This window comes from Pantherophis guttatus, chromosome 2, assembly GCF_059756535.1.
Source record: "Pantherophis guttatus breed Tessera chromosome 2, ASM5975653v1, whole genome shotgun sequence".
NCBI lineage: Eukaryota > Metazoa > Chordata > Lepidosauria > Squamata > Colubridae > Pantherophis > Pantherophis guttatus.
The window spans coordinates 8,391,469-8,463,557 of record NC_142064.1 but is presented as its reverse complement, the minus strand read 5'-3'; the positions used below and the strand labels follow the sequence as shown (position 1 = coordinate 8,463,557).

Here is a 72,089-nt window from a genome sequence, read left to right as displayed (position 1 = left end):
GACTAAGACGCTAAGCTTGTTGATCAAAAGGTCGGCAGTTCAGGGGTTCGAATCCCTAGTGCCGCATAACGGGGTGTGCTCCTGTTACTTGTCCCAGTTTCTGCCAACCTAGCAGTTCAAAAGCACGTAAAAAATGCAAGTAGAAAAATAGGGACCATCTTTGGTGGGAAGGTAACAGCGTTCCGTGCGCCTTTGGCGTTTAGTCATGCTGGCCACATGACCACGGAGACGTCTTTGGACAGCGCTGGCTCTTCAGCTTTGAAACAGAGATGAGCACCGCCCCCTAAAGTCAGGAACGACTAGCACATATGTGCGAGGGGGACCTTTACCTTTTACCTTTACCAAAAGATATTGTTTGGACACAGAAGGCTGTTGACTAGTTGAGATTTTAGCAGATGGTGGGAACGATCCCTGACTGTTCAAAGAAGAGAAAGGCACTGGCAATTAAAGGAGAATGTAATATTGGCTCAGATGAACAAATAGCCTGATCTGGCATGAAAATAATTGTTTTCACTGTAATTGATCAATGAACTCAAAAGGTTAACAGATCATTACTCGCTGTAAGGGAGCCAACAGCTTTTGTCACTGAGTCCAAATTTGAACCCAGGTTTTCTCCACTCAAATGTGTCTGTTTGTAACAAACATGTAGCTGTTGATTATATGTCAAAGGCTGGAAGTGTGAACCTCTGACGCTAAAAATCGTTGCAATAAGGCCCTGTGAGATGAAAGAAAGAGAGAGAGAGAGAAAGAAAGAGAAACAGAAACAGAAACAGAAAGAGAGAGAGAGAGAAAGAAAGAGAAAGAAAGAAAGAAAAAAGAAAGAAAGAAAGAAAGAAAGAAAGGGAGGGAGGGAGGGAGAGAGAGAAAGAAATAATTAGGAAGGAAAGAGGAAGGAAGGAAAAAAGAGAAAGAAAGAAAGAAGAAAGAAAGAGAGAGAGAAAGAAAGGGAAAGAGAGAGAGAAAGAGAAAGAAAGAAAGAGGAAGGAAAGAGGAAGGAAGGAAGGAAGAGAGAGAAAGAAAGAAAGAAAGAAAGAAAGAGAAAGGAGGGAGGGAAGGAGAGAGGAAAGGAGGAAGAGAGGAAGAGTGGGAGGGAGGAAGGGAGGGGGGAAAGAAAGGAGGAAGGGAGGGAGGATGGGAGGGAGGGAGGAAAAAAGAAGGAAGGAAGAAAAGAAGAAAGGGAGGGAGGAATGAAGGAAAAACAGAATGAAGGAAAGAAAGGAGGGAGGGAAGGAGGGAGGGAGGAAGATAGGAAAAATAAAAGGGAGGGAAGAAAGAAAGAAAGGAAAAAATGAAAGGGAGGGAAGAAAGGAAGAGCATAGCCAAACTGCTGTGAAAAATTGAGTAATTTTATTACAATACTTATATGCCATCCATCTTCCAGTTTTCAATTTTGCACAAAAATAAGCATTTAAATGGTAGCTTTAAAAACATGCAAAATGTATAAACTGAAAACAATTGAACAGAAGGTCTGCAAATGCAGCAACTATATTTAAAATGGTTGAAAAGCACTTAATAAGAGCAGGAATAAAAAAAAATTAGACACTTAAAAACTTCTTTGGGGAAAAAAAATCAGGAGAAAAGTGTGGTCCTTTCAACATTGTTGAGACTTGAGATGTAAATCAAGAACATTGGCAGATGTCCTATTTCTTAATGGTCTATGAGGAAAGCAGCCCCTTGCCCATCAAAAAGACTGTCATATGTCACCATGTGTGTGTGTGTGTGTGCCTTAAACTCAGGGCTTGACTCTTGGTGATTACAGTAAGAAGTCCCTGCGCTTTACTTGACAAGGTTTTTAATAAGCAGTTTGCCCTTGTCTTCTTCCAAGGGCTAAGACAGAGTGACTGGCCCAAGGTCACTCAGCTGTCTTAGTGCCCCAGGCAGGACTACAACTCCTGGTGATTGGTCCAAGATCACCCAGTTGGCTTTCATGCCTAAGGTGGGACTATAAGTCACGGTCTCCTGGTGATTGACCTAAGGTCACCCAGCTAGCATTCATGTCTAAGGTGGGACTAGAACTCCCAGTCTCCTGGTGATTGGCCTAAAGTCACCCAGTTGGCTTTCATGCCTTAGGTGAGACTAGAATTCCCAGTCTCCTGGTGATTGGTCCAAAGTCACTCAGCTGGCTTTCCTGCCTTAGGTGGGACTAGAATTCCCAGTCTCCTGGTGATTGGCCCAAAGTCACCCAGTTGGCTTTCCTACTAAGGCGGGAGTAGAACTCACCATTTCAGAATGCCTCCTTCTTAGGGCTGAGAAGAGCGATTGGCCCAGAGTCATCCAGCTGGTTTTGTGCCTAAGGTAAAACTAGAATTCACAGTTTCCTGGTTTCTAGCCTGGTGCCTTAACCACTATACCAGGGGTGGGCAAATATGGCCCTTTTATGACTTGTGGACTTCAACTTCCAGAATTCCTGAGCCAGCCATGTTAGCTCAGGAATTCTGGGAATTGAAGTCCACAAGTCATAAAAGGGCCATAGTTGCCCACCTCTGCATTATACCAAACTGTCGCAGTAGAGAGAACTGCATTCTGGTCTGGTTGAATCTTCTGAACAGACAGAGGAACTTGCAAGAGACTCTTGAAACGCCAACAAAGGAGAATATTTGTACCTCAGGGTTGAAATGAAGGGTCCTTGATGCTCCCTGAGCTTGGTTGTTTTTTCTTGCAAACATTTCATTACCCAAACTAGGTAACATCAGGGGATGGGCTGCTGGGGGTTCGCAGGGATTCGGGAGAACCTCTAGCTAAGATTCTGTGCCATTTGGAGAACCCCCAAATCCCACTCCTGGCTGGCTCCTCCCACCCCACCCCTCCCAGAAGTTCCCACGTGGCCTGTTTTGGATGCAGGTAAGTGCAGGGCGCACAAGGAGGCTCAGGGAGGGTGAAAAACGGGCCTACCGGAAGTTTGGGAAGGCCGGAATCAGGCACGTTTCTGGCCTCCAGAGGGCCTCTGGAGCCTGGGGAGGCTGTTTTCACCCTCTCGGAGGCTTGAGGAAAGCCTCCAGAGCCCAGGGAGGGCAAAAACGCACCCCCTGTGGTGCCGGAGGCCGACTAGGCTACACCCACCATGGCCATGCCCACCCAGAAACTGGGCTTAGGACCCCTTGCTAAAATTTTCGAAGCCCACCCCTAGATAACATCATCAGTGCCAAGGCAGTGATGATGTCACCTAGGTTGGCTCAGGAAACCTCTGCAAGAAAACAACCAAGCTCAGAGAGCACCAAGGGCCCTTCACTATCGAAGTGGATTCATTTATAAGTAACCTGAAATAAATGGTAGTCTCCAGCTCTCGCTCTCTCTTCTAGTGATGAGCCTGACAGTCCCATGGGCTACAATTTTCCTCTGGGAATCCAGGAGCAATGCTTATCTGAGTTTGATTCATTGGTCTATCTGCAAACCAATGTGCTCTTATCTCAAGAGGGGATAATCTCAAGGGGTTTAAAAAGGTAAAGGTTCCCCTCGCACATACGTGCTAGTCGTTCCTGACTCTAGGGGGCGGTGCTCATATCCGTTTCAAAGCCAAAGAGCCAGCACTGTCCGAAGACATCTCCGTGGTCATGTGGCTGGCATAACTAAACGCCAAAGGCGCACGGAACGCTGTTCCCTTCCCACCAAAGGTGGTCCCTATTTTTCTACTTGCATTTTTTACATGCTTTCGAACTGCTAGGTTGGCAGAAGCTGGGACAAGCAACAGGAGCTCACCCCGTTACGCGGCACTAGGGATTCGAACCGCTGAACTGCCGACCTTTCAATTGACAAGCTCAGCGTCTTAGCCACTGAGCCACCACATCCCTCTCAAGGGGTTTAGGTAACCCTTTTTGTTCTGCTTCTAGCCAACTGATTGTTCGGTGTTTTTCCATGTTGTAAGTGGATGGAGGCAGAGTCCTGGCATCGCTCGTAAGATATGCTTGGAAACTGGCCACAGCCACTCAACTCCACTTCACAAGGAGCTGCTATGAACTTAGAAGTCCTGGAAATTGATTCTAGAAAGTCCCAAAGGTGTTTTTTTTTTCAAGAGGGCAACTGGACTTCCTTGTTTTTCTTTGAAGATGTTTTGCTTCTCAGCCAAGAAGCTTCTTCAGCTCAGGACAAGGTTGATAGGGATCTTGGAGGTCTTCTAGTCCAACCTTTCCTCAAGCAGGAGACCTTATATACCAGGGATGGCTAACCTTTTTGGCACCCAGTGCCGAAAGCACGCTTGTGGGCACTCCCATAATGCAATGGGTGCGCGACCCCCTCATGCGCCCTGCCCCCCGTTCATGCATGCACAAACCCCTATGTGTGCCCCACCCCCAACGCACTCATGCACAGCCCCCCTGCATGTGCCCTGCCCCCGTGCATGTGCACGTGATCCTGTGCATGCGCTTGTGACCCCATGCATGCACTCACAACCACCATACGTACGCCCCTGCACATTCACACACCAACCCTGCATGTGTGCCTTGGGCCCCCGCGTATACATGTGCGTCTCCCACATGCGCCCCACCACCATGCATGCACAGCAGAGACCTGAAAACCAGCTGGCTGGCGGGAGGTGCACATATGTGCACAGCAGAGCTGGGGCGACGGCTCGCATGCCCGCAGAGGGGGTCTCTGTGTGCCACCTGTGGCACATGTGCCATAGGGTCGCCATCACGGTTATATACCATTCCGGATAAATGGCTGAAATGGTTAATATTAAGGGCAGCTGTATAATACTTTATGTTTTTACCAATTAGGTATGTTCAATAAAATGTGAACCAAACATTTTCCCTCCCAGCCCGCTGATTATACTGTATAGTCTCCATGATGTGATTCTTTCCACTAACTCTTTTAGGAGAAGTTTAAGCCACATGCGGGTGAAACGTTTCCATCAGTGGTGGGTTCCTCCTGGTTCAGCCCGGTTCGGCCGAGCCAGTAGCAGTGACGATATGACATCACCGAACCGGTTCTCTTTGTTCGAGAGCTGGGCCCTCCCACCTCCCCCCGCGTTATTCTTACCTTTTATTTGGCCCCGCCCCCAATCTATTCGCTGCCTCCCGAGTCCCAGCTGATGGCTAGAAGGAAAAAAACTGTTTAAACCCTTGCTGCAGGGCTTCAAAGGGCTGCCCTACAGCCGATCAGTGTTAAAAGGCAGTGTGGTGCCTCCAAAAACAAATGAGTAGACTGATGCCTGCAAAAACAAATGGGTAGACCAGGATGGTCCAAGAACAAATGGGTAGACCGGTACAGCTCTGCAAGCAGTTAAAAGCCTGGTAGACCAGTACCTCTGCTAAATCTTAAAGAATTGTCACATGACCATCAAGCCACACCCACAAAATAAGCCACGCCCACAGAACTGGTAGTAAAAAAATTTAGAACCCACCCCTGGTTTCCACTGAAAGAATCCTAACTAACTTTAACCCTACTTGAGAAACTTCAGGGTTCCTTCAACTGCTTTGGAAAATCTTAGAAGCGGCAACAATGTTCCTCCTCCAAGAGACTCTTAAATCATTTTTAGCCATTTACTGGAAGGTCTGAAGAGTCATGATGATGAAACACCAGCCATTAGATGATTCATGGATTCCCAAATGTATCTGGAAAAGATAGATCTCGCATTGCGAGCAAACTGAGATGATGGGGCTTTTAAAAAAAATCTACCCATGATGTAGGGCAGATAAATGATCTGAGGTGACAGAATAGTTTCAGTTAAGAGGGCAGTGGTGCATGGCCTACTGACGTTGGAAATGCTGGCAGGTAATGGTAAGCATTCTGCTGGTTCGAGCCCGGCTCCATGAGACAGGGTGAGCTCCCTGTTCTGGCCCAGCCTTAGCAAGTAATGAATGATAAGATGCTTACTCGCGAGTAAAAAAAACCTTTTTTCAAACAGGATAGGGACAATCTTTTATTCATGTGGATAAACAAAAACCAAACGTAATTAGTCCCAACAGACCAGGTTCTGGCCAAGAAATCTGAATTAATTGCTGTATCCTAAAAGTGAATGGTTGTCTGTGACAATTGGCTATTCCCAAACCCCTATTTATTTCCCAGCCAGGGAGGGGCTGGCTAGTGACAATGTCTGCTTTTCCCTGAGAGCCGGCTTATTGCCTTCCATTTCTCTCCTCTCCTCTCCTCTCCTCTCTCCCCTCCCCTCCCCTCCCCTCCCCTCCCCTCCCCTTCCCTCTCCTCTCCTCTCCTCTCCTCTCCTCTCTCCCCTCCCCTCCCCTCCCCTCCCCTCCCCTCTCCTCTCTACGCATACATGCATCTGGGATGGGCCCCATCTGTTCCTCCCTCTCACTCAGCTCAGGCCCCAAAGACAGCTGCCTCTCCTCTTGGGGGAGGACGGAAGGCCCCAGCTCTGCTTCTGTCTCCGATGCTGCTTCCTTATCAGAGCCTTCCAAAGGCTGCAGAGAATACCCAGGCCTCCCTCAACCTCCTCCTCATCTGACTCTGCTGCTAGCTCTGCTGGCAGCCGATGGGCCACAACACTCCTGTTCCCTAGCTCCTACTCACCCAGCAGTTCGAAAGCATGCGATATTGCGAGTAGACAAATAGGTACCCCTTCAGTGGGAAAATCCTAGCTTCATTTGTGTGTGTGTATGTGTGGTGAGCAGAAGCCAGTGCTGGACCTGGCCGGATGAGAGGCAACACGACAATGAGGCAAGACTGGTGAAGGAGCCTGGAAGAACCAGCAACCCGAGAGCCATTAAATCAGCTAGTGTAAGTTTAGTTCATCCCCTGAGGTGCACCAAAGATAGACCCACAAGTGCTGAACCTCCCTTTCTTCCTTCCCCATTCTTTTGCTCCTCTCTCCCTACCCTATCATTTCTATTTCCTCCTCCCTTCCTTCCTTCCTCCCTCCCTCCCTCCCTCCCTCCCTCCCTTCCTTTCTTCTTCCCTTCCTCCTTCCTCCCTTCCCTTCCCTTCACTTTTCTTTCCTTCTCTTCCATCCAGGGGTGGGTTCTACTTACCTTTACTACCAGTTCACAATGGGAAGCTTCTGCACATGCGTAGATCGCTGATGACGACATCCGGGGCAGTGGGCGGGGCCTCCCGCTGGTTTTATTACCAGTTCTTGCGAACCGGTCTGAACCGGGAGCAACCCACCACTGCTTCCATCCTTCCCTCCTTCCTCTTCTACCTGCCACACCCATGCCTTCTATACAATGTCTCTTCCCCCGTTCCAAAACAGCATTTTCATTCTATTTTATTTCCCTCCCCCACTCCACTCCCATCACCTGACCTTTAGGGCTGATTAAACAAAAATCTGGATCCTAGAAAGTCAAGTTGATAACCCAGTTCTTATTTCCTGCATTTTGTGATTAAGCTTAATTTGCTAACCTTTACCTGGTGTGCATCAGCTTTTTAATTCCGTTTCACGTTCTTCATTTCTCTTGCAACCAAATAATGAGTTGCCTTTGCTAAACATTAGGTTGGCTATTTTTTATTCCCTTGAGGGAAATGAGTAGATTAAACCCGCCCTTCATTCTCTGGACAAGAAACAATGAATAGAAAACTGAAATTCAGCAGTATCCAAATGGTTCTCTGTACAGAATATATATAAAAAAGATCTGGTTCGGTTCCTCCTGTGTTAGTTTGTATACTTCATCTTGATTATAGGTTTTGTAGGAAGTTAGCACCCACCCCTTTCCTAGAAGAATGAAATATTTTAGGAAATATTAAAAAGGCAGAATATTATGTTTCCCTGGATGAGAAATGGAGAAGCATGTTTTAAGGACGAAGCAGCTCCCATCTTCCTGCCCCCACCCTTTGTCAATGGGCCAGAGGCAGAAACTCAATCTTTGTCAATGGACCATCATCTGCAACACAATAGGACCCATCTAGCAACAGAAACTCACCACATGGCACCTGGGAAGATTACATCAGCCAGCAAGGCTAGATAAGACCCCCACCCCCTGGGAGTCTGACAACCAATCAGGATACTTTTTCTGGGCCCCAGGAAGTTCAAAGCCAGAGAGGGCGTAAAACCCGGAGACTCGCAGCATCTTGGCCCCTTTTTCTGTACAGGAACTCAAACCATGTGATTCTGTCCACCATTAAACCATCTTTCCAAGCAGTCTCCATGTTTCCAGTGTCTTTTTCCCCACTTGGAGCTGAACCCAGAAGGATATTTCTTCCTACAATTTCATAATGATGCCTCTAACCATGACTTACCAGATTTGACTCTGCATCCCAGTTAATCAAGTGCCTGCTCTTAACAATCATTGCTTGCAACATTTACAATGTGATGTGTCATAAGTTCTGACAGGGGACACAAGAGGTTTGGCTTCTTTTATTAAGTGCTCCGGCGATTTTATTATTCCATGTCTGTTCAGCATCAGACAGGTCAGAGAAAACATCTCCCACAACGGCTTGGAATACAACCAGATCTTTCAGTGAGGACTAGACTAATAACTCATCTCTCTTCCGATTGGGCCTTGATTTACAGACTAATCCAATCTCTCCAATTTCCTGCTGGGAAGAAGATAGCAAGATGGAAGGCAGTTTGGGAAGGTTGTTTGGGTTTCCCCTTCTCTGCTGATATCTGCTTTCTTTAAGAAAACAAAAGAGAATTGTAAAAAAATAATGGCATCTTCAAGAAATCCTTTAACCCTGAATCAGGGATACGTCAGTTCTTGCCAGATTAAAAAAAACCACATAAAATACAAATTAGATGGACATGACCTTGTAGATGACCCTCACTCTGTCAAGGATCTTGGAGTACTCATTTCTAATGATTTAAGTGTCTGAGCCCACTGTAACAACATATCCAAAAAGACATTAAGAGTTGTTAACCTAATCTTGCATAGCTTCTTCTCTGGTAAAGTTGTACTACTAACTAGAGCATACAAAACATTTGCTAGACCAATTCTTGAATACAGCTCACCTGTCTGGAACCCGCACTGCATATTGGACATAAATACAATCGAGAGAGTCCAGAGATATTTTACGAGAAGAGTCCTCCATTCCTCTAACCGAAATAAAATACCTTATGTCGCCAGACTTCAAATTTGGGGCTTAGACAACTTAGAACTACGCCGACTTCCGTCTGACCTAAGCATAGTACATAAAATTATCTGCCACAATGTCCTTCCTGTCAATGACTACTTCAGCTTCAACCACAACAATACACGAGGAAATAATAGATACAAACTCAAGGTAAACCACTCCAAACACGAATGCAGAAAATATGACTTCAGTAACAGAGTGGTCAATGCCTGGAATGCACTACCTGACTCTGTAGTTTCTTCCCCAAACCCCCAAAACTTTAACCTTAAACTGTCTACTGTGGACCTCACCCCATTCCTAAGAGGTCTGAAAGGGGCGTGCATAAGTGCACCAGCGTGCCTACAGTTCCTGTCCTAATATTCCTTTTTTATTTACTCTTTTCATGTATTCAAATTAGGTTTATACTTTTTACCTGTAATCTTATATATGCTTGACAAATAAATAAACTTAAACTTAAACTTAAAGCTTATTGCCTTCAAGAAGAGATCCAATCTAGAACTAAGGAGGAATTTCCTGCGAGTGAAAACAATCCATCTGTGGAACAGCTTGCTTCCAGATGCTGTGGCTGCTCCATCAGTGAAGATTTTCAGAAATGTTTGGGCAGCCATTTGTCCAGGTTGATATCGCCTTCTTTGATAAAGTGACTAAATTAGTGGATCAAGGAAAGCTGTGGATATAATCAGTGGTAGGTTTCAGCCGCTTTGGGCCGGTTCGGACGAATTGGTTGTTAAATTGCTAGCTGGTCCCTCCCCTCCCCGCCCCTTTCAGGAGTCCCCACGTGCCCCATTTTGGCTCCCAGGAGGCTGCAGGGAGGCCTACCAGGCCCAAAATGGGGCATGGGGGGGATGCAGTGCGGCCCCCTGCAGTCCGTTTTTGCTCCCAGGAGGCTGCAGGGAGGCCTACTAGGCCCAAAATGGGGTATGGGGGGGATGCAGTGCGGCCCCCTGCAGTCCGTTTTTGCTCCCAGGAGGCTGCAGGGAGGCCTACCAGGCCCAAAACTGGGAGCAGGGGTGGTGGTGTGCCCCCCCCCCCAATGGCCCGTTTTTGCTGCCAGAGAGATGCAGGAGACTGAGTGCTGCCTGTGACACATTTATTTATTTATTTATTTATTTATTTATTTATTTATTTATTTACCAAAAATTTATATGCCGCCCTTCTCCCTAAAGACTCCCACTATGGCCACGCCCACTGAGCCGGTCATTAGAGCAGAGAACTGGTTGTTAAATTATTTGAATCCCACCACTGGATTTAATATGGGGGCATCTACCCTCTGTGGGGGCACCTGCCCTCTGGAATCAGCTGCCCCCAGAGATAAGGAGAATCCAAGACCTCGGTGCCTTCCGCCGTGCCCTTAAAACCTTCTTTTTCCAGCAAGCCGGGCTGGCCTAACACTTTTTAAAAATGTTTTTAATTGTCTGTTATTGTTTTTAATCATGGGGCCAAATTTATACATATATCTTTTTAATTGTATTTTAATGTTTGTAGTTTATGTTTTTACTTGGCTGTTCACCGCCCTGAGTCCTCAGGGAGAAGGGCGGTATACAAATTTAAAAATAAATAAATAAATAAATAAATAAATAAATAAATAAATAAATAAATAAATAAATAAATAAATAAATAAATAAATAAATATACATACATACTTAGGCTTCAGTAAGGCATTTGATAAAGAATGCCTTACTAAACAAGAATGCTTAGGGGGCTGGAGACTAAAGCATACGAAGAATAGTAATGTTCCAATATTTGAGGGGCTCCTACAAAGATGAAGGGGTGGGGGTCAACCTCTTTTGCAAAGCCCCTGAAGGCAGGACAAGAAACAACAGATGGGAACTAATCAAGGAGAGATCCAATCTAGAACTAAGGAGGAATTTCCTGACAGTGAAAACAATTCTTATGTTGAGAAGTCGCCAATGCTCCATCACTGAAGGTTTTCAGAAAAGATGGGGCAGCCATTTGTCCAGGTTGATATGAGGACTTCTCCCTTGGCCAAGGGGTTGAGTTAGAAGACCTCCAAGATTCCTTCCAGCCCCCATCCTGAAATTTCCTCTTGTATAACACTTTGGAATGTTATACACACAATGTTTTGGACCTATATTCCATGGCCCATTGTTACAGGTCTGAACATCTGGAACAGTTCAATGAGATTAAACACACACCTGCACAGGTGCTCATTGCTCTCTGTATAATAAAGCTTACCGCTCAAGAGTAATTCCACCCAAAAGGATGAAGGACCCCCAACAGAATGAAATGAGAGTTGTAGATTTCCTTGTCTGCTGCCAGCAACCTCCTGCTGTATTATTTCTCCTCTTAACGTAGGCTAGGCATTGAGCAATGTGACTGATTTTCGAGCCCTTCCCCCCCCTCCCTTCTGCCTTCATCCAAGCTGTTTATTCAGGAGGTTTCATGGAATTTTGCCCACATTCAGACAGCGAACTGCATTTCCGATCGCATTTGGAAATTTCCACATTTAGGATGAAAAATACAGCAACACCCCCCTAGGCTGTCTGATGGGGAATATTCACATTTATTCAGAGAAAGAAGAAGAGGATTATCTGTGTTGGACAAGAGGCAGAAAAGAAAACCACTGTAACCTCTTAAAGAAGCATTGGTTAACCAAGGTAAAGAGCTGGTAGACGATCAACATTTCTCGTTGGGAATACAACACTGTTGTATTCATTTTTCTTCCATGACATTTTACATTTTTCAAGAATGCTTGCTTCTGGGGATGAAGTCGTTCCTTCGTTGTTTTTTTCCTGATGCAATAGAGACTGTCAGTGGGTTAAAATCCCCACAATGAGGTCTCAATAGGCACAATAGAAGTGCTTTAAGATAATAATAATAATAAACGATGATTAAACTGCAGATAATGTCATAAAATAGCAATACAAGTAGATGGTAACATTGATAACTCAAAGGCTCTCCTAAAACATTCCATTTCTTTTATTGTTTTTATAAATAACAAACATTTAAGACCCTTTCCTCCACTTATTTTCCTCACAACAATCCCATAAAATGGGTTGGGTTGGGCTGAGAGAGAGAGTGACTGGCCCAAAGTTACCCAGCTGGACTAGAACTTTCTATGGCTTTATCTCCTGATGATTGGTAGGACTAGAACTTTCTATGGCTTTATCTCCTGGTGATTGGCCCAATGTCACCCACTGACTTTTGTGCCAAGGTAGGATTAGAATTTACAGTGTCCTGTTGATTGGCCATAAATCACCCAATCGGCTTTCCTGCATAAGGGGGAACTAGAAGCGAGTTTCCTGTTGATTGGTTGAAAGTCAGACAGCTGACTTTCATGCCTAAAGTGGGACTAGAACTCATGATCTCCTGCATTAACCAGTAGACCAAACTGGCTCTTTAATGATTTCCTCGGGGCGAGCTAGATTTCAGAGGACAGCTAGTTCCATAACACTGATGCCACCAGAGATAAATGTATGTTGGTCTCCATCCCTCTCATCTTCCTAGACTTGGGGCCTTCTAGTAAATTGTCCAGCAGTCCCATATTGAGTCAAACAAACCAGAGTGAAGATGATCCAAGGGATACCTCAATGTTAAAGCATGTAAGACATTAAAGGTCAAAACCTGGAAGCAAAAGTTGAAATTGAAGTCGACAAGGAAATAATGTTAAAAAGATTCAGAACCTCATAAATCAAAGGTTTACACGTGACATTTGGATGGCTTGCAGTGGCTTTGGAAATAATTGGAATTGCTGTAGAGTAAACACTGTTGCTCTTCTCTGCACTCTTTCTAGAGTCTAGACTAGACTCTAGAAAGAGTACAGAGAAGAGCAACAAAGAGAATTAGGGGACTGGAGGCTACAACATATGAAGAACGGTTGCAGGAACTGGGTATGTCTAGTTTGATGAAGAGAAGGACTAGAGGAGACATGATAGCAGTCTTCCAATATCTCAGGGGCTGCCACAAAGAAGAGGGAGTCAAGCTATTCTCCAAAGCACCTGAAGGCAGGACAAGAAGCAACGGGTGGAAACTAATCAAGGAGAGAAGCAACTTAGCACTAAGGAGAAATTTCCTGACAGTGAGAACAATTAATCAGTGGAACGACTTGCCTCCAGAAGTTGTGAATGCTCCAACAATGGAAATATTTAAGAAGATGTTGGATAACCATTTGTCTGAAATGGTATAGGCTATCCTGCCTAAGAAGGGGGTTGGACTAGAAGACCTCCAAGTTCCCTTCCAACTCTGTTATTCTATTATACCTTATCTTTCCCATATTTTCAAATGTCCCAATGGATAGTTAAATGACTACCCTATCTCTGTGGGAGATATAATGCATTTAATTTATTTTTAAAAGTTCTAGTACTTTTTTTTATTATTGTCTGCCCCACCTCTCTGTTTCTTCTCTCAAAATTCCCAGATTGCATCCACTCTGTCTGTCTAATGAGATACACTATGTCTTATAGATTACTTGCTTGCCCATCTTCTACATTTATTGTGCGTAGACCTGGCACAAAGTGAGATATTTCAGTTGATCTTTAGGAAGGCATCAGGTAATAATGTACGCCCTCTGGAAATAGTACAAATGATGCTTAAATTCAGGGTCAGCCAGTTTGCTATGAAAATATATATAACCCAGACTCAGTGCAACATAAATTATGAAGTTGGTTTCTACCAAAGTGGTTTGTCTCCCAATGTCTCCTTCTCCTGCTGGCATGTTTCCCACCCCTCAAAAAAACCCCTTATATTTTATGCTTTCAGGGAGATGACAAAGTTTTAATTGATGATTTATTGCATGGTGACCCTGAGCCATCAGTTCAACTGTGGTATGGATTGTAGGTATATACAGGGATGTCCAACCTCGGCAACTTCAAGACTTGTGGACTTCAACTCCCAGAAGTCCCCAATTTGCAGAAGTCCCCCAGCTCCCCAGAATTCTGGGAGTTGAAGTCTACAAGCCTCAAAGTTATTAAGATCAGACACCCCTGATCTGATCACCCCTGAACCAAACCATGATTTAGGTTCAGGCCGCTAAATCATGTTCAGAACATGTTACCCATACCAACAATCACATAGAACCAGTGGGGGTTAAGCATACTCCAAATAATATGCCACGGTGGCACAGTGATTTGAGTGCAGTATTGCAGGCTACTTCTGCTGACTGCTGGCTGCCTGCAATTTGGCAGATCGAATCTCACTAGGCTCGAGGTTGACTCAGCCTTCCATCCTTCCAAGGTGGGTAAAATGAGGACCCAGATTCTTGGGGGCAATAGGCTGACTCTGTAAACCGCTTAGAGAGGGCTGTAAAGCACTGTAAAGTGATATATAAGTCTAAGTGCTATTGCTATTAAACATTGCCATCTTGTAGGATCTGAGACGTATGACTTCTCGGTTATTATCTCCACCGTATGGAACAGCATCTTCCCATCTCAGATAAGGATGGTGTCATTTCTCCTAGGCTTTTGGAAAGCTTTGAAAACCTGGTTTTGGTCCTGAGTTGGACGGCTCATACCTTTTCAAATTATTCTGGTGGGTGGGGGGGGGGTGTTAGTCTGTTGTTGTTTTTTAGTGTTCCTCTGTGCTCAACACCAATTGCAAGTAAAACATTGGGATATGTATAGTCTGATGAAAAGAAGGACTAGGAATGACATGGTAGTAGTGTTCCGATATCTAAGGGGCTGCCCCAAAGAAGGGTGGGGGGTCAACCTATTTCCAAAACTCCAGAAGGCAAAACAAGACACAATGGATGGAAACAAATCAAAGAGAGAAGCAATCTAGAACTAAGTGAGAACAATTAACAGTGAGAATAATTAACCCATGGAACGGCTGGCCTTCAGAACCTGTGGGTGCTCCATCGCTGGTGGTTTTAAAGAAGAGCCTGGGTAGCCATTTGTCTGAAATGGTATTTATTTTATTTTATTTTATTTTTAAATTTGTATACCGCCCTTCTCCCTGAGGACTCAGGGCGGTGAACAGCCAAGTAAAAGCATAAACCACAAACATTAAAATACAATTAAAAAGATATATATAAATTTGGCCCCATAATTAAAAACAATAACAAACAATTAAAAACATTTTAAAAAGTGTTAGGCCAGCCCGGCTTGCTGGAAAAAGAAGGTTTTAAGGGCACGGTGGAAGGCACCGAGGTCTTGGATTCTCCTTATTTCTGGGGGCAGCTGATTCCAGAGGGTAGGTGCCCCCACAGAGAAGGCCCTCCCCCTGGGGGTCACCAGCCTACATTGTTTGGCTGATGGCACCCTGAGGAGGCCCTCTCTGTGGGAGCGCACAGGTCGATGGGAGGCCGTCGGTAGCAGCAGGCGGTCTCGAAGATAACTAGGTCCTATGCCATGGTATAGGGCCATGATGCCGAACCTATGGCACACATGTCACAGGTGGCACCCGGAACCCTCTCTGCGGGCACACAAGCCATCGCCCACCTCAGCTCCACTGCGTATGCGCACACACCTCCTGCTGGCCAGCTGATTTTTGGGTCTCTGTGGCGGGGGCAGGGTGCATGTGGGAGACATGCGCTCATGCATGGGGTTTCGCATGCATGCGTGGGGGCGGGAGGGGGTCTCATGTGCATGGATGGGGGTGGGGAAGCATGGGGGAGTGGTGCATCCCCCTGCACCAAAATGGGCCATGGGGGGGGTATGGCGTTCCCCCCCCCAGCATCCATTTTTGGTCCCAGGAGGCTTCAGAGAGGCTTCCCAGGCCCAAAACGGGCCACAGGGGGTCACACGCGCATGCATGGGAGGGGGGGTGTCACATAGAGGGGTTCCGTGGAGGGCATTGCATTATGGGTGTGGGCACACGCGTGTGCGATCCCCCACTCTCCCCCCGCTTTTGGCACACGATGGCAAAAGGGTTAGCCATCACTGGTATAGGGGCTCCTGCTTGAGCAAGGGGCTGGAGTAGAAGACCTCCAGATCCCTTACAACTCTGTTATTGTGTTATTCTCATGTATTTCCTTTCTATGGGAAAAGTCCAAATTTAGGCATGAAAACCCACTGGGTGACTTTGGGCCAATCACCAGGATCCTGAAAGTTCTAGTTCCATCTTAGTTATGAAAGCTGGTTGGGTGACTTTGGACTAATCACCAGGAACCTGAGAGTTCTAGTTCCATCTTAGTTATGAAAGCTGGTTGGGTGACTTTGGACTAATCACCAGGAACCTGAGAGTTCTAGTTCCATCTTAGTTATGAAAGCTGGCTGGGTGACTTTGGGCTAATCACCAGGAACCTGAGAGTTCTAGTTCCATCTTAGTTATGAAAGCTGGTTGGGTGACTTTGGGCCAATCACCAGGATCCTGAGAGTTCTAGTTCCATCTTACGTATGAAAGCTGGTTGGATGACTTTTGGCCAATCTCCAGGAGACTGTGAGTTCTAGTTCCATCTTAGTTATGAAAGCTGGTTGGGTGACTTTGGGCTAATCACCAGGAACCTGAGAGTTCTAGTTCCATCTTAGTTATGAAAGCTGGCTGGGTGACTTTGGGCTAATCACCAGGAACCTGAGAGTTCTAGTTCCATCTTAGTTATGAAAGCTGGTTGGGTGACTTTGGGCTAATCACCAGGAACCTGAGAGTTCTAGTCCCATCTTAGGTATGAAAGATTAGGTATGAAAGGTTTGATGACTTTGGGCCAATCTCCAGGAGACTGTGAGTTCTAGTCCTTTCTTAGGCCTGAAAGTCAACTGGGTGACTTTGGGCCAATCACTTTCTCTCATCCCAATGTCTTCACAAGGCTGGAGGAAGGAATGTTAGGTATGTTCATCACTTTGAGTTACTTGTAACAATAAAAGTGGGATATAAATAACTCAATAATAAAATAACAAGAATTGCTTTTCAGGAAGGCTCATTCCCTCCATGAGCATTGTGGGATGTCACCACTCCTGGTTGCTCATAGGACTGAATAAAAAGAATAATAATCATAATCATTTAAAAAAAAAAAAAACATCCGTAACAGTCTTTTTGTTGTGGAGATTGGAAAAAAGCAGGTCATTTTTGCCGGAAGTCTCCGTTACACAGAGAGTCTGTCGATTGCCAATATTAAAGTGCATTCCCATCTATCAGGCTGAGCGTCTTTCTCTCCGAGAAACTGATACTCATGCAAGCCGCTAAGAAGCAATGCTGAGTCACACCGCAAATCAAATTCAGCAGAAATCTCTCCCTTTCGCTTATCATTCCTCTTTCCCCTCCTTCTCCTGCCGAAAAAAGAAAGAAAGAAAGCAAAACAAGGAAAATCCAGGTCTAGGGGAAGGAGAGAGAGAGAGACACAGAGAGACACAGAGACACACACACATACAGAGAGAGAAAGACAGAGAGAGAGAGAGAGAGAGAGAGAGAAATACACAGAGAGACAGAGAGACAGAGAAAGACACACAGAGAGAGACAGAGAGAGAGACAGAGAGAGACAGAGAGAGAGACAGAGAGAGACAGAGAGAGAGACAGAGAGAGACAGAGAGAGAGAGAGACAGAGAGAGACAGAGAGAGACACAGAGAGAGACAGAGAGAGAGGCAGAGAGAGAGACACACACACAGACACACACACACACACACACACACAGAGAGAGACAGAGACAGAGACAGAGACAGAGAGAGACAGAGAGAGAGGCAGAGAGAGACACACACAGAGAGAGACAGAGAGAGACACACAGAGAGAGAGACAGAGAGAGACAGAGAAAGACACACAGAGAGACACACACACAGAGAGAGAGAGACAGAGAGAGAGACAGAGAGAGACAGAGAGAGAGACAGAGAGAGACACAGAGAGACACAGAGAGAGAGAGAGACAGAGAGAGAGACAGAGACAGAGAGAGACAGAGAGAGAGGCACACACACACACACACACACACACAGACAGAGAGAAAGACAGAGAGAGACAGAGAGAGAGACAGAGAGAGACAGAGAGAGAGAGACAGAGAGAGAGACAGAGAGAGGCAGAGAGAGACAGAGAGAGACACAGAGAGAGAAAGACAGAGAGAGAGACAGAGAGAGAGACAGAGAGAGAGACAGAGAGAGGCAGAGAAAGACAGAGAGAGACAGAGAGAGAGAAAGACAGAGAGAGAGACAGAGAGAGAGACAGAGAGAGAGAGACAGAGAGAAACAGAGAAAGACAGAGAGAGACATACAGAGAGAGAGAGAGACACACAGAGAGAGACAGGACAGAGAGATAGAGACAGACACAGACAAAGAGAGATACACAAAGAGAGAGAGAGAGAGAGAGACAGAGACAGAGAGACAGAGAAAGACAGACAGACACACACACACACACCCAGGACAGAGAGATAGAGATAGTCAGAAAGAGAGAGAGACACACAGAGACAGAGAGAGAGAGAGAGAGAGAGAGAGAGAGAGAGAGAGAGAGAGAGAGAGAGAGAGGAAAGCTTTTACGCACATTATCCAGCATGAGGTCCATCTGAGATGCACTCAGGTGCCTTTAGAAAAGAAGGACAGGGAGAAAAAAGGTCTCACAGCAAACCATCTTGTTTGTTTGTTCCTGAAGGTCACCTCTCCAGCTCCCCTTTTCAGACCCTAATCGTCCATTCTCATTACAGAGCCATCATTTCTGATTTCAAAACCATGGGGGACCTTCAACCCCTTCATAAGATAAGTGTAAGGTAGGCGTCATGTTTTTGAAGGACGCTTTGATTCACTCTGATGGGGCCATTTGGAGTATGAAGGCAACTGAGTTCCCATCAAGGGGACGTGCCTTGCTTCAACAAGCAACTTGGATCGCCTTGTACTTCTGATTGGACTTTGCAATCACCAGAAGAGACTTCAATGTTGCATGTGTTGAAGTTTCTGACTGTTACAGAGATTGCTCAAGTCTACTGAAGTGGGCAGACTAAGAGTGGCTCAGTGGCTAAGTGAGCTCAGTGGCTCACTTAGGTGACTCAGTGGCTAAGACTGAGACTAAGAGTCTCTAGCCACTAAGAGTCTGACTAAGACACTGAGCTTGTTGATTAGAAAGGTCGGCGGTTCGGCGGTTCGAATCCCTAGTACAGGTCACCTGTGCCAACTCAGAAAGCTCAAACTGCCCAAGGAGCTGCTGATCCAGTTCTGCAAAGGAATTATTGAATCTGTCATCTGCACCTCTATAACTGTCTGGTTTGGCTCTGCAACCCAACAAGACAGACACAGACTTCAGAGGAGAATTAGAACTGCGGAAAAAACAATGGCTACCAACCTGCCTTCCACTGAAGACCTGTATACTGCACGAGTCCAAAAGAGGGCTGTGAAAATACTTACAGACCCCTCGCATCCTGGACATAAATTGTTTCAACTCCTACCCTCAAAACGACGCTATAGAGCATTGCACATCAGAACAACTAGACACAAGAACAGCTTTTTCCCGAACGCCATCACTCTGCTAAACAAATAATTCCCTCAACACTGTCAAACTATTTACTAAATCTGCAATACTATTAATCTTCTCATCGTTCCCACCACCCATGTCCTCCCACTCATGACTGTATGACTGTAATTTTCTTGCTTGTATCCTTACAATTTATATTGATATTGTTTCCTGATTGCTTATTTGTTCCCTATGACTATCATTAAGTGTTGTACCTTATGATTCTTGATGAACGTATCTTTTCCTTTATGTATACTGAGAGCATATGCACCAAGACAAATTCCTTGTCAAACACACCTATTCTATTCTATTCTATTCTATTCTATTCTATTCTATTCTATTCTATTCTATTCTATTCTATTCTATTCTATTCTATTCTATTCTATTCTATTCTATTCTATTCACACCTAGCAAAGCATACTGTGAAGACTGAGCTGTTCATAACAATTATTATGGCTGCTGTTTATATTATGGCTATGATTTTGTTTTTGTGTTTTATTGAGGTTTTCATTTTTGTAAATTCTTATTTATTTATTCAATTTCTATACCGCCTTCTATACTGCCATCAATACCTCCATTCTCACTAATTCAGAGACTCTGGGTGGCTTTCAGTAGAACACAAAGTTAAAAAGTGCTAAAATACAATTAGAATAAAAAGTTTAAAAAATAAAAACCAAAATGATGGGCAGCATGGAGGTGAGAATCTCCCCAGGCTCAAGGTCGACTCAGCCTTCCATCCTTTCTAAGGTAGGTTAAATGAGGACCCAGTTTGTGGGGGCAATAAGCTGACTTTGTATAAATATACAAAAGAATGAAGGCTATTGCTTAGCGCATTGTAAGCCGCCCTGAGTCTCCGGAGAAGGGCGGCATATAAATCAAATTAAAAAAAAAAAAATTACTTATCCTATGAGCTACCCAGAACATAGCAGGACCCTATAGGACAGTGGTGGCAACCTTTTCCTCATCAAGTGCTGAACAGGTACGTGCTTCGCTAGTGCGCGTGCCATCCGTGCTAATCAGGGGTGGGTTCTACTTACCTTTACTACCGGTTTGCAATGGGATCGCACATGCGCTTACTTCGCTCGTGTGCGCGCCTTGCAGATCGCTGATGATGACATCAGGGGTGGTGGACAGGGCCTCCCACCAGTTTTACTACCGGTTCTTGCGAACTGGTCTGAACTGGGGACAACCCACCACTGGTGCTAATGCGTGACTCCTCCCCTTGTGCTGTGCATGCAACCACACCATCTGCTCATGTGCACAAATTTTGTGTGTGCCTCCCATGCACTGCGCGTGCAATCACACCATCTGCAAATGCACACGGCTTTCACATGCGCCCCCTGTGCGCTGCATGTGCAATCGCACCATCTGCGCAGGCATGCAGGTTTTGTGTGGCTCCCCTGTGCACTGTGCACACAATCGCACCATCTGCGCATGCATGTGGTTTTCACGTGTGCAATGTACACACACAAATGCCATCTGCGCAGGCGCGCGCTGCATGCAAGTACTCTTGCGCACATGTGCAAACGCGCCTGCATGTGCAGGAGAGGTTCGAAGAGCAGCAGGTTACCCTGAATTTTTTATTTTTTTATTTTTTTTAAATTTGATTTATATGCCGCCCTTCTCCGGAGACTCAAGGCGGCTTACAATGTGCTAAGCAATAGCCTTCGTCCTTTTGTATATTTACAAAAATTGTAAATTTTTGTAAATGCAAATATACAATATTTGTATAAATATACAAATATACTTTGTATATTTATACAAAGTCAGCTTATTGCCCCCACAACTGGGTCCTCAATTTACCTACCTTAGAAAGGAACACAGGGAACTTTCTACCATGCTTGGTGGCTTTGCCCGGTCATTAAGAAATACTGGAACAAGGTAAGGATATGGATAAGAGAAATTACAGATTGTGAAATTGAATTAGAACCTGAGATTTTCCTATTGGGCGTGATCAAAAAGAACATCTGAAATGACATAAAATACCTAATACTTCATATAATCATGGCGGCAAGATTAGCACTAGCACAATTCTGGAAAAGCGATTGATTGCCAACAGATCAGGAATTAATACAAAAAATTTATACATGCGCAGAGATGGATAGACTAGAGTTACAGGATAAGGAGAACTCTAAATATTATGAAACATGGAATAGATGGTACCAATGGATAAACCAGAGGAAAGGAAATGGGTAGAGATGAAATTTAGAAGAAATCAATATAACAAAAAACAGCACTGTCAGAGGTATAGAATATGGAATACTTTATTGTATGTTTGTATATATGTACATATAATACATATAATATATTTATATAGAATAATGGAAATTAGCTAATAGGTGACGTTTATGTACTGTATATGTAAATTTGTTTCTCAATTGTGAGAAACTTGTATGTTTTTAAATGTTTTTTTCTTTTAAACAATAAAGTTTAATAAAAAGAAAGAAAGAAAGGATGGAAGGCTGAGTCAACCTGAATGGTGTACATACGCAGTGGAGGCCCAAATACCAGCTGGGGCGCATGCACACGTGCAGCTGCAGGTGAGTTGGGCAACAGCTCGTGTGCCCGGAAAGATGGCTCATACTTGCAATAGATTCGCCGTCACGGCTATCGGAGCTCCAGGTCAAACAGCAGAGCCAAATTTTTGGGTCTTATCATGGACATTCTATTATATTACTGGGTTTTTAATGTCATTCCTATTTCTTGTGAACTGCTGAGAATCTGGTTGGATTGACGAGGCATAGATCAAATCAGCCAAAGAAATTGAATCAGGATATTGAAAAATCAAACTTTGTGTTGTCCCTTGCTGTTTGTCAGCAGTTCCCTAGAGCGGAGAAAGTGACTTTTTCTGCTTATAAGAACCAAAGCTTTTTCTCCCCCCAACTTCACACTGGGGCCCATTCAACATTTGGAAAAGACCTCATAGGCCTGCTCAAAACAAGTTGCTGATGGAGTCTTATTTATTCAGAGACAAATTGATAACGCTGTTGTGAAAAGGACAAAAAAAAAAGAGCATTGTCGGAAGATGGAACAGACTTTGAAAATGACCCCTGGTGTTCCGTTGGGAACTACAGACAAACTTGAAAATAAATATGTTGATAGAGAGTGGAATTCTGTTTTGCTTTATGACAATGGATTTTACTCAGAGGTGGTATTCAGCAGGTTCTGACCAGTTCTGGAGAACCGGTAGTGGAAATTTTGAGTAGTTTAGAGAACCAGTAAATACCATCTCTGACTGGCCCTGCCCCCATCTATTCTCTGCCTCCCGAGTCCCAGCTGATTGGGAGGAAGTGAGGATTTTGCAGTATCCTTCTCCTTCTATGCCCCAAGCCACGCCCACAGAACTGGTAGTAAAAATTTTTGAATCCCACCAGATGTTCTGTCCCCCTTCCCCACACAGGCAAACACACAACCAGGCACGCCTGCCAAGATTTTATTAAGCAATCAGACTAGAAACCCTTGCAGGTAAGAGTTTTGGTAGTAAACTGCGAAATGCCTGCCAAGTCAGTTTTCACTGACAGTCAGCAAGAGAGAGTTTATCCTCAGTCCGATTCAGTAGCAAAAAGTAATCCATGAAGCAATAATTCGCCAAGGGCCAATCCAAATATGCACAAGCCAGGTTTCAGGTAATGCGATGTGACTCTTAGGTTTTTAACTTTGACCGACACAAAGCCTGAAGAGCAATCACACCCACTTTTATTCCTTGTGGGGTGTGGCTCAGTGACTCAGCTCAATCTCTGGCCCTCCCACATCTCTTTCGTTGCTGCGCACGCTTCTCCCTCCGACGCTGCCTGGGATCAAGCCAGGATTCATCATCCTCGCTCGCTATCTGTTCTTGTTCCGATATGCCTTCCTCCTGGCATATCCCAGGCTGTTCCTCCTGGCCTTCAGATGGAACCTGAGGCATTGCCAGAGAAGAGGATCATGGAGAGGGAGGCCTTATCAGTTCCTCCCCATCACCTTCTGAGTCCTCTTCCTCTGTTAGGACAGGCTCAGGAGTCGGGGTCACAACACCACTGCTCTTACTTCTTCTTTCCATTTTTCCACACTGTGGGAAATGTTTGAGAGCATGCTGCTTGGGGACAGAATAACCAAAGAGTTGGAAGGGACCTTGGAGGCAGGGGTGGGCTTCAAAAATTTTAGCAAGGGGTTCTCTGCCTGGGTGCTGGGTGGGTGTGACCATGGTGGGCATGGCCTAGTCAACCTCCTGCACCATGGGGGGGGGCGTTTTTGCCCTCTCTGAGCTCCGGAGGCTTTCCTTGAGCTTCTGGGAGGGCGAAAAGAAGGTGAAAATCTGGGTGCGTCTTATACTCCGAATGTAGCCCTGCCCAGCTTCTCAAACGGAGGTTTCAGAGGCTGAAAAAAGCATCAGAAATGAAGCTTCAGAAAAAAAGCCTCCAAACAGAGCTTCAGAAAAAAAGCCCCCAAATTCAGAAAAAAAAGCCTCCAAACAGAGCTTCAGAGGCTTTTTTCTGAAGCTGTTTCGGAGGCTTTCAGAGGCAGAAAAAAAAAGCAAAAAAAAAAAAAAAAAAAGCAAGGCACAGAGCTCAAAACTAAGGAACCTGTTGCTAAAATTCACCTCTGGGAACAGCTGATTGGGGGTATTCCAGGAGGCCAATCAGCCAATCAGCTGCCAATCAGCTTTTTTTCTTATTTTCCTCCCCAAAAACTAAGGTGCGTCTTATACTCCGGTGCGTCTTATACTCCAAAAATCACAGTAGTTCTCCAGAATTGGTCAGAACCTGCTGAAACCCACCTCTGACGTGGGGACTCCTGGGAGAGGTGGGGCAGGGTGGGTGGGACCAGCCAGGAGTGGGATTTGGGGGTTCTCCGAACTGCACAGAATCTTAGCTAGAGGTTCTCCCGAACCCCTGCAAACCCACAGCAGCCCACCCCCACTTTCAACTCTGTTCGGATTGATTGACTAAGATCAACCCAACACAGTCCCTCATGGAAAGAAATAATTTGTGGGCTCCATTCTTCTCTATACAAAAGGAAATTTTTTTTTAGTGTCAAATTAATGGGGTGGCCTTGCCCTTGTATGGAGAAAACTGGACTAAAAGCAGAATCACCTCTCTCTGCCATTCTTTATTATTAGTAGACATACTTTGTTCAGAAGCTGTTACTTGGCAACCTGTTTGTATGCTTCAATTCTATTTAGGGTAGCTAAAATACCATTCCTTCTGGCTGCATGCAAAGAAGAGGTGAGAGAAGATTTCTTTGCAGGCCAAGTGTGGTTCAAATGACATTAGATCATTAGACATTAGTGGTGAAATCCAGTTTTTTTTACTGTCTGTTCTGTGGGCGTGGCTTGCTGGGTGTGGTGTGGCTTGGTGGGCGTGGCAGGGGAAGGATACTGCAAAATCCCCATTCCCTCCCCACTCCAGGGGAAGGATATTGCAAATATCCTCAGGGTGCCGTCTGTCAGGCAATGTCGGCTGGCGACCCCCCGGGGAAGAGCCTTCTCTGTGGGGGCACCCGCCCTCTGGAATGAGGTACCCCCAGGGATACGACTAATCCCGGACCTCCGGACCTTCCGCCGGGCCCTGAAGACTTTTTTATTTCAGCAAGCCGGGCTGGGTTAAAAATTTTTAATTGGGTGAATTTTATGGGTAATGGGGTTTTAAATTGGAGAAGCCAAAGATAATTTAATTTTGTTTTAATGTATTTTAATATTTGTATTGTGTGTTTTTAATTCTGGCTGTTCACCGTCCCGAGTCCTTCGGGAGAGGGGGCGGTATAAAAATTTAATAAATAAATAAATAAATAAATAAATAAATAAATAAATAAATAAAATCTCCATTCCCATCCCACTCCAGGTGAAGGATACTACAAAATCCCCATTCCCTCCTGGGGGAAGGATATTGCAAAATCTCCATTCCCATCCCACTCCAGGGGAAGGATACTACAAAATCCCCATTCCCTCCCCACTCCTGGGGGAAGGATATTGCAAAATCTCCATTCCCTCCCCACTCCAGGGGAAGGATATTGCAAAATCTCCATTCTCATCCCACTCAAGGGGAAGGATACTACAAGATCCCCATTCCCTCCTGGGGGAAGGATATTGCAAAATCTCTATTCCCATCCCACTCCAGGGGAAGGATACTACAAAATCCCCATTCCCTCCTGGGGGAAGGATATTGCAAAATCTCCATTCCCACCCCACTCCAGGGAAAGGATACTACAAAATCCCCATTCCCTCCCCACTCCTGGGGGAAGAATATTGCAAAATCTCCATTCCCTCCCCACTCCAAGGGAAGTGGGTAGTAGAGCCTTGGTAGTACAGGAGTTTAAGGCACCCTGTTATTAAGCTGGTTATTAAGACCAGCTGCCTGCAATTACTGCAGGGTTCGAATCTCGCCACGGCTCAAGGTTGACTCAGCCTTCCATTCTTTCTAAGGTAGGTAAATTGAGGACCCAGTTTGTGGGGGCAATAAGCTGACTTTGTATAAATATACAAAAAGGATGAAGGCTATTGCTGAGCACATTGTAAGCCGCCCTGAGTCTTCGGAGAAGAGCGGCATATAAATCAAATTTAAAAAAAAAAAAAGGATACTACAAAATCCCCATTCCCTCCCCACTCCTGGGGGAAGGATATTGCAAAATCTCCATTTCCACCCCACTCTGGAGCCAGCCAGAGGTAGTATTTGCCGTTTCTCCGAACTGCTCACAATTTCCGCTACCAGTTCTCCAAAACCTGTCAGAACCTGCTGGATTTCACCCCTGCATTAGATTATTACAGTTGTTTACCTCTCTTGGAAAAATGGCACACAGTAGATACCTACAACAGCTTACACGTATTCTTTTTGATTGCATTTCATTAAATGAATCCAGAAAAGACCTGTGCAAACAGATTAATAAACAGTTTCACAGTAATGCAATCCCAGTCTTGATAAACATATTAATGGAAAAACAGGAACAGAGGTTGGGGCATTGTGCTGCAAAGAAAAGAGTTCCCCAAATGTCAGTTATATAGCTCAAAGGTTTTCTTCTTTTCCCTTTCACTATGTCAGAGGTTGAAAAACTGCATGTCATTCCAGCCAGCTATTTGGGGAAATCAGATAAAGTCTTCTAGGGCTTAATGATGAATCTTTTAGCTTGAAAAATGTCTGAAAATTCTGCAAGTCTTTGTATTGTTAATCATGACATAGTGGAATGTAGTCTGGATTCCCAGAAGGGAGGGGCTGCATTCCAGAGGACCAAGAGACAGCAAAGTTTAGATTGTTTGGTTGGGAGGAAGAGAGTTAAGACGGCTCCTCCCTAGTTCCGACGGATGCCCTAATTAAATCATGAGCCTCGAGCCAAGCTTCAAAAGAAATCCAGTCATTTATTAGGAGCTTCATGTCGGCACATTCCAAGTGAAGCCAACTCTGACCCCATGTAATTTACGACCCAATCTTGACCCTGTTTCCCCCTCCCCCCAGAGTGCGTCATCAGTCACATTTGCCAACGGAGCAATTTTGCGGGTTGTAGAGATCACTCCCCACCAGCTGCTGTAGGTAACCCTGGGAGACAGCCTTGAGAGAGATATGTCTGGAATGTGTTTTTTTGTTTTTGGCCGATGTGCTGTAAAAAAAAAAATTGGATTTCACCACTGGTGTGGACGTCCATATACTCAACCCCTCCAACAGTTTAGCAGAGTGACACCATTTTCAATATCCTATAAACCTCCCTCCCCCCCCCTCTCTCTCCCTTCCTTCCTTCCTTCTTTCTGTTGGAAGAAATATTCTTCTGGGTTCAGTTCCAAGTGGGAAAAAAGACACTGGATTTATGGAAGTGTTTGGAAAAAAAGGTTTATTGATGAACAGGATCACCTGGCTTGAGTTCCTGAGCAGAAAAAGGGCAGAGATACTGAGAGTGCCTGGGTTTTATGCCCTCTGTTGGGCTTTGAATTTGAGCTTGTATTCTGATTGGTTGTCGGATTCCCATGGGGCCATGCAGGGGCAACTCTGTAGTCCATTCTGAGTCCCAAGCTTGGTTGAGCCTTGCTGAGTGATGTAATCTCCCCAAGTGCCATGTGGTGAGTTCTGTTGCTAGATGGGTAGAGAGCTAATCCTACCTTTGTTGGATCTTGGGTGAGAGCATTTGCCTATGAATAGACCTAGCTATCTCTTTATCTCTTAAGTGCTGACATCTGCTGTGGGCTATTGAGGAGGGTGGGGGCTATTAAGAGTGAGTCTGCTTCCTGCCTCTAAAAAACATGCCTTCAGGGAAATATAATATTCTGCCTTTTTAATATTTCCTAGAATATTTCATTTTCTTAATAGAGTGTGCGTGCTAACTTCCTAACCAACCTACCTACCTTCTTTCCTTCCTTCCTTCCTTCCTTCCTTCCTTCCTTCCTTCCTTCCTTCCTTCCTTCCTTCCTTCCTTCCTTCCTTCCTTCCTCCCTCCCTCCCTCCCTCCCTCCCTCCCTCCCTCCCTCCCTTGCTGCGTCCCTCCCTCCTTCCTTCCACCTTCCTTCCTCCCTTGCTTCCTCTTCCTCCTCCTCTGAGAAAGAAGAGAGACAATCCAGTCTCACACAGTTGTAACCAGCACCAATGTGAAGCAATTGGGTGTGGGCCAGGGGTGAAATTCAGCAGGTTCTGACTAGGGTTGCCAGGTCTGCTTCCAAAAAATAGCAGACAAGCTGGGGGGGGGGTGTTAAGTAGAAAAAAATAAAAAAAAGGTTTACAATTAAATTATATATTTTCTTACAAACATTTTAACACGTATTAAAATAATCACTTCAAAACTTTACTTAAAATTCAAAACATCAAATATATTATAATAATATGTAAAATATTAAATTACATTTTAATTTCATCATAAAGCTTTTGAATAAAAAAAATGTCCACTATTTTGTGAAAAAAAATAGTGAACATAATGTGAAAAAAGCGGACTGTCCGCTCAAATAGTGGACACCTGGCAACATTAGTTCTGACAGGTTCTGGAGAACCGGTAGCGGAAATTTTGAGTAGTTTGGAGAACCGGCAAATACCACCTCTGGCTGGCCCCAGAGTGGGGTGGGAATGTCGATTTTGCAGTATCCTTCCCCTGGAGTGGGGTGGGAATGGATATTTTGCAGTAGCCTTCCCCTGCCATGCCCACCAAGCCACGCCCACAGAACCAGTAGTAAAAAAAAAATTGGATTTCACCACTGGTGTGGACGTCCATATACTCAACCCCTCCAACATTTTAGCAGAGTGACACCATTTTCAATATCCTATAAACCTCAAAGCAATCTGTAAACTTGGTGATTCCCTCTTATTCCCCTAATAAGGACAAAGTCTGATTGGTTAGAATTTGGACCGGTTTGGGAAAAAAAAAACCCAATTACCCTAAAAGCAAAGGGAGATTAACCCCTTTTGGGGAAGGATTTCAGAACCAGCCTACATTTAGATTCCAATTTCTACGTGGGGAAGAGAGAAGATTTAAGCAAAACGAAGGAAAGGGGGAAAAAATGTGGTTGTTGTTTTTAACAGAAATAATCATTGAGGTGTTGGCTACTTTGGGGAATGTATGAATCGTCACCTAGCAACCACAGGCCCCTACCCCCCCCTTTCATCTGTCTGGTGCTTCTGCCTAGAAACTTGATAAGCTGCTTCTAAGAGACACCCAGGCACTTAAAGGGGAGCCGTTGCTGGGCTCGCTTGTTTTCTCATTTACTTTGAAAAATGTTGCTTTAAACTAAGAGGCAGCTTTTAAGCAAGCACTGCTCGACAAAAGGGGTTTTAATAAGGACCTCGGTGGGTAGAGACCGAGTCTTTTCTCTCCCTCCTGGGTTATAGAAAAATAAGGAAAATGGTACGGGCAATTTACAATTTAAATGTTAAAGGGGAATCCAAGTAAATTTCTTTCTATTGAAGGTCAGTTCCTAGTCGCCCCATGACCATGTCCCTAGACTTTCCTTGGTAGGAATACGGAAATGGGTAGTAAATGATTTGCACTGGGAAGGAAGGAAGGAAGGAAGGAAGGAGGGAAGGAGGGAGGGGGGGAGGGAGGGAGGATGAAGAAAACAACAACAATCCATTTTGACTTCCGGTGGCACCGCAGGAGCTGAGGACGCTCTTCCCTTGAGAGCCAGCTCCACGATCTCGTAAAGCCGCTAGAACAGCACAAATCAGCTATCTAGCGGCTTGAAAACTTTCTCCCCGGAAAAAGGGGAGGAAGAGAGCAGACTGGTGTAGGTAGAGCTCCCCAAGGAGCCCCAGGAACAATTCTGGGGCTCGAAGGGTGAGAGCTCCCTGGAAGCCTGACAGAGCTCTGGATCCGGGACGTTTCTGCTTCAAGCAGAAGAAGACGCCGCAACCACCCCTGCAAACAACGCTTGAATAAACATCATTTGGAAGCAGGCTGAGCAAACTCAGGAGAGATGAGATCTGAAAGTACTGAATTTTAACTCCAAATGTATATTACTTCCTTCTTATTTGGGGGGGGGGGAGGAAATTGTTGTAATGATTGTTAAAACTTTTTAAATTAAAAAAAATCCATCTTGTGTTTACCTCATTGGACATTTATGGCAATGTTGATATTAATGAATTTATAGTCTATATTGAGAGTAATAGAAGGAAGGAAGGAAGGAAGGAAGGAAGGAAGGAAGGAAGGAAGGAAGGAAGGAAGGAAGGAAGGAAAAAAAAGAATGAAGGGGGACAAATTTCAAGAACTAGTCCTTGCAGAGACCTGGAGTCAGTACTGATTTGAAGGCATATTGTGTTCCTTTAACCAGGAATGGTCAACCTAAAATCCTATATATTTCCTTTTAACCCTTGTTGAGAACATTGAGTTATCCAAGTGGATTTTTTTTTTCAAGCATAAGCATAATATGCTGTGGAATGAACACACTTTTTTCCTTTAAAGTTCATATTTCTACATTTCATAGAGATGTCTTCCTTGGTAGATCAATTTCTGATTGAAATGTGCAAGTAGAATAGAATAGAATAACAGAGTTGGAAGGGACCTTGGAGGTCTTCTAGTCCAACCCCCTGCTTAGGCAGGAAACCCTACGCCATCTCAGACAAATGGTTATCCAATGCCTTCTTAAAAACTTCCAGTGTTGGAGCATTCACAACTTCTGGAGGCAAGTTGTTCCACTGATTAACTGTTCTAACTGTCATGAAATTTCTCCATAGTTCTAAGTTGCTTCTCTCTTTGACTAGTGTCCATTTCTATTCTGGTGGATTCATGTGTGACCTTCAACCTTTCTTTTTGCATTTGCACATCTCTCCCAGGGGTGAAATTCAGCAGGTTCTGACATGTTCTGGAGAACCGGTAACGGAAATTTTGAGTAGTTCAGAGAACCGGCAAATACCACCTTTGGCTGGCCCCAGAGTGGGGTGGGAATGGAGATTTTGCAATATCCTTCCCCCAGGAGTGGGGAGGGAATGGGGATTTTGCAATATCCTTCCCCCAGGAGTTGGGAGGGAATGGACATTTTGCAGTATCCTTCCCCTGCCACGCCCACCAAGCCACGCCCACAGAACCAGTAGTAAAAAAAAATTGAATCCCATCACTGATCTCTCCCCATAATTAGTTGAGATATTTTTCACACTAGATGGAACTTGCTCAATGCACCTGTCTCCGGTTTTTCACTACTCCTCTAGCCCCATGCTGGTACTTAATTTATTTCATGACGCATTTAGAAGTTAACAAACTGCAAGGGAAGCTTAGAAGAGAGAATATTCGACTGCGAAATGCTGGAGACTGCCTTCTGATTTGGCGTATATTGATTAGCTATTTATATCATGGCAGAAAGATTGTCGTGTTTAATGAGGATTTAAAATATTTTTGTAAATAAATCAATACAAACATGTTCCTAATTACCGGGAGGGAAATAATAAAGTGAATTTTGTTTAATATGGGTGCTTACGAACCACCGCTAATAACGTCTTGGAAAGTGATGTCTTTTTAATTCGGTTTGTTTATGTATTTGTCATATTTATATAGCTGTCATCTCATGTAGTGACCCCAGGTGCATATATAATAAAATCAAATACAAAAAAGTAAAATACATTAAAAAAAAGGAAACAACAAAATCCAATTTAAATTAAAAATAAAAACAGTAAAAAGCCAAAATGTTGGTCATCGTACAGAGAGTGCACCAGGTCTATTCATTTAAATGGACAACTGTTTAAATATGAGCCAGCCGTGTGTAGCAGCGGGCAAAAAACCCCACACAGTTTTATTTATTTATTTATTTATTTATTAGATTTCTATACCGCCCTACTCCCGAAGGACTCAGGGCGGTGCACAGCCAAACAATAAAAACACATACAATACAAAATTTAAAAAATAGAATAAAATCAAATTAAATAATTTTGGCCCCGACAAATTTAAAACCCCAAACTTTTAAAACCAATTTAAAATTGAATATATAAATACTAAAAAATATTTAAAATTTTAAAAATCTTTTATAAAAGAGGGGGAAAATTAGGCCAGGCCGGCCTGGTGAAATAGTAAGGTCTTTAAGGCGCGGCGGAAGGTGCGCAGATCCGGGATCCTCCGTATCTCTGGGGGGAGCTCGTTCCAGATAGTAGGTGCCCCCACAGAGAAGGCTCTCCCCCTGGGGGCCGCCAGTCGGCATTGTTTGGCTGACGGCACCCGGAGGAGCCCCTCTCTATGGGAGCGTACCGGCCGGTGGGAGGCTATTGGTGGTAGTAGGCGGTCCCGCAAGTACCCGGGTCCTAAGCCATGGAGCGCTTTAAAGGTGGTAACCAAAACCTTGAAGCGCACCCGGAAGACCACCGGGAGCCAGTGCAGCTCGCGCAGGAGAGGTGTTACATGGGAACGCCATGTCGCTCCCATTACCACCCGCGCGGCCGCACTCTGCGCCAGTTGGAGCCTCCGGGTGCTCCTCAAGGGGAGCCCCATGTAGAGAGCGTTGCAATAGTCCAGGCGGGAGGTGACAAGGGCATGAGTGACCGTGCGTAAAGAGTCCCGATCCAGAAAGGGACGCAACTGGCGAATCAGGCGAACCTGATGAAAAATCCTCCCGGTCACGGCCGTCAAGTGCTCTTCTAAAGACAGCCGTGAGTCCAGGAGGACGCCCAAGTTGCGAGCCCTCTCCGTGGGGGCCAATGATTCGCCCCCAATAGTCAGTGATGGCGTCAACTGACTATATCGGGACGTCGGAAACCACAGCCACTCAGTCTTGGATGGGTTGAGCCTGAGCCTGTTCCTCCCCATCCAGATCCGTACGGCCTCCAGGCACCGGGACATCACTTCAAGGGCATCGTTGGGGTGATCCGGGGTGGAGATGTACAGCTGGGTGTCGTCAGCGTACTGATGGTACTCCACCCCGAAACCACGGATGATCTCGCCCAGCGGCTTCACATAAATGTTGAACAGGAGAGGCGAGAGGACCGACCCTTGCGGCACCCCACATATGAGGGGCCTCGGGGTCGACCTCTGTCCCCCTGTCAACACAGACTGCGACCGGTCAGAGAGAAAGGAGGAGAACCACCGCAACACAGTGCCTCCCACCCCCAACTCTTCCAACCGGTGCAGCATGATACCATGGTCGATGGTATCAAAAGCCGCTGAGAGATCTAACAGGACCAGGACAGAGGAGCACCCCCTGTCCCGAGCCCTCCAGAGATCATCAACCAACGCGACCAATGCCGTTTCCGTGCTGTACCCGGGCCTGAAGCCCGACTGGAACGGATCCAGATACGTCGTTTCATCCAGGTGCTGGGGGAGCTGTTGCGCGACCACACTCTCAACAACCTTCGCAACAAAGCGAAGATTGGAGACCGGACGATAATTTACCAACATTGCCGGGTCCAGGGAAGGCTTCTTGAGGAGAGGCCTCACCACCGCCTCTTTCAAGGCGGCGGGAAAGTCACCCTCACTCAGCGAAGCGTTTATAATCCCCTGGAGCCAGCCTCGTGTCACTTCCCGGGAAGCCAGTACTAACCAGGAAGGACACGGGTCCAATAAACAAGTGGTCGCGTTCAGTCTACCCAGAATCCTGTCCACGTCCTCAGGGGTCACAGGATCAAACTCATCCCAGATAACATTCTCAAGACCTGCCCCTGTCTCTCCCCCTGAGACTACCCAGTCGGAGTCCAAATCTTCCCGAATCTGAGTGATTTTGTCATACAGATACTGAACAAAATCCTCGGCTCTACCCTCCAAGGGGTCCTCCCGCGCTTCCTGGTGGAGCAGGGAGCGGGTCACCCTAAAGAGGGCGGCCGGGCGATTATCTGATGACGCAATAAGAGCAGCAAAATAACTACATTTCGCTGCTTTTATCGCCACTAAGTAATTCCTAATGTGGGATCTTACTAGTGTCCGGTCAGATTCAAGAAGACTGGCCCTCCAACTACTCTCTAGGCGTCTTTTCCGGCGCTTCAACTCCCTCAGCTCCTCGGTAAACCAAGGAGCCAATTGAGATCGGCGCCGGGTCAGAGGCCGCAAAGGCACGACCCGATCCAGAGCACCAGCAGCCGCCCTATCCCAGGCGGCCACCAGGTCTCCAGTCGAGGCGTGTGCCAGAACCTCAGGAAATGGCCCAAGCTCCGTCTGGAATCTGTCAGGTTCCATCAGGCGCCTGGGGCGGAACCATCTGACCGGCTCCGCCTCCCTGCGGCGGGGTGCAGCGGTTTGAAAGTCGAGACGAAGGAGAGAGTGATCTGACCATGACAAGGGTTCAGTAACTATATCCCCTATATCAAGATCCCTCAACCACTGTCCAGAGACAAAAACCAGATCCAGCGTGTTTCCCCCTGTGTGGGTAGGGCCATGAATTAACTGGGTCAGGTCCATAGCTGTCATGGAAGCCATGAACTCCCGAGCCATCTCTGACGTCTCACCCACGGACGGCAGGTTGAAATCCCCCATAACCATAAGCTTAGGGGTATCAACCGCCACCGCGGCGATGACGTTGAGTAGCTCGGGCAGGGCTGTTGCCACGTGGCAGGGAGCCAGGTACGTGATCAGCAAACCCATCTGAACCCCATGACCCCAGTTCTAGGCTGCATAAACAGAGGGATAGAATCAAGATCATGTGAAGTGTTAATACCACTTTATCATGCCTTGGTGAGGCCATACTTGGAATCCTGCATCCAGTTTTGGTCGTCACGATGTAAAAAAAGATGTTGAGACTCTAGAAAGAAGGCAGAGAAGAGCAATAAAAATGATTAGAGGACTGGAGGCTAAAACATATGAAGAAGGGTTGCAGGAATTAGGTATGTCCAGTTTAATGAAAAGAAGGACCAGGGGAGACATGATAGCAGTCTTCCGGTATCTCAGGGGCTGCCACAAAGAAGAGGGAGTCAAATTTAGGTTCCACAAAGAAGAGGGAGTCAAGCTATTCTCCAAAGCACCTGAGGGCAGGACAAGAAACAATGGATGGAAACTAATCAAGGAGAGAAACAACTTTGAACTAAGGAGAAATTTCCTGACAGTTAGAACAATTAATCAATGGAACAACTTGCTTCCAGAAGTTGTGAGTTCTCCAACACTGGATGTCTTTAAGAAGAGGTTGGATAACCATTTGTCTGAAATGGTATAGAGTTTCCTACCTAAGCAGGGGGTTGGACTAGAAGACCTCCAAGGTCCCTTCCAACTCTGTTATTCTGTTCTGTTCTGTTCTGTCCTGTCCTGTCCTGTCCTGTCCTGTCCTGTCCTGTCCTGTCCTGTCCTGTCCTATCCTATCCTATCCTATCCTATCCTATCCTATCCTATCCCATTCCATTCCTCAAGAACAACATAAAGCAACCCAGCCAAAGTCCAGTTCTTTTTCATGTAATCCTCGGCTTATGACCATAACTGAGTCCAAAATTTCTATTGCTAAGTGAGACAGTTGTTAAGTGAGCTTTGCCTCATTTGATGACCTTTCTTGCCACAGTTGTTAAGTGAAGCGCTGCAGCTGTTCAGTTAGTCACATGGTTGTTAAGCAAAACTGGCTTTCCCGTTGACTTTGCTTGTCACAAAAGGTGATCGTATGACCACAGGACACTGCAAATACGAGTCAGTTGCCAGTCATGGAGTAATATTCTAAGTGTGGTCTCACCCCTGCAGTGAGTTTTTACAATGTGCGTACAAGCGCGGTCCACACAGTACTGACTATGGATGACGATGTTAGTCTGTTCAGGCAAGGCGTTTTTCCCTTCCTGGGGTTTGCGCTCAACTCAATTGTCTTCTCACATTTTAAATTGTCTGCGTTGATGCTCATTCAAGCAACGCCTCCCTCCCCCGCTTGCTTTGACAGTGAGGCATTTTTGCAAGGTTGCCTGTCTCGTTGGAACCGACCCCCTGCAGAAACGGTCTTCCTTACCTCCCAAGAAACCCATAAGGAAAACACCTTTGTCAGCCGCTAATTGACAGCTCCGTCTTCCTCCTTAACACTAATGGGCATCCCTGCTAGACTTCCTGTTCTCTGCCGCACACTTTGGTGAAATGCATCAATGGGTCAGAGGCAGCATCTATATTACGCTGCTGACTGTATGCCACTAACATAAAACTGATGCTCTTTGGATAGGCAGATCAATAGGCTCTGTGCAATTGGAGTACGTATTACATATTGATGTTCCGGTTTCGTTGTGTTAACATTTAGCTACAGGTGTAACTAAATATACATTCACCATCCTGGTATTGTTTGGCTCAACTCTCATTTCTCCCTCCTCCCCGTTTCTCCTTAACTATTGTTTTGATCATAGCTGGCTAATTGTGTTTGGTCTGATTGTGTAATGGTAGGCGCAAATTATCTTGGGAGATGCAGACAAGGATATGAGACAGCTTAGCTTGCAGCAGGAATGTGGCTGGGGCAAGCGGCTGAGAAGACACCCTCTCTAGTTTCCTGGGATGTAAAAGAGATGGGGGGAGAGATACTGTAGGACAGTGACGGGAGCACTCATCAGGGCTACGACCAGAAAGAAGAGCTGCCCAGGGGGCATGCACATGCTGGATAAGGTACCGCCAGTTTCTGGCATGCACATGCACACTGGCAAGCAAGTCTTCCAGTTACTGCCCCGCATGCGCACGAGCCGATCAGCTGGCTGGCACGCATGTTCATGCCGGAAAATGGAAGACCAGCTTTTCTGGTTTCCGGGACTGCTTGACGCACAAAGGCCAGCTGATCATCACATGAACATGTGCGCCAGAAACCCGGAAGAGGAACGGGCGACGCCGCACATGCTAAGTGACATGGTTCCGAGTGCCATTCGAGCACATGTGCCATAGGTTCGCCATCACGGCCATAGGAGATGATCAGACTGAACCTGAAGAAGGGTTCAAATGCATCATCAGTCATGAGTTCCTTCACACCCACAAGAGATCTAAGTCCAGACCAGCTTGAATTCCTGTGATTCTTATCTACCGCTAGTTTGCTTGGGCTGTTAGTAGCTCAGATTTTTGTAGAGAGCTTTGTACCAGGGGTGAAATCCAGCAGGTTCTGGAAAACCGGTAGCGGAAATTTTGAGCAGTTTGGAGAACCGGTAGCGGAAATTTTGAGTAGTTTGGAGAACGGAGGGAATGGAGATTTTGCAGTATCCTTCCCTCAGGAGTGGGAAGGGAATGGGGATTTTGCAGTATCCTTCCCCCAGGAGTGGGGTGGAAATGAAGATTTTGCAATATCCTTCACCCAGGAGTGAGGAGGGAATGGGGATTTTGCAGTATCCTTCCCCTGCCACGCCCACCAAGCCACACTATGCCCACCAAGCCACGCCCACAGAACCGGTAGTAAAAAAAATTGGATTTCACCACTGCTTTGTACCCATTTGCACTGATTTTCCTGGGGCTTGACAGATAGACTGCCAGGATTGCAAGATGCTGTTTGCGTAACCTGACCATAAAGTAGAATTAGCTCATCTGGCTGTGTTTCCTGTCTGGTATACCTCACAAGGCTGACAGACCCAAGCTAAATGTAATTAGTCCACAGGAGCCGAACAACATGGAGAACCATGATTTTCAGATGTTGGTAGGAGCAGGGAGGAACTGCCAGATGGGATGGAGGGGAAATGCATTAACAAGAGCAAGGGAGGGCCGAATGAAAGAGGGGAGGGGCAGGAAAGTGGCTTCCGGTGTCCCGGTATAGCCAGCTGGTGCCATCGCTGGTTATTGGGGGCGAATCATTGGCCCCCACGGAAAGGGCTCGCAACTTGGGCGTCCTCCTGGATACACGGCTGTCTTTAGAAGAGCACTTGACGGCCGTGGCCAGGGCGGCTTTTTATCAGGTCCACCTGATACGCCAGTTGCATCCCTTTCTAGATCGGGACTCCGTACGCACAGTCACTCAGGCACTCGTCACTTCCCGCCTGGACTACTGCAATGCTCTCTACATGGGGCTCCCCTTGGGGTGCACCCAGAGGCTCCAGTTGGTCCAGAATGCGGCCGCGCGGGGGATTATGGGAGTGACGGGGCGCTCCCATGTGACACCTCCCCTGCGCGGGCTGCATTGGCTTCCTGTGGTCTTCCGGGTGCGCTTCAAGGTGTTGGTGACCACCTTTAAAGCGCTCCATGGCTTAGGGCCGGGGTATCTACGAGACCGCCTTCTGCCGCCAATAGCCTCCCACCGGCCAGTTCGCTCGCACAGAGAGGGCCTCCTCAGGGTGCCGTTGGCCAGACAATGTCAGCTGGCGACCCCCAGGGGGAGAGCCTTCTCTGTGGCGGCACCTGCCCTCTGGAACGACCTATCCCCAGAGAGACACACGATACCAGACCTCCGGACTTTTCGTCGGGCCCTGAAAACACATCTATTTCATCTAGCTGGGCTGGCTTGACCCCCATCCTTGCGGTTTTAAATTTGTAATTGGTTTTAACTGGGTTATTTTAAATTGATGGCCAAAATTATTTAATGTTTTTAAACTGCTTCTAAATTTTATATATTGTGTTTTTACCGTGGCTGTTCACCGCCCTGAGTCCTGTTGGAGAAGGGCAGTATACAAATTAAATAAATAAATAAAATAAATAAATAAAGTGGGATCCATCAAGGTAATGCCCTCTCTTCTCTTACACTATTTATTTTCAAGCTCAAGTTACACAAGTTACACAAATAACAGAGTTGGACGGGATCTTGGAACGCCATGTTCAAGTAAGATACCCTATACCTGTGATGGCAAACTTATGGCATGCGTGCCACAGGTGGCACGTGGAGCCATATCTGTGGGCACGTGAGCGTTGCCCTAGCTCAGCTTCAGCATGCATGTGTGTGCCAGCCAGCTGATTTTTAGGCCTTCTGGGCCCACCGGAAGTCGGAAAAGGGGCCGTTTCCGGCCTCCAGAGGGCCTCCACGGGGGTGGGGAAGGCTGTTTTCATCCTCCCCAGGCTCCTCGGCGAAAAACAGGCCTACCGGACCCACCGTGACATCGCGTGCCAAAAGTGGGGGTCACACGGGGGGGGTCATGTGTGCATGTGCGGGGGGTGGGGCACATTGAATTATGGGTGTGGGCACGTGTGAGTGCAACCCCCCTACGCTCCCCCCCGCTTTTGGCACGTGACACCGCCCTATACCATTTCAGCTCTCTTCTTGAAAACCTCCAGCGATGAAGCACCCACAACTTCTGGTTGGCAAGCCATTCCACCGATTGATGGATTGCAATTCAGGAAATTGAAGTTAAAAAGGTGAAAGCTTTTCAGGTCTTCCTTTCTATGTTCTGTAGTTAAAAATAGACATAGCCAGGGAAGGCTTCTTGAGGAGGGGCCTCACTACCGCCTCTTTCAAGGCGGCAGGAAAGGCACCCTCACTCAGAGAAGCACCTATAATCCCCTGGAGCCAGCCTCGTGTAACCTCCCGGGAGGCCAGTACCAACCAGGAGGGACACGGGTCCAATAAACACGTGGCGGCACTAATCTTACCCAGAACCCTGTCCACATCCTCGGGAGTCACAGAAGTCATGTCCGACCCATCGTGACCTCATGGACAAGGTTCCTCCAGGCCTTCCTGTGTTCTACCATCCTCTGGAGTCCATTCAAGCTCACGCTGACTGCTTCAGTGACTCCATCCAGCCACCTCGTTCTCTGCCATCCCCTTCTTCTTTTGCCCTCCATCGTTCCCAGCATTAGGCTCTTCTCCAGTGAGTCCTTCCTTCTCATTAGGTGGCCAAAGTATTTGAGTTTCTTCTTCAGGATCTGGCCTTCTAAAGAGCAGTCAGGGTTGACCTCCTCTAGGACCGACCAGTTTGATGGCCTTGCAGTCCAAGGGATTCGCAGGAGTCTTCTCCAGCACCAGAGTTCAAAGGCCTCAATTCTTTGGCGCTCAGCCTTTCTTATGGTCCAACTTTCACAGCCATCCATTGCAACTGGGAAAACCATCGCCTTGACTATACGCACTTTTGTTGGCAGGGTGATGTCTCTGCTTTTTAGAATGCTGTCTAGATTTGCCATAGCTTTCCTCCCCAGGAGCAAGCGTCTTTTGATTTCTTGGACTATGACTATGGACTACAGATCCATAGGCAACATCAATTGTCCAAATGGCTCCCTTCCCCCCAAAAAACTGGGTAAGTTTGATCAGGAGTGAAATGAAGCTACCTTAGACCATCATACTCTCTCTATATAAAGCTTTGGGGGGTGGGGAAGGAATTCTCACCCCAAACTCCACCAGGACTACCTTTTGAATTATCAAAATAATATTTTTCCATGTTCTGTGAATGAAGTCAATCTGAAAGGAAGACCGGACAGCACAAATGGGAAATAGAACTATGGAGGAAAGTCAATACTGTACAGCTAGTGGAATGTGGGCTTTTGCCTAAAGAACAGTCTCCTCAATTTTTTTCAGAAAAGGAAGCCATGTAAAACTGGAAAGACTCTCTAGGAGTAGGCTATTTGTGGCACTTGTCCATAAATATATGACCTTCAGAGTCATGGAGGAATGTGCCTAGGCTTCCCACTGTGCAGTTTTACTGCCAATTGTGGGAAACATATGGCCGTTTCCAGCTGCCAGTGCCATTTTTGCAGAATCCCAAAGAAATAACTAGATATGGATCCTACTTACTGCCATTAAAAGCTTCTGTCTTTATCTCAGTATGGAAACCTGTAGTTTTCTCTATTGGTTGAAAGGGTAGATTTGCTAGATCCGATGCTTACCTAAACATATGGGAGACATGACGTTTGGCCAGCGAGAAGTTGCAAGTTCAAAGTTTGGTGGTTTTCAAAAGACTGTTAAAATCTTCATCTTCATTTTCATCACTAGTTGGAAAAGAGTAGTTTGTTATTGTTCAGTCACTAAGTCATGTCTGACACTTTGCGACCCCATGGGCTCAGAGGTGGATTCCAGCAGGTTCTGACCAGTTCTGGAGAACCGGTAGCGGAAATTTTGAGTAGTTTGGACGACTGAGAGTAAAAATTCTGACTGGCCCCTCCCACATTTATTCTCTGCTTCCCAAGTCCCAGCTGATCCGGAGGAAATGGGGATTTTGCATTAACCTTCCCCTGGATTGGGTAGGGAATGGAGATTTTACAGTATCCTTCCCCTGCCATACCCACCAAGCCATGCCATGCCATGCCCACCAAGCCACACCCATAGAACCGGTAGTAAAAAATTTTGAAACCCACCACTGCATGGGCCATAGCATGCCAGGTCTACCTTGTCCTGCACTGTCTTCTGGAGCTTGCCAAATTCATATTCATTGCGTTGATGACCCTATCTAACCATCTCATCCTCTGCCGTCCCCTACTCCTTTTTGCCTTCCATCTTTCCCAACACCGAGGTCTTTTCTAATAAGTCCTCTGTGTTGTGGCCTGTCGGCCGCCAGCCACTCCAACAACAGAATCAGATGAAGAGGAGGCGTGGGAGTCAGGGTCAGCATTAAGGCAACCTGAGAGCTTCAAGGGGGAAGAGTGAATGGAGTTGGCAGAGAGAGAGACAGAGGCGGAGCCTGGGCCATCCATCAGCCCTCAGATGGACAGTCAACAGCCTCCAGATCTGGAGGTGGCTGATGAGGAATAGGAGGAACGGCTGGGTCCAGTGCCTGATGTGCGGATGCACAGAAAGCAGAGGAGAGGAGAGCAGTGGAAATCAATGGGCCGGTCCTTGGGACGGAAGAGCCACTGCTGCTAACAAAACCCCACTCTAGTTCTGGGGATAAAAGGCAGGGGGTAGAGATGAATAGATGTGGCAGACAACTATTCATCTCTCTGCCGGACAGACTTGTTAGCCTGCGGTGAGAGAGGAACTTTTTGCTGGGGCTGCTGGCACTCCTAATAAAGGAATCTTTGAGTTAACTTCAGAGGATTTCTCGTGTTTGGGGAGCTGGGTCAGGATGCTCTCTTCTCATTAGGTGGCCAAAGAATTTGAGCATCAGCGTCAGCATCTGTCCTTCCAAGAAACAATCAGGATTGATCTTTTTTTTTTTAAGAATTGAGTCCCAGTCCAAGGGACTCACAAGAATCTTCTCCAACACCAAAGGAGTGATACAGAAGTGGTAGGAATGAATGAATGGATGCGTGAATGAATTGCATCAGAGTACAGAGATATTCAATATTTTTTCGGCATATTCTACTTTGAGAGAAAATTCAAATACAGCTAGTCCTTGACTTATGACCAGAATGGAACCGGCTATTTCTGTTGCTAAGCGGGACAGTTATTAAGTGAATTTTGCCCCAATTTGTGACCTTTCTTGCCTCAGTTGTTAAATGAATTGCACCCGTTGATAAGTTAGTAACACGGTTGCTAAGTAATCCGGCTTCCCCATTGACATTGCTGGTCAGAACGTCGCCAAAGGGGATCATCGTCATAACTGTGAGTCTGTTGCCAAGCCTCCGAATTTTGATCATGGGGATGCTGCAACAGTCGTTAAGAGTGAAAAATGGTCACTCAATGAACTGTGGTACGTGGAAGACTATCTGTACAGGTAACTGGAGATCACATTTTGTTTAAACAATTTGCTTAAACAATTTCCATGTTTGGTGGGGCAAAAATATGTAGGGGTTGGTCAGAGGAAGGACTCTTTCAAAAGTCCGTCACTTCTCTTGTTGCAAAATGTTAAGATATTACATTTAGTAGCTGGGACAGTTAAGTGTACGATGGGCCAGGGAATAGGGTTGTGGCTGATGAGTTGGTTGGAGAGTGCTGGGTCCTGCGTGAGGCAATTTGTGCTGTGATTGGTTGCCGTGGGTGAAAAGGGGGAGTGTCCCTTTGTTTTCCCGCCGTTTTCTTCTGCATGCTCTGTCGATTGTTCGATTTTACCTCACGATGTTTCTCCACTCCTGACTAGCATATATAAATGTTAAAAATATTTATTCATATAAAACTACTAATTTGTGTCAGTTTCTCCCGCTTCATTTGGACAGCAGCTGCGTAATTCCTTTTCTTTATCGCTTTTCTTTATCTCCAAAATTTTCTTTTCTTTATCTCCGCAGCTTGAATAGAGAAATCTATAGAAATTTTGCTTTTCTCCCCACCTAAAGGCCCCTTGGGGTCTTTATATATTTAATGCATTTATATCACTGCCCATCTCATATATAGGACTCTGGGTGGGCTAACAATTAAAACAAAGTAAAAACAGAGTAAAAAACAGAACCAATAATTAAAAACATAAATAACATAGTAGCATAAAAAGCAACCAAGAACAATCACAACATCTCTGTTGGGCACAAGCAACCTGAACCAGTGGGGAATAGGCCAAAGTCAATATTTTATTGTTGATCACCTATATTAGTAACAGTAATGGAGCTGGAAGGGACTTTGGAGGTCATCTAGTCCAACCCTCACAGGAGATCTATACTATTTCTGATAGATGGGTGTCCAGGCTCTTCTTAAAAGCCTCCAGTGTTGGGGGCACCCACAATTTCCAAAGGCAACTTGTTCCACTGGTTAATTATTACAAGAATGTTACCAGATATAACATTAAGCTGATTAATTGATAAGCCATTTGGGAAAGCAAAGGGAAATCATCAAAGCCATTAAAAAGTGAAAGTTAGAATATTTTGGACATGTGACCCAGAAAAATATTAAGGATTCACTTAATCCTCCAGGGAAAGATTGAAGGTAAACGAAGTCCAAGCAGAAGAAGAACATCATAGCTTCAAAACCTAAGGGACTGATTTGGACAAAACTCAGCAGCACTTTTTCATGCAGCTGTTGACAAAAATAGGATTTCCAACATGATTGCCAACATCCGATGATGGATATGGTAGAAGAAGAAGAAGAAGAAGAAGAAGAAGAAGAAGAAGAAGAAGAAGAAGAAGAAGAAGAAGAAGAAGAAGAAGAAGAAGAAGAAGAAGAAGAAGAAGAAGAGGAGGAGGAGGAGGAGGAGGAAGAGGAAGAGGAAGAAGAAGAAGAAGAAGAAGAAGAAGAAGAAGAAGAAGAAGAAGAAGAAGAAGAAGAAGAAGAAGAAGAAGAAGAAGAAGAAGAAGAAGAAGAAGAAGAAGAAGTTGTTACCAGTTATTTTTATATTACATGAATGTTGCCAGACTGTTCTGTTTTTCTAAATTGGAGCACAACTCATCAAAGAACAGTATTTTGGACAAAATTGTTCTAAAGGCAGGTTCTCTTCAGGATCCTGCTACCAATGTGCTAAACCAGTGTTTCTTATTATTTATTTTGCGCTATGTTTAACTACCTGCGTGAATGTTTTTATTCTAGTTGTGAATTCAGAATTTCAAAAGATATTAAAATGTTGGTCTGCAGCCATTCAAGATATGTTTTGAATTGATACCAACCAGCAGCTCTCTAAAATGCAGGGCAGTGAGACTCAATTTAGCTTTTACATTGATTTATATAAGGTAACAGAAAGTGCCAGCTGTGGGACAGGTTTCAACCAGCTGAAAACCACGAGTAATATTTTTTTTTTAAAAAAGATAGAAAACATTATTCCCAGGCAAGACTTCATGGAAATTACAGATCAGGAATGGAGTATCTACACGGAGCATAGAAAGTTATAAAGGCAGTTCTTGTGTTACAAGGTAGAAGTGGGGAATGGAGGAGGAGGAGGAGGAGGAGGAGGAGGAGGAGGAGGAGGAGGAGGAGGAGGAGGAGGAGGAGGAGGAGGAGGAGGAGGAGAAAAAGGAGGAGAAAAAGGAGGAGCAGCAGCAGCCCAGATCTCCCCATCCCATGCTTCTAGAGAAATATATTTTCAGCCCAATTCTAGACATATCTACATAGCACTTCCAAGACTGAGTGGCTGTGGCTCCTGGCATCCCGATATAGTCAGTTGACTCCATCACTCCATCACTATTGGGGGCGAGTCTTTGGCCCCCACAGAAAGGGCTCGCAATCTGGGAGTCCTCCTGGATATGCAGCTGTCCTTGGAGGAACATCTGACAGCTGTAACCAGGGGGACCTTTTGTCAGGTTCGCCTGATCCGCCAGTTGTGGCCCTTTCTTGATCGGGATTCCCTGTGCACAGTCACTCATGCCCTCGTCACCTCTCGCCTTGACTACTGCAACGCTCTCTACATGGGGCTCCCCTTGAAGAGCACCCGGAGGCTCCAACTGGTCCAGAATGCAGCAGGGCGGGTAGTGACGGGAGCATCATGGCGCTCCCATGTAACACCGCTCCTGCGCGAGCTGCACTGGCTACCAGTGGTCTTCCGGGTGCCCTTCAAGGTGCTGGTTATCACCTTTAAAGCGCTCCATGGCATCGGGCCTAGCTATCTTCGAGACCGCCTGCTTCTACCAATGACCTCCCATCATCCCGTGCGCTCCCACAGAGAGGGCCTCCTCAGGGTGCCATCAGCCAATCAACGTAGGCTGGTGACCCCCAGGGGGAGGGCCTTCTCTGTGGGAGCACCTACCCTCTGGAATCAGCTGCCCCTGGAGATAAGGAGAATCCAAGACCTTAGTGCCTTCCGCCGTGCCCTTAAAACCCACTTTTTCCAGCAAGCCGGGCTGGCTTAAGAAGAAATTTTAAATGTTTTAATTGGTTTGTATTTTTAATTTTGGGCCAAATTTATATATATTTTAATTGTTTTTTAATATTTGTATTTTATGTTTTTTAATTCTGGCTGTACACCACCCTGAGTCCTCAGGGAGAAGGGTGGTATATAAATTTTAAATAAATAAATAAATAAATAAATAAATAAATAAATAAATAAATAAATAAATAAATAGCAATAGCACTTAGACTTACAGTATATACCACTTCACAGTGCTTTACAGCCCTCTCTAAGCAATTTGCAGAATTGGCATATTGCCCCCAACAATCTGTGTCCTCATTTTACCCACCTCGGAAGGATAGAAGACTGAGTCAACCTTGAGCCTGGTGAGATTCGATCTGCCGAACTGCTGGCAGCCAATAATCAGCAGAAGTAGCCTGCAGTACTTCACTCTAACCACTGTGCCACCGTGACATGGAAAGCAATCCCATGGAGTTCAATGTAGTATCTTTCACAGAACTCTACTTTCATTCTAGAAGAAGCTACTGAGCCAATATTATTTTTTTTTAAAAAAAAAAGAATCTTAGAGGGGAAATTCACTTGAAAATTATAATTAAAGAAAACTAACTTGAAACCAAAAGGAACCTATGTTTGCAGTGATTCTGAGAGAGATTGGCAGTTCAAAAATGTGAAAAATAAGTAAATACATTTTTTTAAAAAATCCTCTGTCTCCCCTCTCCATTTATTTGCCCATCAACAATTATCTAGATTGCATTTTTTGTTGCTTCTGATTTTGTTGTGTGGCTTCTCTCTTTGGTGTGCTTTTAGCAGAATAACAGGGATGGAAGGGACCTTGGAGGTCTTCTAGTCCAACCCCCTGCTCAAGCAGGAAATCCTATACCAGTCCAGACAAATGGCTGTGCAATTCCTTCTTGAAAACCTCCAGTGTTGGAGCACCCAACTTCGAGAGGCAAGCAATTACGTTGCTTGTCTTCACTGTCAAGAAATTTGTTCTTAGTTCTAGGTTGGTTCTCTCCTTGATTAGTTTCCACACATTGCTTCTCTTCCTGCCTTCAGGTGGTTTGGAAAATAGGTCATACATTTTATAATATGAGTCTCTTTTAGGCTAAATTTTCCTCCTAGTGACTGCATAGCAATATCTATGCACCTTTCCAGGAAATAATAGAAAAGTGGTTGGCCATTGTTTCCTTCTATTTTTAAACCTCCCGTTCTTTCTTCCAGATTTCCAGATGGTTCTTCATCCCGTTTCATCCCAACCTAGCCCAAGGCTGCAGACCTTTTTCAAGATCAGCCAAGACCCATCCACCAGGGATGTCCATTTATGATGGAGAACTTGTTAATAATGCATGGTATCACAAGGACAGATTTCAAAAGTAAAAATGCGAGAAAAAAAGTGGGTGTGAAGTAAGTGTCAGAGAGAAAAAAGAGGGAGGAAGAGGTATCAGGTAGGTCCAAAAAGCTACAATCTGTTTAGAATGGAGCTCTGACAAGCTATAATCTGTTTACGCCTATTCCAGTCAGTCTGGGAATCCGTGTTCAAGGTTCCCCCTAGCGAGCACTCCAGATATCTGGCAAATCACACTAAAGAAGCATTTCCAGGGGAAAAAGAAATTGCATCTGGGACATTCCCTACCTCCCACTTCACTTCCTACATCTGCGAACAACCCCCTCTCCCCCTCCCCTCCCCCTCCCCACTCTCTTTTTCTCCTCTTTCTCTTCTCTCTCTCTTTAAAGTCTCTCTTTTTCCCTCTTCCTGTCATATCTCTTTCTTTCTCACTCTCCCCCTTTCTTTCTCTCTCTGTCTCCCTCCCTCCTTCTCTCTCCTCTCTTTCTTTCCTCTCTCCTCTCTCTTGTCTTTTTCTCTCTGTGTCATATCTCTCCCTTTCTCACTCTCTCCCTTTTTTCTCTCTCTTTCCCTTCTTCCCTTCCTCCTTCCCTCTCTCTCTCCTCTCTCTTTCCCTCTCCCCGTCATATCTCTCCCTTTCTCTTTCTCTCTCTCTTTCTCTTCCTCCCTCCCTCTTTCTCCTCTCTCTTTCTCTCCTCTCTCCCCCTCTCCCCCTCCGTCATATCTCTCTTTCTCCCTCTCTCCCTCTCCCTCTCCCTCCCTCTCCCTCTCTTCCTCCTTCCCTCTCTCCTCTCTCTTTCTCTTCCCCCTCTCTCTCCCTCTCCCCATATCTCTCCCTTTCTCTTTCTCTCTCTCTTTCTCTTCCTCCCTCCCTCCCTCTTTCTCTCCTCTCTCCCCCTCTCCCACTCCCTCTGTCATATCTCTCTCTTTCTCCCTCTCTCCCTCTCCCTCGCTCTCCCTCTCTTCCTCCTTCCCTCTCTCCTCTCTCTTTCTCTTCCCCCTCTCTCTCCCTCTCCCCCTCCCCTCTCTCTGTCATATCTCTCTCTTTCTCAGTCTCTCCCTCTCCCTCTCTTCCTCCTTCCCTGTCTCTCATCTCTCTTTCTCTCCCCCCTCCCCCTCCCCCCTCTCTCTTTCTCCCTCTCTCCTCAGCCCCGTCTTCCAGGTTTAAGACTGCCAGACTGGTGGCAGCAAAAAAACAAAACAAAACAAAAAAAACAAAAACAAAAAAAAACCCCGCGAGGCAGGGTTGGCCCTAGAAATTAGCATTGCTATCTACGCCCGGCTGAGAATGTGAGCTAATCTCCTGCAGCAGAGCCGTTAAAATAATTGATGAATGTGGGCTGGTGTGTCTCAGGAGTGGAGGAGTGCGTGGGGGGGGGGGAAGGAAGGAGGGAAGGAAGGGGCGGGGGAGGAGGTACTGATTTCACTCCGGTAGCGTCAGAATTGCGTCAATTTGGGTTTCAACCACGTCTTCGGGCTCCGAGCTCGGTGAGTCAGAAGACCCGAACCAGCGGACAAGGGCTCACGAATCGCTGTGACGGAGGGGAGCACCCGATCAGGCCTGCCCTCCCTTCAGTCTCTCTCTCTCTCTCTCTCTCTCCCCCTCCCACCCGCGTTTCCTCTCTCTCTCTCTACCTCCTCCTCCTCCTCCTCCTCCTCTTTCCCAAACCTTCCCGGATCTTTCGGGCTGGTGTCGGCATCGCGTCGGGAAAGAAGTCTCCCCCTGTTTTGGTTGGTGGGCTTGCGCGCGTCTTTCCTTTTGCGCCGGGATCCGCCGGAGGGAAAGAGAAGGGAAAAAGAAACCTTCAGCACCTTGGACAGCGCTTCAGCACCTTGGACAGCGCACGCGAGCAAACAACATGGCTCCGATTACAGCCAGCAGAGAAGAATTTGGTAAGAAAGATATATATTTTTTTTTAAAAAAAATATTTTTTAAAAGAGAGAAATGACAAAAATGCGAATCCAGGTGGGTTTCATTCCTGCCCCCCCACTCCCCACTTCTCAAGCAAAGTAGATGACTCTGCCATTTTGGGCTCCTTGGGGACTTTCGACCCTTGGAAGCGTCAGGCGTGTTTCCACTTTGAGCTTGGAAGATGGCTTGTCTTCGCCTCCCTTTCCAAGCATCTATGGGAAGATGGGTGGATTGGGCAAAAGTTTGCGCCTCCTCCTCCTCCTCCTCCTTCTCTTCTGCTGCTTTTAGACTGTTCAGATTATTCCTTCTTCATCCTTCGGTCTTCCTTCTCCCGATGTTGCGAACAGAATATAAGGACCGGGGAGGAAGGTAAGGGGGGTTTGAGGACAGGGAAAAGATGGATTTGCCTCGATCTTTGTTAGAAGGAAGCCGTGATCGAGACGAGGATGAGTCATTTCAAACCTCTCCTCTACATGCTCTCGGAAAAATGGTCATAATCGCTTCTGTTCGTACAAGGGTAGCTACCAGACACTTAAAAAAAGATTAGTCATCCATCTCAACATTCATATCGCTGTGCCTTTCTACCTCTCCTCTAAGCAGATGTCTGTTTGCCTCTTGTCATAAGTGTTGTTTCTTGGATAATAATGCCCGTAAAGTGTTATCTCATGCTTTTAACTCAGTGCAAGATTTCAGAAAGAAACTTAAAGTGGCTGCTTTGGCTCTGAAAACCTGAAAATCAGAACAAAATCATTGGTATTTCTCCTCTGCTGGAATGCTGAATAAATAACCTCTTATTTTATTTTATTTTTTTGCATACCTACATAGGTTTCTTTTTTCAGATATTTAAGTGTGGGGTAGATGAGTGAGTGAACATTGTCTCATTGATTGTCTTTGCCATGCAATGCTCTCGGGGTACCACCTATAACACATAGTATTGTGTTATAAACTCCTGATGGCCTCATTTTAAACTCCTGATGGCTTCTTCTGGGACAATGGGATCATTCCTAAGCAACATATGTTATTGCTTCCATCCCTGGGTCAAGTTGTTCTTTTGGCTTCCCATGAAAATAAATCAGTTCAATGTTGACTTCAGTTTGCATGCAGAGAATGTGGAAGGGGGTCTTTTCATATTGACACTCTTGAAATCTGCCTTGCTCTTTTTTCCCGATAGCTCGTAGAGTCTCAAGTCAGCATCTCGTTCTCACACAGATGTTAGAATACCTAGGTGATCCTAGGAAAACAGCATCACAGCAGATGGTGTTCCCACTGGCGGTTAGGAGAGAGCACGATGAGTTGGGATTTCTTCTTGGTCCATCCCCTCATAGGTGCTTCTAATTTCATTTGCGACAGCTTGCTCACCTCATAATTGACTTTGGGAAGATAATTAATACCTGTAACTTTCTCCCAGGAACAATCCGCTGGGTGCGGGCTTCTAAACAGTACTTGCAAACACATTGGTTGACAATTAAAACCTGTTCAAGGGAGGTAATACCCACCTGAACTTCCTTGTAAGCATCTTATGGAAATGCCATTCCCTCACTGCTGATAAGTTGTCCCTCAACTGGAAGAGATGTTAAAAAGGGGGCGTGTGAAGGGAGTTAGTGACATAGAAAGAGGCTACAATGTAACTGACCCAGCGTCTTATCCCAAAGCAACATTTCCTGCAGACTAACGTACAACCATGAGTTGTCTTCTCATTGATCAACCCTAATCAAAAATGGGAAAGTCCTCTCCTCAAAAGACCAGAAAACCCTCATGCCAGAAGGGGATGCTTCCTAAAAATGACAATGGTCCATGCTCAACCCTTTTAATGCTTGCTTAGTAGGTCCATTCATTGTCTCATAATTTTAACAGAGGGGTGAGTCTGTTACTCTTCCCCCACTCAAAAGCGGAGTCCTTCTCTCCAATAAGAATCGTCAAGGACAGCATCCACTTCTCCTTTCCAGAAAATCCCCTGGCCAGAAAGAATACAGCACACATTTTCTTGCATACCTGTCCCCACGCATGAAAGACGCACTTCTTTTCTGCATCAATATTTCATGCATTCCCATTTTGCTAGGAGAAGGTAGACTTTCATTCGGATTGCTGTTGCCAGTGCCTGGCACTTAAACTTGCTCGGAAATGTTACTTATGGGCAGAATTGGATTTCCAATTAGTGGCATTCATTTGGCCCTGTGCTGCTTACTCATGAAATGCTAATGATCTCCTCGGTGTCCCACTTTTATCCGTACTCCAGATGTCATTGCAGCTTCCATGCTGTTTTCCCTATTGCTGTCTAGAATGTGGGCTTCTTTTCTCTGAGTAATGGAGAAGGGGAAAAAAAATCATAGTTGCTGTGCTTGTAGAAATAGAGACTAAATCCTTGTTCTTTAGGCACCTACGTTGCCGGAGACTTCTGAAAAGTCTCATCGGTTTCTCCTGCAATTAGAAAAGAAAATATAAACCATGCATATAAAAGATAATGAAATAACGGGGGAAAAATAATTATATATTATCTATATTAACACTCAGCTTCATATCAGTATGCCAGACTGGTGGAAAAGCTCATAAAAGTTAACATTTTCGTGCTGTATTATAATCTCTTCTATAAAAGGTTTGTATAAAGATGAAGTTTCTTGAACATAAGGGACAAAGCAAAGACTGGTGTGAAAGTGAACATTATAGGAATAATATATTTCAAATCTTTTTTTTTTTAAATCGGCCAGATGACAAGGCAAATGTGAAGGATGTTAGAGGGAATCAAACGTCTTTGTACACTTAGTGAATCCGTAACTTCATCTAGGAAACCCACAAAATTTAATTGCTCCAGGCTGTTTGTTACAATCATGATTGTTAAACTCTATTTCTTTCCATCATGCATGCATCTGGAGAAAAATCTCCAGATGGAATTTTTTTTTCATAGATACCTGCAGGGGGCACAAAATGAATATGCTTTCTCTTAGTATATTGTACAGTCGAATTGCTTCACTCTATCATTTTGCCGGGTTCTTGCTAAGTTAACTATCACTTGTGAGCTCTGAAGTCCACCGTTCATATGTTTGTTGACATTTGCTTTGATTTGCAGATGAAATCCCAACCGTGGTTGGGATCTTCAGTGCCTTTGGGCTGGTCTTCACTGTCTCGCTCTTTGCTTGGATCTGCTGCCAACGCAAATCTTCAAAAGCCAACAAGACTCCTCCTTATAAATTTGTCCATGTGCTGAAGGGGGTTGATATTTATCCGGAGAACCTCAACAGCAAGAAGAAGTTTGGCGCAGAGGACAAAGGGGAAGCCAAAAACAAGCCTATCATGACAAAGACGTCTCTGCATCTTGACCTGGAGAAACAAGATCTGAATGGCAACTTCCCAAAAACGATCCCTAAAGTACCAACTTCTTCAGATGTTGAGGGCTTTACTCCAAAACTCTTTCCTGAGAGGGAAAAAGATTCGGCATCTCCTGACAGCTTGAAGTCTACCACCTCAATATCTTCTGAAGAAAAGCAAGATAAATTAGGGACTCTCTTCTTCTCCCTAGAGTACAACTTTGAAAAGAAGGCTTTCATGGTGAACATCAAAGAAGCAAGGGGCTTACCAGCCATGGATGAACAATCCATGACTTCTGATCCATACATCAAAATGACAATACTGCCAGAGAAGAAGCACAAGGTGAAAACTCGAGTGCTGAGGAAAACCTTAGATCCAGCTTTTGATGAAACTTTCACCTTTTATGGAATCCCTTATACTCAAATTCAAGATCTGAGTCTCCATTTTATGATTCTGAGTTTTGACCGGTTCTCCCGCGATGATGTCATTGGAGAAGTCCTGTTTCCCTTATCAGGAATCGAGTTGTCTGAAGGAAGGATGCTGATGAACAAGGAAATCATCAAGAAAAATGTTAGGGTAATTTATCTTATTTATTCTTTCTTTTCCTCTGCCCCTCCTTAAGAAGTATTTTGAAGAGGTGAGTTGTACAAATAGTAGTATCATATTGACATTTTGAAGAAATGAATGAACTAAACATTCTAAACAGGTTAAAAGTATTTGTAAATCAATATTCTGTCTATGGAGATTCTCTATCAACCAGGTTAAGATAGCCCTAAGTGGCTAAGATGCTGAGCTTGTCAATTGAAAGGTCGGCAGTTCAGCGGTTCGAATCCCTAATGCCACGTAACAGGGTGAGCTCCTGTTACTTGTCCCAGCTTCTGCTAACCTAGCAGTTCGAAAGCACGTAAAAAATGCAAGTAGAAAAATAGGGACCACCTTTGGTGGGAAGGTAACAGCGTTCGTGAGCCTTTGGCATTTAGTCATGATGGCCACATGACCACGGAGACGTCTTCGGACAGCGCTGGCTCTTCGCCTTCGAAATAGAGACGAGCACCACCCCCTAGAGTCAGGAACAACTAGCACATATGTGCGAGGGAAAACTTTACCTTTTTAAAGGTGCTTTACCAAAAGACAACTGGACTTTTTCGGGGTTTTTTTTTTTTTCATTGAAAATGTTTCAAGGAAAATGTCCAGTTTTGCAGATGAGAAGTGAAACGTTTTCAAGGGCAAAAAACAAAAAAACAAGACTGTCCAATTTTGGAAAAGCACTTTTGGAGTAAACCAATATTCTCTTTTCACTTATATCAGGCCAGGCAAGAAAGGAAACGATTTATAATACAATAACTCTTGACTGAATCTAAGTCTCACTTTCCCGATTCCTGCTTAGAATTGAGCGCACGTGTTTGGGCATTTAAGATAACAAACCCACTTTCAGAGTTGTGTACAACATAGTGGGATAAGCCATGTCTTCGAATATTACAAGGTGTTTTAAATGAGCCAGACCACAGGTCGATGTCGATGGCAGCAGCTCTCCAAGGGATTGCAGGGATCCAACCTGTAGTTAATGATTCATCCTCCCTGTAGTTAAAACTTAGTTTGATGACCCTCTGTGCTGACTAACAGGAATAGACCCTGCAACGAGCCAAATTCAGTACAGGAACTTGCATCAGCACAAAAGAAAAAAAACCCCACAGGACATATTTTGTGTTATCAGCATCAAGGCATCGAACTCAACTCATCACAATAGAGCAGCTCTCTTATGCTCTGATTGATTAGAGTACGGGGGCCATAATGCTGAACTGTTTAATAGCGCTAAGAGTGGGCTCACAGATTTGGCAGGATCAGCAATAATTCGGACATAACTCACGCTGGTGACAGGATAAAGGAAATAATCTACCGGCTGAGTTTTACGAGCCTCCTTTGTAAGACAAACTCATTTCACAGGCGGCGAACTGGGAGAAACCTTGGTTCCTTCTCAAGCATAGTGTAGCAATCAAAGCCCAAAGACATAAGTCAATAGTTTACGAGCCTTGACAGGAACAAGAAATTAGACAACAATCCGCAGGACAGCTGTGGACTGTTGATTAAACTCTATCAAGAGGTAATCAGATCAACTGCTTTCTTCCACTGACACAGTGGAATGTTCATATTTTATTTGTGATTAAAAATATTGGAAGGAAATAAAATCCTAATTATAGACACGGTCCAGGGAAGTGGGCTAGGTCAGTGATGGCGAATCTATGGCACGTGTGCCAGAGGTGTCACACAGAGCCAGCTGCTCTTCTGGTTTTTGGTGTGCCAGCTGATCTTCATGGTGAAAATGCCCTGAAAATGCCCCAAAAGGAGCCTGAGAACGGCCCGAAAATGGCCTGAAAACAGCCCAGAAAACAGCCCGGAAAATGGCCTGAAATGGCCTGAAAACGGCCTGAAAAATGCCAAATAATAGGCATGTGTGTGCTGGCCAGCTGGTCTTCAGGTTTCTGGTGCTCTGGTGCGCACACATGCCCACACATGCACGCATGTTGTGGTTTGGGCACTCGGTGCTGAAAAGGTTCAACATCACTGGGCTAGGTACATCTCTTATCAAACAATAAAGCATGATAACAGAATAAGCACTCATGCCCTCGTCACTTCCCGTCTGGACTACTGCAATGCTCTCTACATGGGGCTCCCCTTGAGGAGCACCCGGAGGCTCCAACTGGTGCAGAATGCAGCCGCGTGGGTACTTATGGGGGCGACATGGCGCTCCCATGTAACACCTCTCCTACGCGAGCTGCATTGGCTTCCAGTGGTCTTCCGGGTGCGCTTCAAGGTACTGGTTCTCATCTTCAAAGTGCTCCATGGCTTAGGGCCCGGTTATTTACAAGACCACCTTCTGCCACCGATAACCTCCCACCGGCCAATCCGCTCCCACAGAGAGGGTCTCCTCAGGGTGCCGTCGGTCAGGCAATGTCGACTGGTGACCGTCCCCGGGGAAGAGCCCTCTGGAATGAGCTACCCTCAGGGATACGACTGATCCCGGACCTCCGAACCTTTCGCCGGGCTCTTGCCATTTCTATTTCGGCAAGCCGGGCTGGCTTAAAATTTTTATTGGTGAATTTTATGGGTAAGGGGTTTTAAATTGGGGAAAGCCATTAGGGATTTAATTTTGTTTTAAATGTATTTTAATGTTTATATTGTATGTTTTTTAATCTTGGCTGTTCACCACCCCGAGTCTTTCGGGAGAGGGGGCGGTATAAAAATTTAAAAAATAAATAAATAAATAAATAAATAAATAAATAAATAAATAAATAAATAAATAAATGAGTTGGAAGGGACTTGGAGGACTTCTAGTCCAAGCCCCTGCTCAGGCAGGAAACCCTGCACCATTTCAGACAAATGGTTGTCCACTTTCTTCTTAAAAACCTCCAGTGATGGAGCACCCACGACTCCTGGAGACAAGTTGTTCCGCTGATTCATTGTTTTAACTGTCAGGAAATTTCTCCTTCGTTCTAGGTTTCTTCTCTCCTTCATTCGTTTCCATCCATTGCTTCTTCTGGTGCTTTGGAGAATAGTTTGCCTCCCTCTTCTTTATGCCAACCCTTTAGATGTTGGAACACTGCTATCATGTCTCCCCAGTCCTTCTTTTCATTAAACTAGACATACCCAATTTCAGCAACCATTCTTTATATGCTTTATCCTCCAGTCCCCTAATCATCTTTGTTGCTCTTCTCTGCACTCTTTCTAGAGTCTCAACATCTTTTTTACATCGTGGTGACCAAACCTGTATGCAGCATTCCAAGTGTGGCCTTACCAAGGCATAATAAAGAGATATTAACACTTCACGTGATCTTGATTCTATCCCTCTGTTAATGCAGCCTAGAAGTGTGTTGGCCTTTTTGGCAGCTGCAGCACATGGCTGGCTCATATTTAAATGGTTGTCCACTAGGACTCTAAGATCCCTCTCACAGTTATTACTATTGAGCGAGGTACCAGCTATCCTATACCTGTTTTTTCTTGCCTAAATGTAGAACTTTAATTTTTTTCACCGTTAAATTTCAATGTTCAATTCTTCTGTATCTTACGCCTATCTTCTGCAGTGTTGGCTATTCCTGCCAATTTGGTGTCATCTGCAAATTTGATAAGTTCCTCATCCATCCCCTTGTCCAAATTATTGATGAAGAGATTGAAGAGTACTGGGCCTAAGACAGAGCCTTGGGCTACCCCGTTGCATGCTTCCCTCCATGTAGATGCCGTTCCATTGAGTACTACATGTTGTCACCTACACATTAGAAATTACAGAATACTCTATGAATTGTAATAATGAGTATCACCACCCATGCAAATGCCACACGAATCTTAAACACATTCAGGACAGGATAAGGAATCAAAACTCAGCATATTTTACCCTCTTTTCCCTTCTTGAGTATCAAAGGAATATTTGCTAAACAAACTCCCCCGCTAAATTCTAGATCTATAATGAGAACATCTATAAGCGTTCAAAATGAAAATGGTATAAGGTATAGCATTTTCTTTTTAAAGTCTTATAGATGTTCTCATTATAAATCTAGGCAGGGGTGGGCTTCAAAATTTTTAGCATAGCCATGATGTTATTTACGGTTATTTACGGGACCGCCTGCTGCCGCAAACGGCCTCCCACTGGCCGGTACGCTCTCACAGAGAGGGACTCCTCCGGGTGCCGTCGGCCAAACAATGTCGGCTGGCAGCCCCCAGGGGGAGAGCCTTCTCTGTGGGGGCACCTACTATATGGAATGAGCTCCCCCTGGAGATACAGAGAATCCCGGATCTACGCACCTTCCGCCGCGCTCTCAAGACCTTTTTATTTCGCCAGGCTGGTCTGGCCTAACCTTTCCCATTCTTTTTTAATGTAAATTTTAATTTGTTGTTTTTCACCCTCCCAGAGCCTCCTTGTGCGCCCTGCACTTATCTGCATCCAAAACAGGCCACGTGGGAACTTCTGGGAGGGGTGGGGTGGGAGGAGCCAGCCAGGAGTGGGATTTGGGGGTTCTCCAAACTGCACAGAATCTTAGTTAGAGGTTCTCCCGAACCCCTGCGAACTCCCAGCAGTCCCACCCTTGGATCTCGGATTTAGTATGTGACTTTGCTTACCAAATATAAGATATAGAAAGTAAGGGAGATGATCTTAAAGGAAATATTCAGGAACCGATACCTAGACAAAAAAACAGTCCAGAGTAATGAGATCATATTTCCAAGTGAGTCAGACAGATGCTTCCCTAATTAACTGAAATATCAGAAGGGGGAGGGAATATAGCACATGCAGAATACAGAATGACAAGAGTTGGAAGGAACCTTGGAGGTCTTCTAGTCCAACCCTCTACTTGAGCAGGAGATCCCATACTCCAGACTCCATTTTTGTACTCTATCTCACTTAATTGTTGTTTTAGTCTTCCTGGGCACTTGATTTTCTGGTCCGGTCTACCTACTGGGGCTGAAGACAGATCATTCTGCAATAAAAAACTAAGAGTATTATTAGTTTGGAAAGCACAGTTTAATAAAATAAAAATAAATAAATAAATATCTGGTTTTTAAAATAGATTTTAACTAATTTCAACGGGTGACAGTACATGGCTTATTTTGTTGGAGTTGAGCTTGATAAGAGACTTCTATTAAATACCAACGTTATATGCTTGAGTGAGATGTTGAAATTATATTTTGAAGAAGGCAATGATAAACCACTTTAATGCTTTTGGGAAACCATTTCAGAATAACAGAACAAAAGAGTTAGAAGGGATTTTGGATGTCTTCTCATCCAACACCCTCCTCAAGCAAGAAACCCTATACCACCACCCTCTTATCTCCCTCTCTTCTTCTCTCCCTCCCTCCCTCCCTCCCTCCATCACACTCACACATTCACACATACCCACCCACCTATCTATCTATCTATCTATCTATCTATCTATCTATCTATCTATCTATCTATCTAAAGCACAGGAGTCCAGGAAATTCAAATGAATATAGGTTGATTGCATGCTAATGCTCTCTACAAGAATCTGAACTACTAATGGTGAAAGGAAATTGGCAGTAGATAAAAGTCAATGGGTGGGCTGGACTTAGATCTCTTGTGGGTGTGAAGGGACTTGAGTCTGATGATGTGTTTGACCCCTCCCTTGGGCTCAGCCTGGTCATCTCCTACAATCTATCATCTCCCTCCCTCCCTCCCTCCCCTCCCTCTCATCTATCTTCTATATCTATCTATCTATCTATCTATCTATCTATCTATCTATCTATCTATCTATCTATCTATCCTCTATCTCTATCTCTATCTCTCTATCTCTCTATCTACCTATCTATCTTTCAATCTATCTTTCTATCCATGCATCCATCCATCCATCCATCCATCTCTCTAATCTCTATCTCTCTATCTCTCTATCTCTCTATCTCTCTCTCTATCTTTCTATCTATCTTTCCATCCATGCATCCATGCATCCATGCATCCATCCATCCATGCATCCATGCATCCATGCATCCATCCATCCATGCATCCATCCATCCATGCATCCATCCATGCATCCATCCATCCATGCATCCATCCATCCATCCATCCATCTAATCTCTCTATCTCTATCTCTATCTCTATCTCTATCTATCTCTATCTCTATCTCTATCTCTATCTCTATCTCTATCTCTATCTCTATCTCTATCTCTATCTCTATCTCTATCTCTATCTCTATCTATCTTTCTATCTATCTATCTTTCTATCCATCCATCCATGCATGCATCCATGCATCCATCCATGCATCCATCCATCCATCCATGCATCCATCCATCCATGCATCCATCCATGCATCCATCCATGCATCCATCCATCCATCCATCCATCCATCCATCCATCCATCCATCCATCTATCATCTATCATCTATCATCTATCATCTATCATCTATCTATCTATCTATCTATCTATCTATCTATCTATCTATCTATCTATCTATCTATCTATCTATCTATTTCTCTGTCTGTCATCTCAGCTATGCATGTTGGCAAAGAGATGATAATTCCATAGACTATAGGACTAAACTCAGATTCTGGGTCATTTGAGCCAGATGGCATCATCCATTTACTGATGGAATTTTACAGGAAACTCAATACTACCTTCTAAAGAATAGCCCAATATTAAAAGGATTGCCAAAGGTGAGTTGGCTGTTGGAGTGGGTTTAGAAGGAGAGAAGAGCAAAGCATTCTGGGTAGGGTCTTGATATCCAGAAAAGGATAGAATTTGCTGGGGACCCGAACACCTCATCTATTAGAATATGACTTTATCATATGCTAAATTTGTACAGAGCACTTCTGCCTGATATTATCTGTGGGTGTGGCTAAAGGAGTGTCAGAGTGACAGTAGCATCATCGTAGCATTGCCACATAAGCCCCGCCTCTTTTTGATGGGCATCATGACATTGCATGCATGCTCCAAAGTTGCAGTGAGATGCAACGATGTATTGCTGTAGCGCTAAAGAGGCATGAAAAGTCACATCCGGTACATCTTCAACTTGCCGTGGTGCATCCCTTAGGATTTTATCTTGACTTATTTTCCTTCTTCCTAAATTGGTACGTGGCAAAGTAAGAAAAATAGGCTTGTAAATTGCAATTGTAGTCAGTCACCTAGGCAGATCAATACACATCTGTTGTAGCAGCCTTGTTTATGCACCATATTTTCATCCTTTAATCGTTCCATCCTAAACTTTAAGGTATGAATTTCACCCTTGGAGAAGCACGGTATTTAAGATGAGGCTGATCAAAGCGAAAGGAGTATCTCTAATGATTAATGAACATTGGGTGATTATCAGTTGATTCTGCTGTGCCTGATGATTAGTGGATATTCCTGCTTGAACATGCATATGAGAACACAGAATATTAGTTTAACTGTGTTGATCTAAATGATTAATGGGTTGTGCTAAATCATTAACTACCCAATGTTGCATTCTTGAGAATTCTCAGCCAATGTTGGGAAAACTACTACCTGTCTGGGCAGAAATATTTCAAAAATATACTGCTACTGGAGTTGCTGAAGTTTATTTTCTGCTAAATCATCATTTATACTAGCCAAAATGTTATGAATCGAGTTAATTGGGATTAGGGGTGGGCTTCAAAAATTTTAGCAAGGGGTTCTCTGCCTGGTTGCTGAGTGGGCATGGCCATGGTGGGCATGGCTTAGTCGACCTCCTGCACCATGGTGGGGAGGGGGTTCTCCCTCCCTGGGCTCTGGAGGCTTTTTTTGAGCCTCCAGGAGTGCAAAAATGGCCTCCCTAGGCTCCGGAGGCCTCCTGAACTTCCAGTAGGCCCATTTTTCACCCTCCCCAAGCCTCTGCATGCACCCTGCATCCAAAATGGGCTGTGTGGGGACTCCTGGGAGGGGTGGGTTGGGCAGGGCGGGGACATCCAGGAGTGGGATTTGGGGGTTCTCCGAACTTCACAGAATCTTAGCTAGAGGTTCTCCCAAACCCCTGCGAACTTCCCGCAGCCCACTCCTGTTCGGCATCTCAAAAACATCCTCGGACAAAAATTAGTATCGATACATTGTCTTCATCAATAGTGGACTATATAAACTAATATATAAATGAGAGCAAACACCACTCCCTTCTAGCACTGATGATGTTACCTAGATGGGTAATGAAATGTTTGGAAAAAAACAACACCAAGTATCCTGCAGGTCAACCCTGAGCTACAAATATTGTCATCAATCAATCAATCAATCAATCAATACAGCATATTCTGCCTTCCAGTAAATCCAATGACAAAAACTTGGATTGTAATGGCTTTGAATATTGCCTATTATTGCCATGGATACAATCGATAGAATCTGCTAATTCTCTAGCACAAATTCCCAGTAGTCCATTAAACTTCAATTGGCCAATCAAAAGAAGCAGCATCCTAAAAGATGCAGGCATCGGTTTTATTATTATCATCAGGAGTTCTGGCTCCAATTCTAAATATTTTCTTTGCCCCACTGAATTGCACATGGTTTATGACCAGATCAATATCTTTGATATCAAGGTTGCAAATCAGCTTGGAAATATCTTCAGCTTTAAGTGGCAGCCCATTTCCTATTAAAATCCCAAATCTAATACATGTTTCAAAGCTCAGGCAACCAATATCCCGACTTGAGGACCTGCCAGTATATTGACTTTGGGATAATTGCTTTCAAAAGATCAAGCATCAAATCAAATTGCTTCGATGTGTAGCAAACAATATTCCCATCTAGAGTGTTTTATGGCTTTTAATCCATTTCTGACCTGAAGAGATGAAGCTTGTTTGGCTTACATTTCCCGGCTTATATATTTTGTTCCCACAAGGTGACCATATTATTTTCTGTAAAATCTGATTTGTAGCTGATATTTTCTTGGGTCCATTGACATGTTAATTCATCGCCTATTATTTGCGATGACATTTGGAGAGATTGGTTCCGATGTTTTGTTCTGTAATGGAGGGTTTGAAGTTATCATTTCATTTTCTCAAGACAACAGAACAGCAGAATAAGACAGGAGGAAGAGACCCTGGAATTCTTCTAGTCCAACCCAGGGGTGCTATTCAGCAGGTTCTGACAGGTTCTGGAGAACCGTTAGCGGAAATTTTGAGTAGTTCGGAGAACCGGCAAATACCACCTTTGGCTGGCTCCAGAGTGGGGGTGGGAATGGAGATTTAGCAGTATCCTTCCTCTGCCATGCCCACAAAGCCACGCCCACCAAGTCACACCACACCCACCAAGCCACGCCCATAGAACTAGTAGTAAAAAAATTTGAATTCCACCAAGCAGGAGAACTTGGCCTATACCATTTCAGACAAACACACACAATTTCTGGAGGTAAACTGTTCCACTTATTAATCGTTCTCTCTGTCAGGAACTAAGTTCTAGATTTCCTCCCTCCCTGTTTAGTTTCCATTCATTGCTTCTTGTCCTTCCTTCTGGTATTTTGGAGAATAGATTGACCCCCCTCTTCTTTGTAGCAGTCCCTCAAATATTGGAACACTGCTATCATGTCTCCCCTTGTCCTTCTTTTCACTAGAGTAGGCGTATCCAATTCCTCCAGCCCCCTAATCATTCTTATTGCTCTTCTCTGCACTCTTTACAGAGTCTCAACCAGGGGTGAAATGCTCCCAGTTCGGACCGGATCACCCGATCCGGTAGCGATGGAGGCGGGTGGTTCGGAGAACCAGTAGCAAAAATCCCTGCCCCCCCCAGGCCCAGCTGAGCCGTGCGATCATCAGAGGCTTTTTTTCTTTTAAATGGCTCTGACGATCCAAAAATCCAAGGGTTTTTAACCCTCTGCTGATCAAGGCAACTCATCTTGGATCGTCAGAGTCATTTTTTTAAATGCCTCTGACGATCCAAGCTCTGACAATCCCAGCTGAGTTGCCTGATCGGCAATCAGGCAACTCAGCTGGGATCGTCAGAGCCATTTAAAAGAAAAAAAAGTTTGTTTTCTTTTAAATGCCTCTGACGATCCAAGCTCTGATGATCTCAGCTGAGTTGCCTGATCGGCAGAGGGTGACAATCAGGCAACTCAGCTGGGATCGTCAGAGCCATTTGAAAGCATTTTTTTACAACCTCTTCACCAAAGAGGTTGTAGAAAAAATGGTTTTAAAAGTTAAAAAAAATGGCCACACCCACCCAGTCACATTACCCCCCCCCCCACCAAGCCACGCCCACAGAACCGGTAGTAACAAATTTTAGATTTCACCCCTGGTCTCAACATCTTTTTTTGCAATGTGGCCAAAACTGGATGCAGTATTCCTGGTGTGATCTTACTAAGGCTTTATAAAGCAGCATTAATGCTTCATGTGATCTTGGTTCTACATTATCCCTCTATTCATGCGGCCTAGGATGGTATTGGCTCACTCACCGAGTGATATTGTCAATGTTTTGAAATATGAGTTTCAGGTAACAGTTTTCTGTCTGATTTAGGGAGTTTCAGAATTATATCGCAGTTAAGTAAGTGAAAGGAGTTAAAGGTGGCTCAAATATATAAAATATGAGTGAGTATTCAAAGTTAAATGATGCATCATAGCCATCTGGTGAAATCTAAAGGTCAGAACAGGTAGTTTTCGAGTTACAACCATTTGCTTAATGATCGTTCAAAATTCGATAAGGGTTTATAGAATTCACAGGGGTGAGACTTGGATTTCTTGTGGCTGCACAATGATTCCAAACTGATGATGCACTTAACCCCACCTTCTTGCTCAGTCTGCTCGTCTCCTACATGCACACTATTATAGAAAGATTCCCTCCATACACACACACACACACACACAGAGAGAGAGAGAGAGAGAGAGAGAGAGAGAGAGAGAGGGAGGGAGGGAGGGAGAGAGAGAGCGCTACTTGTCATCCAATTGAGGAGGGCCTGGTTTGCTTCAAACATCTCTCTCAAATAAAACATGGCTTAAATATGACTTGGCAAGTTCTCTAAAGCCAGCTACGGTCGTTCAAAAATGTTGAATTGCAAAATTATGACATTGCATACTATGTGAACCCAATCGTGGTAGCTTATTCAACAAATTGTGCTTAAAATAAAAGCAGTATCAGGAAGAAAGGACTGATTGACCCAATCCATGGTTTGAAATCAATTCCAGATTGGTCATGGTTTCTCAAGTGTTCATGTGTTATGTCTAGTAATCAAAAAAGGGAGATGGAGATACATTAACTTAATTGGGCCAGATTTACTAGAACTAGCTTGTTGCTTTGGTTTCAGTTGTAGATTAACAAATCTTGGTTTCTAGAGGATCAGACCCATGATTATCACTTTGGGTTGTTTGTAAAAATAATAAAGGTGGGATACAAACAAACAAACAAAAATAGGAAGAGATAGAGATAGAGATAGAGACAGACAGACAGACAGACAGAGACATAGATAGATAGATAGATAGATAGATAGATAGATAGATAGATAGATAGATAGATAGATAGATGATGGATGGATGATGGATGGATGGATGGATAGATAGATAATGGATGGATGGATGGATGGATGGATGGATAGATAGATAGATAGATAGATAGATAGAGATGGATGGATGGATGGATGGATGGTAGGCAGGCAGATAGGCAGATGATAGATAGACAGATAGATAGATAGATAGATAGATAGATAGATAGATAGATAGATAGATAGATAGATATGGATGGATGGATGGATAGATAGACACATAGATAGATGGATAGATAGACACATGATAGATGGATAGATAAATGGATGGATGGATGGATAGATAGATAGGGCTAGATGGATGGATGGATGGATGGATGGATGGATGGATGGACAGACAGACAGACACATAGATAGATGGATAGATAGATGGATGGATGGATGAATGAATAGATAGATGGATGGATAGATAGATAGATAGATAGATAGATAGATAGATAGATGATAGATAGGTAGATAGATAGATAGATAGATAGATAGATAGATAGATAGATAGGGCTAGATAGATGGATGGATGGACAGACGGACAGACAGACAGACAGGCAGGCTCAGAGACACAGAGAGACAAACAGATGGAGATTCATCCATCCATCCATTCTCCAAACTAGAAATATTTTGTTGCTAATGACAAAGTCAGTTTACAAATCGGAATATTGCAAATCGGTCAATCTCTGGATTTGAAGTAGCTCTAAGCATTACAACTTAACGAACGTATATTTTTAATTCTGCAGAAATCTTCTGGACGTGGTGAATTGCTGATCTCACTTTGTTATCAGTCTACAACAAATACGCTGACAGTGGTTGTTTTAAAGGCGAGGCATCTACCTAAGGCTGATGTTTCGGGATTATCAGGTAATTTGAAAAGGAGACCACATGCAATGACATTGATGGATTCTCAGCTGGTGAGGACAAGGGCAGGTTGAACCTAGAAATTTACAAATTACAGAGAAGCAAATGATTTTCTGTAGATAGGAACTATCCTTGTTTTTTCTTGTTTTTTTTTGTTAAAAAAAAGAGCTGCTTTTGAAAAGGGCAGATTTATGAATTTATTTTGGGTGGCGTTATACTGTAAGCCTACTCTAATTCCCAGAGTGATAAATTCACACTAAAACCAGGTTAAGTGTGAACACAACAATATTTTATGCCTCTGTGGGAGAAGATAAAATGTGACATGAATTATGAAAACCGTTCTAGATCATCCACATGCATTATTGTTCTATGTTGGCTCTGCCTATATGCTCTCATTTCCAGAGTTATTCGCAATAACCATTCAGACCAGGGGTGGGTTCTTACTTATCTTTACTACCGGTTCGCATCATGTACGTGCATGCGTAGAAGCTTCTGCACATGTGCAGACTACGTATGATGATGTCCGGGTCAGTGGGCGGAGCCTCCCATCAGTTTTTCTAATGGTTCTTGCAAACCGGTCCAAACCGGGGGCAACCCACCACTGATTCAGACCCAGAAAATATGGGGGCTGCCAAACACCCTTAGAGATGTTGTAGGCAGGGGTGGGCTTCAGCAATTTTAGCAAGGGGATCTTTGCCCGGTTGCTGGGTGGGTGTGGCCTAGTCAGCCTACTGCACCACAGCCAGGGGAAGTGTTTTTGCCCTCACCGGGCTTCAGAGGCTTTCTTTGAGCCTCTGGGAGGGCGAAAACAGCCTCCCCAGGCTCCAGAGGCTCTTGGCCTTCCCAATTTTCCAGTAGGCCCATTTTTCGCCCTCCCTGACCCTCTGCACGCACCCTGCACTTACCTACATCCAAAACAGGCTGTGGGGGACTCCTGGGAGGGGAGGGGAGGGGAGGGGTGGGTGGGGCGGGGCCCACCAGGAGTGGGATTTGGGGGGTTCTCTGAACTGCACAGAATCTGTTCTGTCCCCGTTCCACTCACGCACCCCCACAGACAGCCCAGCGTTAATAAGCCACACGACCAAATTCTTTGAAAATAAAGCTGGCAGCAACCCAGTGGCTAGCTGCCAATTCAGACTTTACTCACACAAAACAAAGATTAGACTGCCAGCATTCCAATAAAACAGGCAGAGTTTTCAACAATACAAGGATTAATCCAAATGCAGTCCGATAAAGCAGGCAAAGTCCAGGAACGCAGAGATCATGGATTATTTCTAGTTTTTGCTCGTCACAAACTGAACCGGCCACCACACCCACATTTATACCCTGTGGGGTGTGGTCCAGTGACTCAGCTAATCTCTGGCATGCCTTCCCCTCTGCTGCGCACGCTTCTCCCTGCGCCTCTGGCGAGGGTCCAGCCAGCACATATCTCCTTCGTCACTGTCCACCTGTGGCTGCGGGGACGTGCTTGGCTCTGAGCCTACCTTTTGGCCTTCGGTGTCCTCCGGAGGCATTGCCAGAGAGGAGGGTCCTGGAGAGGGAGGCCTTGCCAACTCCTCTCCCTCACTCTCAGAGTCTGCATCTGTCGATAGTCCAGGCTCAGGCAACGGAGCCACAACAGAATCTTAGCTAGAGGTTCTCCCGAACCCCTGTGAACCCCCAGTAGCCCACCCCTGTTTGTAGAGTCTGCTCTACCACAGGGGTCCCCAACCCCCAGGCCATGGCCTATTTGGAATCAGGCCATGTGAGAGATGGGTTGACATGCATGCATGTATTCTGAGCTGCCACTCATGCGAGTGAAGCCATGTGTGCATTGTCCTGCCGCTTGTGTGGTCTGGTTCCCCTCTCCCCACTCCCAGCTGGGCCAGTTGGAGACCACTTCTCTACTATACAAAATACAATCTATTGCAGCCTCTCTCATTTGAGGTTCTGTGGAAATTTAGGGATTCATGAAAGATTGCCATGGGTTCTCCAAGAGATTAGGATTTGCCAAATCATCACCATCATCATCATCATCATCATCATCATCATCATCATCATCATCATCAATTTTGAACTTTGAATGCCATACAATGCTAGTTAACAGAATAACAGAGTAACAGAGTTGGAAGAGATCATGGAGATCTTCTAGTCCAGCCCCCTACTCAAGCAGGAGACCCTATATCATTTCAGACAAATGGTTGTCCAGTCTCTTCTTGAAAGCCTCCAATGTTGGAGCACCCACAACTTCTGGAGGCAAGCTGTTCCACTGGTTAATTGTTCTAACTCTCGGGAAATTTCTCCTTAATTCTCAGTTGATTCTCTCCTTAGTTTCCATCCATTGTTTCTTGCTCTGATGGGAATTTTTATGTGCCATGACTCAATGGCAGATATAATAACTTTAATGCATGGATTTCCGAGACCTGAACATTATTTCAAGGGTTCCTCCATGGTAAAAGGGTTCAGAAAGGCTGCTCTGTAGAATAACAATGCATATTTTTCCTTGGGTTCAGAATTTGCCTCCAGAAGTTGTGATGGGCTCCAACACTGGTGGCTTTTAAGAAGCGTTTGTACAACCATTTGTCTGCAATGGTATAAGGTTGGACTAGAAGACCTCCAAGCAGTGGTGGGCTGCGGCTGGTTCAGACCGGTTCGGGCAAACCGGTAGTTGCAACCTGCAGATGGCCCCGCCCACCCGTGCACAATCCCGTCCTATATCGTTATTGCGGAAGGCACGCATGAGCGAATTGCCATGTTGTTTGACACAGCACACATGCGCCGTACACATTGTTGTGACTCCAACCCCCGAGCCCATCTTATCGGAGGGAGAAGACTCCGAAAGTGAAGGAGAGGAGTTGGCCAGGCCTCCCTCTCCAGGACCCTCCTCTCTGGCAATGCCTCAGGTGTCTCCCGAGGGAGAAGAGATTGGCCAGGAGCCAGGTATCTCCGAACAGTCGCAGTCGGACAGTGACGGAGATAAGTCTTGGCTGGATCTATGCCAGCGTCGGAGAGACAAGCATACGCAGCAGAAAAGGAGGCGTGCCAGAGATTAAGCTGAGTCACTGGACCACACCCCACAGGGGATAAAAGAGGGTGTGGTGGCCAGACAAAACTAAACAACTAGCGAGTCGCATTGTATCTCTGAAACTACGTTATCTTGCCTGCTTTGGATTTAATACGGACTGGATTTGACAATTCTTTGACTTTGTGTATTTGTTTTGGTTTATCAGACGGAGGAGGAACACCTCCCTCTGTGAGTAAAGTTCTTGGCAAGCAGCTACTGGGTTGCTGCCAATCCTGTTATCGAAGGAATTTATTGTCTGCAAGTTTTATTTAACCCCTGGCTGACTGTTTGTGTGCGTGTGTGAGACAGGGACAGAACACGCATGCACTCACATTATCAGTGCTGGACGAAACGGTTGTTACAGTAAGTGATGCCCACTTCTGCCTCCAAGGTCCCTTCCAACTCTGTTATGCTCTTAACTGTTACCTGTTGATAAAGACTTTGAGTCCTGTATGGAAGAGGCTATGGAAGAGAAGACACATGAAAGTTCCAATCCCTGAACTGACCTTATTTTTGGCAGTCTAAGTCAGGGATGTCAAACTCGATTATATTGAGGGCCGCGTCAGGTTTGTGTTTGACCTCGGTGGGTGTGGGTGTGGCCAGGGTGGGCATGGCCAGCATGATGTCACTCATGTTGGGGTGCGCTTGTCGTGGCCCTAGTGCTCTGCCAGTGAAAACGGGCTCCTCAGCTCTGTTTTTGGCTGCAACAGCCTTCTGCAACCCTCTGCCAGTGGAAATGGAGCTCGGGGAGGGGGCATGTGTGACCCTCCCATGCTCCGTTTTCACTGGCAGAGGCACCACAGAGCACTCCTTTGCTGTTTCTAGGGCAGCCCCGTGCACCAGATCTAAGGACCCCGTGGGCTGGATCCCTGGGACCCCTGGGCCTTGAGTTTGACCCCCACCCTGGTCCGAGTCAACCGTTGAATGTTAATTGTCTTTCAGACCCGTATGTCAAAGTCAACCTTTACCATGCCAAGAAACGGATCTCCAAAAAGAAGACGCACGTCAAGAAGTGTACCCCCAACGCGGTGTTCAACGAACTCTTTGTCTTTGATATTCCCTGCGAGGGTCTCGAGGAGATCAGCATCGAATTCTTAGTACTGGATTCAGATAGGGGCTCCCGGAACGACATCATCGGCCGGTTAACCTTGGGGGCTTCAGCGGAAGGCACGGCGGGAGAGCATTGGAAGGAGATCTGCGAATATCCCAGGAGACAAATTGCGAAATGGCACATGCTGTGCGACGGCTAAGGAGAGGAAGAAGTTGGACCTTTTCAAAGAGAAATCCCATAGGCAAGGATTTGTTTTCTTTCTTTGCAATGTATAATCACAGGCTTGTGCTCTTGGGGGGGGAGGGGTGGGGGAAATCTTTATTGTTATTGTTATTGTTGAGACCGGATCGAACTATCCCAACAGAAGGCAACTGACATTTTGGTTGAGGTTCTCCTCTTCCTCCTCCTCCTCCTCTTCTTCTTCTTTCTTTTTTCTTTTTTTTTTGCAAAAATCAAACCATCATCTTGTATCACAGGTTCGTATTCTGCAAGAGAACACACCACTTTAGAGACACATCCAGTACTATAACCACAAATTGAAACTGGTTTCTTTCTATTTTTTTTTTAAACAAATGGATTAGGAATCTTAGATCATCGTTGTCACCTAGATGATACGACAGCCTCGTTTTGATACATGCTCGGTAGAGAAACACCTGTGTTCTTTGTAAAGTTGAAAACCATGAAGCGAATTAATGGAAAAGGACTAAAACAAAAAAAAAATGACGCGAAAACGGGAAGGAAGTTCATCCTTCGATTTGCTTCTTTTTTTCCCCACCCGCTTATGAAACCGTAAGGGTTCATTCATACTTTAATACAAAGAGCTGGGATTATTTTTGAACATTTCATATTATTACCAGCCTAACCTGTTCCTTTCCCAACTAGGAGGTGACATCTTTTAGACTTTACACAAAGGAGTAAAGATAAAGTAAAGGAGAATGCATTTTTGAGATACATGCATTCAGCAATTATACTACTATATCCTTGGTAGGGTTCACTTTGTTTAATCAAGGGCTTAGAAGGGAATATAGGTGGTGTAAATTTTACTAGGAGGTTAGGGAGGTTTGTGCTTTTACATATAGCCTATGGTGATTTTTTTTTAAAAAATGCATTTATTTTATCCTCTCCTCCCCCCACTCCCCGCTTCCAGCATAATACACGTTTCTCCCCCAGATCTAACCAGGTGAATATACTGTAGAAAGTTATATAAGATATTGCTCTTTTTTTAACCTGGTATATTTTGAAACAGCTCTGGATCAAACTGAAACTTGTTTCTATTTGTTTTATTATGCTAGACCTAAAAACAAAAAGCAAACAAAAAAAAAATTAAAAAATTCTAAAAAGAAAAAAAAAACAACGAAAAAAGTTAGGATATACATACCAAGCACTGATTCTTTTTAAAAACGATGCCATTATCACTGGGTAAATATGGGATTTTAGCAGAATCGGGCTTGCGGTGAGCTTTTACACCTCGTGCTAACTCACATTGTAGATAAGCTGTTTTGCTGTAGCAATTCAAGTAGCTCCATGCAGGTACTCCTCGACTTACGACCACAATTGAGCCCCAAATTTCTATTGCTGGGTGAGATGTTTGTTTTGCTCCATTTTATGACTGTTCTTGTCACTGTGGTTAAGTAATTCACTGCAGGTGTTAAACTAGGAAGATGGTTGTTAAGTGAATCTCCCTTCCCCATTGTCAGAAGTTTGCAAAAGGTGATCACATGACTCTGGGACATTCCTAAATATGAGCCACTTGCCAAGTGTCTGAATTTTGTTCGGACCTAGGCTTCCTTAGAAAGCATGAAGCAAAGTCTTAAATTTGGCCAAACCTCTTTTATTTAAATGACTGTGAATTACTGTCATTCACAGTCAACAAGGTTTTGGCAAACAGTCTTTCAGAGGAATGTTTATCAACACCCACCATATCTCACTTGGAATGCTGCCAGAGAACCAATTTCCAAACGCAGGGCAAGGCCAAACTTGGAACAGAGTCTATTTGAGTCACAAACAGAACTTTCCAATCTTGAATCGAACAAATGAACTAATTGCTTCCTGCAAAAGCCCACGTCCCGTTCACTCCTCTTTTATGTCCTATGAGAGGGGCCAATTATCTCCAAGGTGTGGCCTTACTCCCAAGTCGACCCTGCTTTCTTAATTAGTCTTTTCTTCTGGCAGCTCTGCGCATGCGCACACTGGGAACGGGCTTCAGCTGTTCCTCTGCCTTGCTGCTGTCTAACTCCCTCTCTGCCTCCAACGCAGAGCCCTCATCCGAGCTTTCCTTAGCCCCCAGGACTGGCCTAAGTTCCTCCCCAACCTCCTCACTGTCCGATTCTGCTGCCAACTCCGCTGGCCGGCGGCGGGCCACAACAGAAATGCTGAAATGGGCGTAAGTGTGAAAAACAGTCATAAGTCACTTTTTTGGTGCCGTTGTAACTTTAAACGGTCACTAAATGAATTGTCATAAGTCGAGGACTACCTATATCATTTGTGCCATTGGGTGACTGTTGAAAATCAGAGGGGCGTAGTGTCAGAGCTATCCTGTCAATGCAAGATATATGCATCATACGATCATTATTATTTTTTTACAGGTATGAGTGGGTGGTATGGAATTAAGTTTAGGAACCTACCTTCCATCCAGTCATGTCAGCTCAAGGATGTGTACTTTCCTCCTACTTCCCTTAGGAATCTTCCTGACTAACTATTTTTAGACAGAGAAACCCAGATTGCGTGAGCTCCCGGTGGGCCACCTTCCATATCTGATGGGTTGGACATCATGTGGTGGGTACCAGAATGCACTGGCCAATGCAATTTACCATATTCTTCAGAGTATAAGACGCACTTTTCCCCCCAAAAAAGAAGGTGAAAATCTGGGTGCGTCTTATACTCCGAATGTAGCCCCGCCCAGCTTCTCAAATGGAGGTTTCAGAGGCTGAAAAAAGCATCAGAAATAAAGCTTCAGAAAAGAAGCCTCCAAAGAGAGCTTCAGAAAAGAAGCCTCCAAAGAGAGCTTCAGAAAAGAAGCCTCCAAACAGAGCTTCGGAGGCTTTTTTTCTGAAGCTGTTTCAGAGGCTTTCAGAGGCAGAAAACAAAGTTTTTTTTTGAAACCGAGTTTCAGAAGTTTCAGAGGCAGGGAAAAAAAGCAAAAAAAAGCAAGGCACAGAGCTCACAACCAAGGAACCTGTTCCTAAAATTCACCTCTGGGAACAGCTGATTGGGGGGATTCCGGGAGGCCGATCCACCTGCCAATCAGCTTTTTTTCTTATTTTCCTCCCCAAAAACTAAGGTGCGTCTTATACTCCGGTGCGTCTTATACTCCGAAAAATATGATTTGTGCAAAAAATGTACCCAGCTTGTTCACCCATGAAACTTACTTATATGTTTACATAGAAACTCTTTTAAAAACCGAGAGATCAGCACAATTGCAGTAGTCCAGTGCCCAATCCTATTCCTTGCAGGTGGGTGGAAAGACGTAATTCTTTATTCCAGTGAAATTTAGCATATCCTCCAAAATCACCTTTGGAGGCAGATATGGTTTAGTGCTAGGCAGAACATGTGGAATATTGCATGGGGCGAACACAACGGCCCATATTTTGAGGGGATCAGTCATATAGGTAGAAATCAATGG

The 72,089-nt window shown here is 45.0% G+C and overlaps 1 protein-coding gene across 1 annotated transcript; it reads left to right on the top strand.

Annotated features, from left to right (window-relative positions):
• Nucleotides 1-47,811: 47,811 nt before the first annotated feature.
• Nucleotides 47,812-69,829, top strand: SYT4 (synaptotagmin 4). Its single transcript, XM_060690783.2, has 4 exons — nucleotides 47,812-48,265; nucleotides 51,349-52,163; nucleotides 64,256-64,376; nucleotides 68,359-69,829. The coding sequence occupies exons 1-4, from the start codon at nucleotides 48,232-48,234 to the stop codon at nucleotides 68,664-68,666; spliced, it is 1,278 nt and encodes a 425-aa protein (XP_060546766.2). The 5' UTR covers nucleotides 47,812-48,231; the 3' UTR covers nucleotides 68,667-69,829.
• The last annotated feature ends 2,260 nt before the right edge of the window (nucleotides 69,830-72,089 follow it).

Excerpts from the sequence above, each read along its gene's own strand:
- SYT4 (XM_060690783.2), top strand. The coding sequence starts at position 48,232 with ATGGCTCCGATTACAGCCAGCAGAGAAGAATTTG. Across the intron at positions 52,164-64,255 it reads TCATCAAGAAAAATGTTAGG|AAATCTTCTGGACGTGGTGA; the intron begins GTAATTTATCTT and ends TTAATTCTGCAG. Across the intron at positions 64,377-68,358 it reads TGATGTTTCGGGATTATCAG|ACCCGTATGTCAAAGTCAAC; the intron begins GTAATTTGAAAA and ends ATTGTCTTTCAG.